Genomic DNA, 72,089 nt, shown 5'->3' with positions numbered 1-72,089 from the left:
ATAGCCACTTGGGGGTGGGTGCCGACCTGACACACGGTGTGCCCGCCCAACCATGAACAGTTTGGAGAGGCCTCTAACCTTCAACTTCTCCAAGATCAACTTCTCCGAGTACAATTCTGCACTCAGGCCATCGTCACCTTACAGCACCCCAAGCAGATGGATGTTACGTCTCCGGGAGCGTCCTTCCGCATTGTCTGCCCTCGCTTCTAGGGTCCTTGTCGCTCCTATCAACTCCCCTCACCTGGTTCTGCAGAGTTGGCAGCTCATCTTCCACTGTACTCACTCTTTGCTCAACTTGCATCACCCTATCACAGGCTTTCTTCAGATCTGCCCTTACCAGGGAGACATCCACTCCACCTCCTTAATATTTCCTTCAAGTGACGACCTAGAGTCCTTTATGGCTGCCAAAAGGCTCTCCATAATCACACCTCCTGTGCATTTTGGGGGCGGCCCTCCTGTCTCCGCTGACATCCCCACTGCATGTTGATTCACTTTAGGCTTTGCCCCCACATAGTGCTCTATTTTCTGTTGCCCCTTAACCATAGTGGCTCGCTGTGTGGATGTGAAACCAGATGGTAAAGCAGAGCTAGGTAGCTGAATCCTAGCTAATTGCTGCAACGTCCCTAATTAGTGTAATCCAAGTACAATATCAGGAGAGTGGGCACCCCCATGGTGCCATGTAGAGTTCCCATTCCTCTAGCGTTGACCCCCCAGAGAGGGGCTAGGAGTATACAACCACTTCTCCCCAAGAGGGCAGCAATTCCCTGGGGGTCCTCACTCCTCCGTATGTTTCATGTATCACTGTTAAGGTCCCCCAGTGGGGTCTGCTGCCCCTTCGAAGTGTCTATCTTCAAAAGGCCACTCTGCGGCATCACACTTGCTCTATATAACCCTGCTCCATTAACCTACAATTCCTGTGAAACCAGGCATGAAGGGGCTCTTCCTGCCACCATCCACCTCCGTCTGCTTGCTCCAACCTGCTCACCCCAAAGATACGTCGGGGAGCCGGCACATCACCATCGCAGCCCGGGCCGGCACCCCTGCCAGCAGCGTTCCGCTCTTCCTCGCCACCGCCGCGTGAGACCCACAAGCCGGCTGCCTCCGATGTATGGGTGTCAGTGTGGTACAGCCCCCACCTCTGCTCAGTGGATGGTTTGCCCATGCCGGGCGCATCGCGGCACGAAATCGAGGCTGCATCTCGATTTCACCTGTAGGAACCGCCGGCAGGCGGATCGCCGGCCAATCGAAGGCCATACTAAGGCCTGTTGTGTGCCTGTTTGGAGCCTGGGGCCAGGAACTTCTGCCTGTTCTGCTCCAGGTAAGCTAGCGCTGCCACACACATAACACCTTCTGTTGACTTGAAGCATCTAATTCACAGTGCACTACTTACGCACCTCTCTAATTAACGCTGCCACCCTACACGGCTGCACATGCCTATGCTGTCCCTGCCTATAACGTGCCACTCGGATACCTTGCATTTCATTCCCTGACTCAAACTGTAATATCTGACTAATGCCATTTTGTATCTAGATGACCTTATACTGTGCCTAGTAAACTGTGTTGCACTGTTGCTAGCTCCCTAACTGTGCCAGTTCGCATCTAGATGTCCTTGCACTACGCCTACCCTCTTGCTAAATTCGAATCTGGGTACCCCTGAACCTATGCATTTAATTTGCGTCCCATTGCATTGTTAATGTATCGATTCATGCTTGCCTGATCTACACCCACGATAACTACTATATCTGTGCCCACTTACTTAGAGCCTAGTTTTTTGGGTGCTACTCATACCCAGGTGTTCATGGCTCACCTCAGTGTGCTGTGCCTTGTAGTCGCTAACGGACCACTCTAACTGTGTTGTGCCTTATGGTCGCTAACGGGCCACTTTAACTGTGTTGTGCCTTATGGTCGCTAACGGACCACTTTAACTGTGTTGTGCCTTATGGTCGCTAACGGGCCACTCTAACTGTGTTGTGCCCTATGGTCGCTAACGGACCACTCTAACTGTGTTGTGCCTTATGGTCGCTAACGGGCCACTTTAACTGTGTTGTGCCCTATGGTCGCTAACGGACTACTTTAACTGTGTTGTGCCTTATGGTCGCTAACGGACCACTCTAACTGTGTCATGCCTTATGGTCGCTAACGGACCACTTTAACTGTGTTGTGCCTTATGGTCGCTAACGGGCCACTTTAACTGTGTTGTGCCCTATGGTCGCTAACGGACTACTTTAACTGTGTTGTGCCTTATGGTCGTCAACGGGCTACCTTGATTTGTAGTGCCCTTTCTTCATCAACAGACCATGCACTCTAGCCCATACTGTGTCTCGTGAATATCATGCCCTTTATCGTTAGGCGCAGCCCTAGCTTCAACTAGCCACCTGCATTACACTTTGCGTCACCCTAGCCAGACATCTTAGCGTAACAAGGGAAGCAAATCGCATTAGCGGACCACTCCTACTACCATGTGCAGAAACCTGACCTCCCTGACCCTCCTAGCTACAATCATGACCTTGCTTGCTTCCCTCAGCTCTCGCCCACCCATAGATAGAAACCAGAGACTCAGGGCAAGGCTACCCTGCATATACGAACCTAAAAGAAACAGCACCAACAATACTGCTAGATTCCCATCCATACAGACACACATGAAAAAGCAAACCCTAGCTACGACACCTTTAACTCCAACCCCAACTCCTACTTACTTCCACCAAAAGAAACGCCGGAGTCAAAATAAGCATACAGATACACCTGCAAGTCATCCGATTCCCAATAACACCCTAACTCTCACTGGATCCCTTATCAATGCCAGATCCATGGTAGCTCATGCAATTGAAATTGCTGACATACTAAACAACAGTAGCATTGACTTCCTTGCCGTAACTGAAACCTGGCTCCATGAGGCAGCAGGACCCTCATTGATGTTAGCCATACCTGACAACTACCAGATCCACAGAGTAGACAGACCCAATGCCAAAGGCAGTGGCCTAGCGATCATCGCAAAAACCACCTTGCCTATCCGACTTACCACCTCACACCCCTGTGCTTCCTGCGAAGTACTCTCAGCAAAAATGCAACTCTCCAACAACCGCACGCTAGCCATTCACCTGATCTACAGGCCCCCAGGTCCCCTGGGAAGCTTTGAAGATGACCTTACTACCCTCATAGCGAACAATACCCAAAAACACTCACAAACGCTGCTGATGGGCGACTTCAACATCGGTTTCAATGAGCCAGGCAATAAAAATGCCCTTTCTATAACATCTATCTTAAATGACCAAGGCCTTACCCAAAAAGTTCTCTCCCCAACACATGCTAAAGCCAGAACCCTTGATTGGGTCTCAGAACTCAACTGCAACATAGTCATCACTGCCATCACACCTCAACTATGGACCGACCACTTTCTAATAAACTTCACTGCCACACTTGACCTCCCCAGCCCCAAAACTATCAAAATGGCACCACCACTCCCTACCAGAAGTAAAAAAGATATTACTACAGAAAAACTTATCCCCCTCCTCCTGCCCACTATTAACGGTCTGAAGGACAACACCGACCCAGACACACTAGTAGACACCTTTAACAAAGCTATGTCTCACGCACTAGACACCATTGCACCTGCAAAACCACGCAAAGCTAAGCAAGAAGCCCACCTTAACGCCTGGTTCACCCCCCAGCTTAAGGACCTTAGAAAGCAGAAACGAAAACTCCAAACTATCTGGCGCAATTCGCCCACCAACGACAACAAAGCCAAGCTAACCCAAGCTACAAAACATTACAAGTCTGAAATTATCAACACCAAAAAAAACGTATTCAATGACAGAATTACCAATGCCAAATCGAATACCAAGGAACTATTTGCCATCCTCCGGGAAATGGAATCCCCTATCCAACCATCTGACACGGTCCCTAAGGACAAGATATGGTGCACTAATATACAGAATGCCCTATCTAACAAAATCTCCACCCTCCAACTTAAAATAATGAATAAAAAAGACACCCTCTCTCCTACTGATCAACAAGTGCCTCCAGTAACTGAACCTATCACTATCCCCCCTTTCAGCTTTAAACCCATCTCCATCATTGACACTGAAAAGGTTATCCTCTCACTGAAGCCTTCTAACTGTAAGGGCGACAGCTGCCCAGCTCAAATAATAAAGGACGCTGCCAGAGACTTAGCCCCTTTCATCTCGAAGCTTATCAACTCATCCTTCAAATCCAACACAGTGCCAGCTAACTTAAAAGAATCATGGGTCCTCCCCCTTCTCAAAAAACAAACCCTCGATCCATCTATCCCGACTAACTATAGGCCTATCACCACGGTACCCTTCCTACTAAAAATTATCGACAGAGTAGCCTATCTCCAAATTCAAGAGTACCTAGAAGCTAATCATCTACTAGGCTCGCGCCAATCGGGCTTCCGCCCCCTCCATGGCACGGAAACAGCCCTGCTAGATCTTAAAACTAAAATGGAGGAATTCAAGGACAATGGGAAAACAGCGTTGCTACTCTTATTGGACTTGTCAGCAGCTTTTGATCTGGTGGACCATGCAGTCTTATGCAACCACCTCAAGCTGGCTGCCAACTTCACAGGAGACGCCATAGCATGGGTCCAATCCTTTCTAGCCAACCGGACTATGAGAGTGTTCTCCCCCTCCACTTGCGCTGACCCTATCCAAATCACATGTGGAGTCCCACAGGGCTCCTGTGTCTCACCCACTATGTACAATATCTTCACCAAGCCATTGTTCGACAAGTTGGACAGACTGGGCGTCACCTACACTAATTACGCAGATGACACCCAGATCCTCATACCCCTTTCGGGCAACTATGAAGTGGACTTGGCTCTGGTGAACAAAATTTACATCCTCATTCAAGCATGGATGGCCACACATGGCCTCTGCCTGAACGACGATAAAACTGAAATCCTGCTCCTCGGTTCAGACCACAAACTATCCAAACTCACCCCGGACTATACCTCATTTAACATTGATAACAACACTATCAAGGTTATGCGCGAGGTTAAAACGCTGGGTTTTTACCTTGACTCAGCTCTTACCCTCAAAAAGCAAGTAAACTCCCTTGCCTCCTCAACTACCTACACGTGCAAACTCATCCGGGCCGCCAGACCCTTCCTGTCCAGTGCCAGTTGCCTCACCTTGGCCAATGCCCTTGTCATGTCCAGACTGGACTACTGTAACGCCTTATACTCAGGTGCCAACAAGTCGGTCACTGACAAACTCCAGAGATTACAAAATAACGCTCTTAGAGCAGCTCTGAACATCCCACGCAGAGAACATATCTCCAAACACCGGACAGAAGCCCATTGGCTAAAGATAAAGGACAGAATCCTACTTAAAACTATTTCCCTCACTTCTAAATGCCTCAACAATCAAGCACCCCCCTACCTAGCGGAAAGAATCAACTGGAGACCCTCTAATCGACCGACGAGATCTGCCAACACCTTCCTACTGGAAGTCCCCAGATTCAAATTTACCACAGCGGGCGGTGCTAGCTTCCCAGTTAGAGCCGCACAATCATGGAACACACTCCCATCTGACCTTAGATGCCCTTTACCCTACACAAGATTCAGATCCTACGCTCTCAAATGGCTGCACAACAATGATATGCAACGACCCTCACCCTAGCGGAAACGATACAACCTGCTAATATGTTACTCTTATGCGCCTAACCCTTGTTATTTTATATGCATTGTATCACCCACTGTAAGTGACCACTGTTTTGCTGTGTTAGCCTGTGTCAGGCTTTGTAACTAAGTTTCGAGTCCTCTTGTACTGCTGCGCCTAGATGCCCACGGGCTCGGAGCGCATTACCAAATAAACAAACAAACAAACAAACCTACTCTGCCGGTGTGGCCCCAATCGGGCCACTGCATGATGTTCCTGTGGCAAGATGGCACTGCCAACCCCCTCAGGCCTTGCTTATGTGGTTCCTTGCGCTCCTCCTGAATGCTGCCTCAGGGATCAAGTACTCCCGCCGTAAATAGCATTCCCTGTTTGGTTAGCATTAAAAGGATATTTTATAGGATTGACAATGGACGGCCCGTGAGCCTTGGCAAAGCACGTCTACATCCGACGGCTGCTGGCCACGCCCCCCAGAAAAACAAATTGATTGATGTACAACATCCAATCACTCCTGTGTTGAAGGAATATAGAGATGCAATCAGCTACTGCACTGGATAACCACAGGAGGGATTCTGGTTGGAGGTTTATGTTCCTGTCCAGGCAGAAGTGCCAGAAATCTTTCCTTTGGCCCGTGGTCCCTTGGACTTAGTTTCTACCACATTTTTGTATCAAGAGTTAGACTCACTGGCCCTCATTACGACCCTGGCGGAATTCGGAAAACGATGGCGGAAATGCAATACCGCCATCGAATAGCGCTCGGTGCGACTATGACCCGTCACCGCAAAGTACGAAGCCATTAGCGACACCGTAGTGAACGCCAACGCTAACTGCACCAAGCACGCGCGCGCGCGCCATGCCAAACCGCAAACACCACCATGGCGCAAGGGTACGCCAATTCCGACCCTAGCGGACATGTACCTAACGCCATCAAGCATGGCGGAATGTACCATTCCGCCATGGTGAGAAGTACGGCATCGCGAATCAACCGTAAACGGCCCCACTGAGTGCCTGTACACCGCTCCCTGCCCACAAAGTACAACTCCCCGTAGGTGCAATGAAGTCACAATGCAACCATTGAAATGTACAAGTCACCCATGCATGCCAACGAACAAAAGAAACACAACAGGGGCCAATGGGAGCTGCAGGGCACAGATGGCACGAATACAGAAGCCATCCCAATGGACATGACCACAGTCCCCCACCAAGAAACGCACGCAAACACAGGCACCTGTGACCAGCAATATTCCGAGAATCACATCATTCCACCAGTCCACCTGGCTGACCGGCATCTGTTACACAAAACCCAATCCCCCGCCCCTGAGCATGACAACATTCAAACTGTCATATTGGCAGCCCCCATCCCTGACCTCACTGGGCTTCGTAGGCAAACGCGCCCAGTACAGTACCACGCAACTAAACTCCGAAGCTGGAACCCAATGCAGATCTCCTCACAATACATCGCCCCCCAAATAGGCATATGCCACATCACTTGCAAAGAAGAACGCTACACGGGCCAAATCAGAATAGAAATTTAATGCACATCAAAATCACCAAGCCCATACAGCCATCAGGCCATGAACTCCAAAACACTTTTCACCATTGTGGGCTGCATCCGCAAGAAATGACCAGCCACTACTTGTGTGACGCCCTGTTCCCTCATGGTACACAGAGCCACATTCACGTACGAAAAGGCAACATGGAAGCGCACAGAACCGCAGGGCCGTCCCAATGGGGAGGCACTAGTCCAGCTGAAAGGCCGAAATGTTGCTCCGAGCCACCAGTACTGCGTAAGGGCATGTGGCCCATTGGCGATCGTCCCATAAGATCGTAATGCTGCTCCACTGATTAACACGAAGCAGCAGGTGTCGGGAGTAAAACCCATCTGCAGGAGTGGCATACAGATGGCAGTGGCAAAAGGGGAGGAGATACCTGTCAACCAAAAGAAAAGAAAAAGAACAGAATGGCCATCAGAACTACATTCGAACAACTCACTTCAATGATCACACCAAATCCACAGCCATATGCATGCTAGCCCACTCCAAAGGATCATCACCACCCCAAAACCACTTGCGACTCATAACCATCTATATCGAGGTGCAAACACCATCACAAACGAGTGTACCTGTGCATGCGTCTGTCAAAACAGAATCCATCAGATGGGAATGTTAACGTGCATGGACACAAGTGTCTGAGGGCGCGTCGAGACAGGGAGGGCTCAACAAGGCCAGATAGACGATGGTCCCACTATGGCAGCCCTGCATCACATAGCGTAGGGGAGGCGGATAGATCCCAAGAAGCCCTTTACATGGCAAACTCTGTATCAAATCACCTGCCCATGCATCCATTCATCATTCCCTCATCCCGGGATTAAAACGCCTGAATATTTACTCACATAACATTAGAAATATCCATTGAGTCTGTGCGTTATGCAGCCTGCAAAATCCACAGTGCCCCAGCCCGGAATTCCAGTGTAGTGAAGTAACATGTATTTGGGAACGTCCGGCCTCATCGCCCACGTCGCCATTGCGCATCCCAAACCATTCATATCAATCATTGCATCCTCGCCATGGCCCCTGTCTCAAGGACATTGAACAATAGTACGTTATATTTGCAGTCAGACCTGTGGGCATTTCCTCGCCGCTAGCTGAAAACCGAAAGCGGCGCCCTTCGAATTCCTCATTTGCAACATCACGTCGAAGAGGCATCTGTGGCCGTTTGAAATCACTAATTATTCCATCGAGTGCGGCTGTGTGTGAAAATGGCAACTGCCTTCACCCACAAATGGGACGCCCCGCCCGTCGTTGCAACTCGGTACAGTGATGCATGAGGGCCCACCGTTACTCGAGTACTACGTTCCACTGACCCTTCACAAGTCTGTTCGCGACTGCACAGATAGTATGTGAAACAATGGGACCACAGCAGAATGAACATATCAACCAATGTTACACGGCCATCGGGTACAAATACATGATTGCAATAGCAAGATGCCATTCCCCGAATTGCAGCGTTGTGCGCGGGACGTGCTCGGCCAAAGGGGAGAGCAGTTTGCACAGGTGGAATGAATCACCACAGGTGGAGGCCATACAGCCTGAAAACACATAAATTGCACAGCCAGTCTCCTCCCACAACCACACCGAAATGCTACCGGCAGGACTCGCGATGTTGGCCCTGGGGGACATGATAGCACTGCAAGTACTCCAACTCCAAGAAGAAGACGAACACCAACTACAACCGGCCGCACGGAGGAGACGCAGGAGGAGGAGGAGGCCAAGGCAGGGCCAGCAAGGGCCGCCAGCACAGCCACTACCACCACGCAGGCAGCCCGCAATCCCACGCCTCCGAGCACATCCGTTCAACCTCACTGATGAGCAGATCCACACCCTCTACCGTCTGGACCGGGACACCATAGCCGCCATTGTGGACATGACACAGGCTGACCTTGTCAGCATGATAGATAGCCCAACCGCCATCCCACCCCTACTGAAGGTGGTGTCTGTACTCCACTTCCTGGCCACAGGCACCTACCAGCACACAGTCGGACAGTTGCATGGCATTTCTCAGCCACTGTTCTCACGGACACTATTGCAAGTGCTCGATGCCCTCCTGCAGCACGCAGACGACTACATCTCCCTACCACGCTCGGAGCAGGATATTACCAACACAAAAGTGGGATTCCATGCACTTGCCGGCATACCGGGTTGCATTGGTGCCATCGACTGCACCCATGTGGAATTGGTCGTCCCACATGCCATGGAGGCCCAGTACCGCAACCGAAAACAATTTCATTCTCTGAATGTACAAATGGTGTGTGACTCCAACAGGATCATTACACATTGTTGTGCCCGATTCCCTGGATCAACCCATGATTCTATGGTCTTGAGGAACTCTACAATACCACGCTACATGGAGCGACACGCAGGGAACAGATCCTGGCTACTCGGTGAGTCTCATTACATGCATGATAATGTGGGGTATGTGATTCGGCAATGACCTGGCAGGAAGGGGGGGGGGGGTGTGCGTACGTAGCAATGGCATTCCACATCATACGTTTCTCGTCCACATACAGGTGATGCTGGATATCCACTGAAGAGATGGCTCCTCACACCAGTCCGGAACCCACGGGACCAGCATGAGGAGGACTACAACCATGCCCACTCACGTACCCGTGTAGTCATAGAACAGGCATTCGGCCTACTGAAGGGTCGTTTCCGCTGCCTCAGCAGGTCTGGCGGGGCACTCCTGTACCGCCATGAGAAGGTTGCAAAGATGGTGATGGCATGTGTCATGCTCCACAACATGTGCGTACGTAGAAATGTGCCCATGCCCCCTGACGCAGAACTGCAAGCACCTGATGATGGTCATGATGAGGGTGGGGATGTGGCAGCACCTCATGGAGTCTGCGAGGCACCGGAGGGCCGTGACATTCGTCAGCATCTCATTGATGTATGCTTCTAGCACTCACGCCTGGTGGCTGATACATGGACACGGGACTCGTGGCACTGTGTGTGTCTGGGACATGCACAATATGGACTGTACGCCTATGATGGCCTAGTACACAAAGATCAATGTCCACACATCTCATTGGTTGATCGTGCACTGTTTATGGCATATGTGATATCATGTTGTACACCCTATCGACCCGCCACCCAAGTGAGCCCAACACACCCCCTCCACCCTCCTACCTCCCCCCCGAACACCAGTGTCCAAAGATGCTCATTGTCAGTGGGCAGTCGCTATTGCAAGCCCCCTCTGCGGGTATCAGGGGCACCCCTGCCTGTGGAGCGCAGGTTCCTCCCAGATCTACGTTGGGGGCTGCCCTGGACGGAACTTGCAACGGATGATGTCTCTGCCTGCTCACGTCCATGCATGTCCCTAAGGGTTTGCGAGAGCTCAGTGAGCACACGGCGCACTGCGGCAAGTTCGGCACATACGTCCTTGGACGTCGCATGCAGTTCCCCCCTCAGGCTCTCGGTGCATCTCTCCATTTGGACTCCCAGGCTCTCGGTGCTACTCTCCATTTGTGCCCTTAGTGTCTCTGTACCTCTCTCCATTTCTGCCCTAAGTGTCTCAGTTGATGTTTCTATGTCTGCCTTAGTGCCCCCACATTCATCGGCATGGTCCTTGAGGAGCGTGGCCAGTTGCTGCTGTTGCACGATTAACTGGTCGAGGGACTGTTGCCTCTGCTGGGCCATGGCCATTTGCGGGGGTGTCACAGAGGGGCTGTTGTCCTCATGTTGCCTTGCCACAGGGCTTGTGGGGGATGGCCAGTCGTCGTCTTGTGGGTGCCCCTGCGTGGTATCCTCATGTTGTACGGGATGGGACAGACAGGGGGATTGGGACAGGTCATGGATGGATCTGACTTCGACATCCCCGTCTTCTGTGTCGGAGCATGCTGCCATCAATGGGGTGTCACCTATGGTGCTGCTGCCACCAGAGGCAGTGCCTTCTGTGGCATCCGTTGGGGGGACCTGTGGTGGTGGTGTTGTGGGCATGCTGGCTGCTGGGGTGCCTGTTGATGTTCCCTCCTCTGTGCTGCCACCTGATTTGTGCTGCTGCCGTGTCTTGATGCGTGCAGCTGAGGTGGAGGGTCTTTGGCCGTTGGTCTTGGCCCTCTTTGCAGGTGTGCTGGTAGGGGTGTCCTGAAGCTCGTCGTTTGGATCGGACCCTGTGGTGGAGTAAAGGAGGGCGAGGGTTATTGATGGGTCTGTGGGAATTGGAATGGCATTGTATCACATGCATTGGGGTGGTACCTGAGGGTGATTTGGGTCGGGGCCTTGGAGGTGCTTTCATTTGTGTGTGGAGTGAGGGTGCAGTTGTTTGGCAGCCTGCAGTTAGGGTGTGCCTGCTGCACGTGTAGTGCGTGTTTTAGGGGTTTTTAATTATTTATGTATTTATTGTGGGTTTTAACGTGCGCTATCAGGCCGATGTGTGTGGACGTTCTCCTGGACATGTGTTTCTGTTGCACTATGTGGACGCATGGTACTTCACATGGATGGACTTTGTGGATTTGGCATTGTTTTATTTGGCCCACCTACCTGAATCTTCGGATGTCTGCACTCCTTTCTCCATCCCTCCGACTCCCTCTATGCTCTCCATTCCGATGGTGGAGGCACAGATTTCTTCCCAGGGGGTCAACTTGATGGGTGATTCAGGACCTCCCCCGGTGGCTGTGGCAATGTTGCGGTTGGCAGAGAGTATGCTGCGGACGCGTATCCGCAGGTCGTCCCATCGCTTACGGCATTGCTGTGGGGTGCGGGGTGCGGTCCCCACCGCACTTACCCTCTGTGCCACCAGAGCCCATATGGCCTTCTTGTTTGCAAGTGCCGTCCTGGTCATTTGCGTGCAGAAGACGACGGCAGCATTCTCCTGGAGGGTCTCTGTTAGCACGGTGAGTTCCTCACGGGAGAAGTGGACCTGCCGCTTGCGGTCGCACGCTTTCGTCGCTACTTTTCCCATTTTTCTTGGTTTCGCTAGGGTGGATGACGGGTTGGGGTGTGTTTCAGGGTAGTGATTTTAGTGGTTGTGTGGTTTTAGTGGTTTTATAGGTGTACGGCGGGATGTTTCCCGTTCCGGGCCCATGTTTTAACTTCCGTTTCCGTATATTTCCGGTCACCGTACTTTCCGGTAGGCGCACACTGCGGTGTCCGCTGTGATGGGTGGCGGTATTGCACCTAGGGCGCCGTACGGCGGCGGTGTGGGCCGTTTTGGGGTCATTTCCGCCATCGCGGACTTTGCACTTCCGCCATGCCGTGGTGCTCGTGCCCGATGGGTCGGAATGGGCCGCACTTTGCTCCTTCGTGCAATGGCGGAAACGCTATTTACGCTGTGGCGGTCCGGTCAGTCACTTTCCGCCAGGGTCGTAATGAGGGCCACTGTCCTTGTGGAGAAGGACACAACGGTCACCCGCCCCTCCAAAAAAAAAAAAAAAAAAAAAGAAATTTCGATCCTTTTGTTTTCGATCCTTTTGAATCGATCCTTTGACCTATAACCACATCTCTCTTCACCTGATGTAACCTCCTCCACTGTACCACTTTTGCCACTCAATGTTACCTCCTCCTCCACTGCACAACGTACTCCACGTTATATTACTGTGTCATACTGTCCCTTCTCCCCCTCTTTCCTCCAGCACCTCAACTCCTTCTCACCAGCCTTCTTATCTCTCTCCAGTGCTCTTCAATCGCCTGCCGCAATCGCCTTCTCCAACGACTCGCAAACAACTGGCTTGGATCTCTGGGTTTTATAGTGCTCTTCCTCCCCCTTGGTTCTGCTCTGCAAGACTGTCAGTTCCTGTGTCCTGTAATTAGGGTAGGGCTGGGATTAGTAGTTGTTGCTTCTGGGTGCACCTACCCTTACTTTGGGCTTAGGGGGCTGGACCAAGCCTCCATTCAGCCGAGCTGCCATCTTGGACTTGTCAGATTAATCACTCTCATATAATTTGTGTTGATGGTAAAACAATTGAGATTTATTAGTTTGCTTGCAAGACAAAAAGACAGCACTTCACCTGTTAACCTGTTCAGTCCTAACTTAACCGCCAAACCCTTCAGACCTATACCTTTTTGTAAGTGACTGGCCACCTGACCAGTGAATGTTCCAGAAGTTGTAGATTAGGCCTTCCTGCATGGTATTCCCTTACAGAAAGGACTCGTTCAGAAGAGGGCTAGTCTCTTCTCACTATAAATGGCAGAATATGACATTTGGCATGAACACTTACAGTTTCACATGGCCGCCGCCATAGAATTTCCGGTCTTGCTTCCTCTGGTGAGGGGCCGAGGGCCACCGCCCCATTACCACTGCAGATACCTCTGAATAGCCTATTGTCTAATCTGGTCTACAGCAATGGGATACATTAACTTTAGTCCAACAGCCTTGTCCCAGTCATCCGGGGCTGTAGGAAAGGCTCCTAATCAGCAGTTCTGGCACACATGCACAGTCCACTTTCTGTAGGAGAGAGCTCGTCCATGACAAATAGGGAAAAGGGTGTTAACCTAACTAAAGTCGGCTACAAGAAAAGAAAAATAGAAAATGCTAATGATTGGGGTAGGGACTGATATAGAAGAACAAGAGTAGTACAGCCCATAAGAAATACTCCTGAGACAGAGAACATCCCATCCCCCCTCCGACTTCCCTGTTGTTCACTTCTTTATTATTTTTGATGTATTTATTAGTGTAGTCTGGGGACCGCACACTACCACAGCCCCCCTTATGCGCTTCTAGCATAAGAGTACATTTTATTCAGACATTTGAGAACATAAGCAAAACATTTTGCCATCATCTGTAATTTTTACAAGAGTAACGATTTATCAGACTCTGGCCAAATGGCCTTTACTGTAGTCCCCTATAAATACAATCTAATTTGCATATTCAACTTTTATTGCCATCAGTTGCCGTGGCTCTTCCTGAAGCTCTTAAGACTCTTAGAACAGATCACAGAGTACACAGGATAGGAACAAATTGTCCTTGACACTGTAATTGAAGGGTCTGGATGGCGCAGTATTCGGTTACCAGACATTTGGTTAGAAAAAAAAGGTCGACAGGACAAATGGTGGACACCATTTGGTCGAAAGCCAAATGGTCGAATTTTTATTTTTTTTATTTTTCACCTTTTAATTTTTTTTTTGGGGGGGGTCTTGGGTGGTCCCCCCAACCCTCTTTTTTTTCTAAAAAACCCTTTTTTTTACCTAAACGAAAACCTAAAAAATATATATATAAATAAAAAAAATTCGACCATTTGGCTTTTGACCAAATGGTGTCGACCATTTGTCCTGTCGACCTTTTTCTTTCGACCAAATTACTGGACACTGCAGTATTCACTATCATCTTCCCTCGTTTACTCCAACAACTAGGACAAAACAAAATTTTACCTGCCAGGGGAACAAAGAACAGTATTACACATGGAGCTGTGGTAAGAAAATGCTGCACATGGCCTTCATTGTTAACAAAACATAACACATCAGTAGGAGTGCATACTGTGGCTGTACGATGGGGAACCGGAAACACCTTCCTCTGCTCATTAAACACAATCTTTAACACCTGGAGACACTTTTTCACCTCTGGAATTAATTCCAATAGGCTCTCAAAGTGCCATGTCACAAGCATAGGCCAAGTTATCAACATTGCTACCAGCACTTTGCTGCCCTTTTCGCTAATGCGAGCCAAAATACATCAAACTGTTGGGTTCCTATCTGTAATATGAAAAGTATATTGTAATTGGGGTAGACATTAACTCTAAACACCTATTGGGCCTCATTATGACCCTGATGGTCCGGAATTAATGTGCCAGTAATTCCATTTACCGGCACATTTCTGGATCAGCAGGGTACATGTTTGCCGGTGGGGTGGCCTGATTTACCTCCAGCCAAGAGCTGGAGCTAAGCCAGGCACCCCACTGGCAAAATACAGCCGGTATTACCGGAACTGGTGCCGCTAATACTGTTAATCCCCCTCATGGAGTCCTAAGTACTCCATAGAATAGGGATTCACCTATCATTGCTGACACCTGCAATCTGCCAGTAATTCCGACAGATCAGGCGCCGGAACCGGTAGATCCATTTAGTGGTATCCCGCCGGATTTCCCAGCAGAATAACACCAGACTAATAATGAGGCCCGTTGTCTCCTTGAAGCAATAACGTCCTGCTTAGTGCAATTCCTGCAGCTCTACTATCCCAATATATCCTGTTTGCCACTAACACCACCTATCCTCTTATTAAAGGAGAGTTCCGGGACTTTTTTTTTATTGTCCCTACGGTTCGGCCATGTGTTTTTAAGCATAACTCGGTAGATCGTAGAAAACTTTCCTATGGACCTTACCCGACTTTTCGTCCATTAACGCACTCGAAATCAGCCGCCATTTTCTGATAATCCTATCATTTCCCCCCATCGCCCTGGCTCACCTGCTTTTGCGGCACTAAATCAAATCCCCCGCCCCTGAGCCTGACATCAGCAGACGCGTACCGCCCATTTCCCAACGCCAAAGCACGTTTCGTGTCAACAATCGCTGCGCCTCAGCTAATGAACTGTCGCCATGGAAATGGCAGGACGCCTCTTTCCTCAATAAGTATAAACACACCGTTTCACAACACACAGCAGCAGATTTTCGATTCCATTACTCTCTGTGTGTTACTTTGAGTATTCTGTGACTCGTTTCTGTGCTCTGGTCAGCTACCTTCGTTGATTGTAGCCCGTGTGAACAGATACCAGTACCACCGCTATAAATTATTTTACTTTCTTTACCACACAATGGCTACAATAATGCCGTATATGTACGAGCCCGAGTACACCGAGGAAGAACTACTGGAAAGGCAAGCACGCGAAAACGATGGGGATTCGGACGGCAGTTGGGAGGACCAGTCAACGGATGAAGAGCCTGGACCATGTCGCATGGACGGCGTCTCCACCTGGTGCACGTGCAACCGGTGCGAGCTAATGCCAACTGAGGAGGAGAACTGCTGCTGCCGTGAAAATTCCGGGTGCTTGGCCTACATTTCGGAAGGCGAGCCAAGTCCGCAATGCATCACCGAGCTGCCAGAGTTCAGGGAAGCCTGCCTCTCACGGACCGTGTTGAGGATGATGATGGTGCTTATGCACGAACTTTGCGGCACTGTTCGTCCGCGTAATCCGAGTAACGAGTAAGTATACTCTGGTTGTGATGTCAGTGATGCCACTACTATTTCATGGTCGTCTCATCATTCGAATGCATGTAAATTGGTTCCATGTTGTGCATTTTCTAGATAGAATTTTTTTCAAAGCAGAATGACATTTTTTACCTGAATCGACAGTGATAATAAAGTTGTCATTTTAATACAGTTTGCATCTTTCATTTTCACAGGTGGTACAGGCTGGTGGCCTATCGTTGCTTCACTTGGTGGCTTCACGGGAGGCTCGGACACCGCGTTCGGAGAGTAATACCTGCCTGTGCGGTACTTGCCATTAGACAACATTTCCCCAGCGACAGTGGACAATACCGCGGATTTTCCCTGGATGTGCTGCAACCGCAACTTTACAATGTGTAATGTTTATTATTTATGTTCAATTGAAATTAAGATCTAAAATAAAACCCAACATATATTTTAACAATGGTTGTTTTGATTTTTTAAATGAATCTAGTGTGTCTCCATTGAATAGTCTTCCTGTGCCTTGTCTTGTCACACCACATGTCTCCGGCCAGCATCCTCCCTCACGCTGGCCGCCCACCTTCAATCCACATAACCGTTGAACCCATATGCAGCAGACATACATATGTTATTTTGCGGGTTGGCATCAAGCCTCCCGGCCTTGCCTCCTCCCCAAAAATACTTACCACACCACTTTGTTCAAGCGTTGGCAATAAAAGGAAGGCCGTTGGATTTTATTGATACAAAACATGGTTATAGGTAAATAATCAATATGGTTGATCATAATAAATCATCCTTTTGGGCACCGGGTACAGAGATGACCCCCTCTGGCCCGTGCCGCCTTGCCACCACAGGCCAGCCTGCTGCTGACTAACTGCCTAGGCATCCAGGATCTCCAGGGTGAACTGCACCCATATATTCTCCTGGGAGGGTGAGGTATTTATAAACTCACCCCCCTGCCTTCCATGTACTAGATCCTGCAGCCTGCCTCTTACATGCAGTTAGATGTCCTCTCCTTGGTGAGGCCCTGCTGCAAACGAGTCTTGTCTGCACGACCACCGCCCCAATCCACCCCCCGCCCTATCAAAGGCAGTTCGCACCGGGGTACTTGTGCTGGCAAGTGGAGCTGTCAGGGAGCGATAAAGGCCAAGAGGTGCCAAAGACCATGTACACTTCAAAGTGGTCTATAGAGCATGGGTTGTTGTTCCCATGTCTACCGCCAGACCCCGTGTCTCCTGCCAATCATCCCCCCTCACGCTGGACGGCCCCCTGCAAACCGCATAATGCCACGACATATACACGTCATTCATTCACAAACACACCCCTGTTTCGAATTCTTTATAACCCACTTCATATTTCTAATGAGAACTTCTTTGCACTTTGCTAGTCAACCCGTGAAGGTGCTGGTTATCTGCTCTTCGTCTCTGTGAACTTCCGTGACCACTTCGAGGAAACTCGTCAGTTTGCAACCTGTGAACGACAAGAAACTACTCTGATCCCTGCATCTAACTGTTTGCTCGTCAAGGTAAGGCCATGTACCATACTCATTTTGCGTCCAATTTCTTTTCGTTCAAGACAGTACATGCAAGGAACTAGTCACATGTTCTGAGTTTAGTCAAATTATTTTTCTATTTTTTTAAAGTTATTCAAATACTTATCCGCATGTGAATAACGTGTATAGTTCCAAGAACCAAAACATACCTTGCATTGAACCTTTTATGTGTCATTTAATTTTTTAACACATTGGTATTCATAGAGAATTGTTGATCTTTACTTTTCAGAACTTTCCACAATGCCTGCCTGTTCCATTGGCGGTTGCCCTTCGAAGACCCATAATAAATCTGAAGGTACTATAATGCATGTTTTCCCTAAGACAATAGATCAGATAAGAGAATGGGTCCGATATTGCGGATATCCACCCTCTGAGCTTGAAAGTAGAGTCCTAGAAGTCTTTGCGGACAAGAGGGGTGATCGATACCGCATCTGCAGCAGGCACTTTACCTCTGACATGTACTCCACATCATTGCTAATAAAGAAGAACACACCGCGAGCGAGGCGAAAATTGCTCTCAACCGCTATTCCCACTCTATTCGTCCACATCCCTCCACTGGTGAGTCAAGTTTACGTATTTATCTCTCGGCCTTGCGGTAGTGTGTAGCATTAGCTAACAATAATTTCCCCATTTATGTATCCACTCAATATGAAGGCGGAAGATTCTCCATCCGTGTCGTTATTGCAGTCATCAGCCACTTCAAGCGCCTATCGGGTAATCTTACTTGGCTATTCTGCCACTGACTTGTTTTAGGCATGTAAATCAATAGTTTTAATTTATCGTGTAATTATTTTACCTAATGGTACACCCTTGTACTCGTCCTCTAGTCTTTGTTTTCAGTTATAATTATTGTTATCCAAAATAATTCAAGTACTGTCTTTCAGGGAGATGCTGAGGAGTCCAACGTATTGACGACTACCGTTGATGTCACTCAGATGCTCGAGGTACGTTTCAGGACAGTTCCATCGATGGAGATCATCAGATCTTGCATTCTTGTAGCGTGATTGTTACACACAATGTTTCTTTCGTTTTTAGCCATTGATATGTCCTTCTGTCGTCGCCCTCCTATGTGTCTTCTTTTTTCAATATTGTGTTCATTACTAATGAAAGTCCTATGTTTCAGGGAGTCGATGGAGCATTAGTCCAAGAAGAAGGGGGAGCGTGCAGTTACGGGTCGGCGCAACAGCTTGCAGAAGTGTGCACCGCAGTTACATCGTCCCTTGATGTTCTTATGCATTTCGAGGTATGGATACTGACAGTTCGATGAAGCGAAATCATATGACGTGATTACATCCGCTATACTTCCTTCTTTATTAACGCAAGTACTATGTTTCAGGGAGATGACGGAGCTTCTTCTACAAGAACATCACCCCTAGTAGTTGATGCAGATTTCTGGGTGGTGACACTTCCAACGATCGAGCAAATCGAATCATATTTAGATATCCATTATTTATTTTAGACAACTGATCATTTGTGCAGGTCTATTTAGATGAGCCGTTCACGCCTGCACAAACTTTCTGTTCTTTTTATCAAAATAGAAAACCATACTAATGCAATTACTGTGTTTCAGGGAGTCACTGAAGCATCATCTTCAATAATATCATCAATGGAAGTCTATGAGGAGCACGAGGTATGGATCTTGACAGTTCCATCTAACTAGATCAACAATGCGTGAATAATTGTCGTTTGAATGTTCTACACAAAGCGTTCATTCGTGTTTTGCTATTGAGATGTACGTGGGTATTGGTCCCCAAGTACATTTTGTGTTTTCGATATTATTATACATACTAATGAAAGTTCTATGTTTCAGGGAGTCCATGGAGCGTCAGTGCGTGATGGATGTGCTTATCAGGAAAACATAGTCGTTGCAGCGCAAGAGGAAGTGGAGACATGCACACACGAGTCGGAGCAACAGCGTCCTGATGTTGAAGTTCGAGGCAAGAAAGTTTCAAAGAAAAGAAAGCAAAAGAAGGTTAGTGTCCTGGTCACTATATTATGTTGTTTTTCACTGTTAATAGTTCAATACTGTAAGTTGTGTTTAAACTGAACACCCCTTTTCCAATCTGTCCTCTAGTTGCGAGTGGGTGTACGAACTAGATCTACACAGACAGTGAAGCGAACGAGAGATGTTGCTTGTCAAACCTTTTGGCAGGGACTTGAGACTGGAGAAGCATCGTGCCAATGGGAAGAATATGAAGTGATTGACAACGGAGCTATACCACCACCAGCCATTGATAGTGAATGTCCTCCTGGTAGTTCGGATGCAATCGGAGATCAATTCACAGAATCCACACCCGCAAAAACTAAGACCGCGAGAAAGTTGAAGAAATTGTTTTATTCACCCATCGCCGGAGAAGGAACAGATGTTGCAATGGAAGAGAATGAAGTAGACGACAATGAAACACCATCAATATCACTGAACATAGCGGAAGACGATATCAGAGATTCTACCTTTCATGTGAGTGACATGTCCTCAACGTTACAGGCCGAACCAGCTGGGATGCAGAGTGACAGTATAAGGAAAGAGGCCAAATTCATTGTATTCGATAGTTGTTTGATTGATATTATTATTCGGATTAAATGTGGGCATTTGGTAGGTGGGGAAGTATGTGGGGAGCCATTGATTAATGTGACTCGTGCAATTCGAGGCACTAACCTTAAAATACATGCCACCTGTACAAAATATCATCCTTTCACATGGTCTGCACAACCTATGCTGGGACAACTGCCAGCAGGCAATCTACTTTGTGCAGCGGCTGCACTTTTTAGTGGTTCAAGTTTTAAAAAATTAGAGTCTTTCTTTCAGTTTGTGGGAATCCATTTCATTGCGAAAACTCAGTTCTCCAAATACCAAACCGATTATCTATTTCCAGCCATTAGCGAAGCTTGGAGAATGGAAAAAATGTCTATTGATAGTACATTCGCGGGCAAACGGTTCAGGCTAGCCGGTGATGGACAGTGCGACAGCCCAGGATTTTCAGCCAAGTACTGCACCTACCACTTTCAGGACATGGAAAGTAAGAAAATTGTGAGTTCGGTGGTCGTGCAGGTGTCACAAAGTACATCCTCAGTGGCCATGGAGAATGTTGGCTTTGTAGCATCATTGCAAGAACTACAATCGCGGGGAATGGTGATCGACCTGATAGCCACGGACAGACACGTTTCAATTGCCAAGACAATGAGAGAACAGTACAAAAATATAAATCACCAATTTAACGTTTGGCATCTTGCAAAATCAATCAATAAAAAATTGTCGGCTGCAGGTAAAAAAAAAGAATTGCAAGGTATTTCACAGTGGTCCAAGTCAATCAGCAACCATCTTTGGTGGAGCTCAAAAACATGTGGAGGGTCGTTGGAAATTCTACTGGAAAAATGGCGGTCAGTAATGCCACACTGTACAAACGTTCACCGATGGAACACGAACCAACATTTCCACAATTGTGAACATGGCCATTTGTCCACAGAGGAGGCACGGAAGAAGAAGTGGTTGATTCCTTCATCACCCACTCACAAAGCCATTGAAAAGATTGTATTTGATAAAACTATAACAAAAGCTTTGAGGGGACTCACGGAATTCTGCCACACAGGAGATTTGGAGGTGTTCCACAATATGTGCCTCAAGTACAGGCCAAAACGATTGCATTTTGGCATGGAGGGCATGAAAAATCGGACTCTTTTAGCGGTCTTGGCACATAACCATAATGTTGGCCGTCAACAAAGTAGGACGACCGGAACTTTAGGGACGCTTCGCTACAATAAGGCCTTCACTAAAAGAAGTAAACAATGGGTGATCAAACCAGTGTTTGAGGATATGCAATATGAGTTTATTGAGAAACTTATTGTTGACGTCCTAGATAGGCACATAAATGGAGTTGTGAACGAACCTGTGCAGGGGACAACTGCATTGCCACCCAACATTGCCTCTGTTCCATGTCCACCTAAAGAAGAACTCATTGAGAAATACACATCACGGTTTAAATGATTGTAATTTGATTGTCTGTTCTCTCGAGTCTCCTCATGTCGCAGGCCCATTGAATATATGTATCTATCCAACCTTGTTCATTTGCGCATTAAATTAAACCAAACAGTAATATAAATCATTTTTCAAAAAATATAGAATGTCTCCGTATTTATGGTTCTGTGGGGCTGCAAAGCACGCAGACAAAATGCAAAGATGGAGTGTAAATTTCAAGTCCTGTGAGAATGCCTTACACTGAATGTAGCTAACTAGGAATGTGTGCTCGTTCAAAGTGAAGGTCAGCTGCTTTGATTTTTTCTCGGGTGCCAGAATGGCCCACGACTCAGTATAAGGTTCTATTGTATTTTGACCTTGACAGGCCGGGACCACGTAAGAAACGATAATGAATATAATTTCAGAAACGAAAGCCATTTCATGTTCGTTCATTAGAAGAAATAACGTCGGCATAGAAGGAGTGGTATTTCGGGGCTGCCCTACGCACAGACACAATGGAAAATGCAAATATAATGTAAGTAACTCTTTAGATGAGTTTATACCGCAATTTAATTACTATACAGTAGCTTTAAAGACGGGTTAAGTTGTACTTGTTCGTTCTATGTGGCATATTGTTTTGTACCGCGCACTATCTTGGGGAGAACCGTCTACTTTTACGGAAGCACCTCAAAACCTTTGCTTCTGCTTTCTCTCTCCCTCTCCCCTGCTACAACTGGTCCACTGTCTGCGATCTCGGTCCTGGGCCCTTCCACTCTCCACCTGCACTCCCTGTCAACCCCTGCACTGAGGGACTGTCTCAGTATCCTACAGCCCCCCCTTGACGTTTAAAACCCAGTTGCACTGTCCTAGCTATGAAATAATTTCCCGACCGAATATATAAAATGAATAATTTTAATAAAGATCTGATGGTGAGACTAATTTCATTGTTTATGTTTTTCAAACAGGTACATCATGCATTACTGCATGTGTCACGAGTACCAGACACCGGCGGACGGCTTTTTTAACCGCCAGTTGCTTCTCCGCGTGAACAACGTTACCACCCTGACCATTTTATGGGACGATCGCCAAGTACAAGTATGCCCTTACGCGGTACTAACGGCTAGATGCAACATACAGACCGTTGTGGTGGCCTAGTGCCTTGTTGTTGGAACAGCCATGCGATTATCAGTGCGACCGAAGAGCTTATTTTATCGTAAACCAACACCCTGTTTACTGCACACGAACATCGCTTGCCTCAAGACGAACTATTTTGGATCGAGAGCAAATAAAAATGAAAATCGCTGAATATTCTCTAAACATTTGATGTCCAATAAATGTACTTTGCCAAATGTACAATCTTGCAGTTTGCTTTTAAACCACAGTTTCATATTCCGAATTGTGGCGCTGTATTGTGAAATGATCTAAGACCCTGTGTACAGCAAAGGAACATCGCGTGCCTCAAAACGAACTTTTTGGAACGTGAGCAAATAAAAAAGAAAATCGCTGAATATTCTCTAAACATTTGATGTCAAATAAATGTACTTTACCAAATTTACAATCTTGCGGTTTGATTTAAAAGTACAGTTTCATATTGCGAATTGTGGCGCGCTGTGTTGTGTGAGCTGATCTGTGTTGATTTCCGGGTTCTGTGTGGAGTCGCGTAGAAGACGCCTGGGCGCGTTTGCCTACGCAGCACAGTCACGTCACGGATAGAGGCGGGGAATATGAATGTTTTGATAAAGTCTGTTTCAGGGGCGGGGGATTTGATTTAGTGCCGCAAAAGCAGGTGAGCCAGGGCGATGCGGCAAGTGATAGGATTATCAGAAAATGGCGGCTGATTTCGAGTGCGTTAATGGACGAAAAGTCGGGTAAGGTCCATAGGAAAGTTTTCTACGATCTACCGAGTTATGCTTAAAAACACATGGCCGAACCGTAGGGACAATAAAAAAAAAGTCCCGGAACTCTCCTTTAAATTGCTGATACATTGCAACTGAGGTGGTTGTACAGGCCATCATTTACAAGTGGAACCAATACCCATGCATAGGTCAGAGGTCAGAGGTTATCCTTGGGCACTGGTTAAGTATCTGGCTGGACTTCCGGGAGGTCGCTCCTCCCACACATCTCGATGCATCACCCAGTCCTAGTTGCATCCAGCCCACAGGCTTTGTATGATCTTGCTGGTAGGGGCCCTATATTCCTGTCCCAGGCCCCTTCGCCTTGAACGTGTATTTCGTATATCCACATTGGCACACACTATACTGTCAGAGGTCCCTACATGGCCCCAGCTCTTCCGTTACGCCAAATCATTTCCCAGGAATCTCGGCCAGCTGTTGTGCAGGATATCTCATTGGATGCTGAGGAGCTCAGAGTTTAGGAAATCTTGTACCTCTTCGCTTATGATGTCCCATGGAAGCTTCCACACAGAGGAGATCACTAATTTTATCAACTGTATTATGACAACTTGGGTGATTGTGCTTAGAGTGCAATGTTTGCATATCCTGGAAAACGCTCTTCTGGTCATTTAACCATTTTAGCAAAACCCTTGACTCCCCTGTGTAGCTTGTGTGGGCACACCACCTATGGGCTTTCTTCTACCAATTACCCTGTGGAGATTTTAACTAGGACTCCTTACCTCTTTCAGTTGTGCACATGGGACATTCGAGGGGAGGTTGTACCCAGTTATGGCAATGCACTTAGTTGCACAAAAGGTCCGAGTCGCAACTCTAACTGTCAGATTAATCAGACTCTCATCTCATTGTTGGTGATGGTAAAATAAAGGAGATGTATTACCTTGCTTGCAGGACAAACCGAAAGCATCCCACTCATTAAGCCATTCCATCTTGACTAACCTGACTTCTGTCCATTCCCTGACTGGCCACCTGACTATTGAATGTTCCAGAAGGTATGTAGTAGGCCTTCCGGATTGTTATTCCTGCCTCATGCCTTATAATGGGATGGCCCTTAACCATGGGAAGACAGAGCTCATGTTGGTTGGTTCTAAACACAGACTCAACAAACTATCACCAGAATACCAATCACTTCGCATTGCTGATCACGATATTCCGGTTAAAGAAAAAGTCAAAATTCTAGGAATAACGTTTGACCAATCCTTGACTATGGCCGCTCATGTTAATAATCTGGTATCGGCATCAGTCTACTATATCAGACTTTGTGCACATACGCAACCTTTCTTATCCCAAAATGTCTCTGAAACCATGGCTAGAGCCATTTTATCCGCTAAAATTGATTACTGCGGATCACTCCTGATTGGAGTGAATAAGACTGAACTGCAAGTGGTGCATAATAGCGCCATAAGATCTATCATGGGCCTACACAAATTTGCACATGTGTCTGAGGTAAGACGGAAGCTACATTGGCTGCCTATTGAGGAAAGAGTTGAGATTAGGCTGATAACTATCACAGTCAAAGCACTTGCAGGAGATGCTCCCCCTTATATCATTAATAGATTAAAAACTAAACAGGCAGCATGCACACTTCGTTCTAATGGAGATAGGAGCTTACAAATTCTTAAAATGACCTTGGAATTAGTGAGAAGGGGTGCATTCTGGTCAAGTGCCCCTATGAAATGGAACACCTTACCTTCTGTTGTTAAAATCTGTAGGATGATGAAGAAGTTTAAAAATAAACTCAAAACCCACCTCTTTATATGAGGTCGAGGGCCATTGATTCTCTTGAGAGTAGTGCTAGGTTCTGGACTTGCGCCCGTATGCCTCCGGGCCATTTTGGTTGCGCATAACAAATAAGAAAATAAATAAATAAATGCAATGGGCTCATTAAAAAGAGGGCTAGTGCCAATTCAATATCAATGGCAGAATATGATGTATGACACTAACAGTTCCTGTCTGAAATGTGCACCGCCATAGGATTTCCAGTCTCGCCTCCTCAGGCCCCATTACCACCTCTGGTTTTGCTGAAGAGCCCATTGGCCACTGTGGTGTAGAGTTGTGTGATTCATTGGTATTAGTCCAACATCTTTGTGATAGTCACCCAGGACGATAAGAAAGGCTCACAGTCAGCAGTTCTGAAGCACATGTGCAGTCCATTTCGTATAGCCTAGGAAACTGGGAAACATGATTTTGTTAACCAAAGTCCACTAATTGAAAAGAAAAAGAATAAATGCTAGAGACAGGGGTGGGGACTAATATCATAAGGGAAACTGATCTGTCGAAAGCGGCTGATTCTGTGTACGTCCTCAGTGTGGCTTGACAGTGATGTGACGTGGCGCAAGGTCCTTTCCTCTAACAGGAAATCTGGAGAGAGTCGGCAAGACAGACTCTGCTACAGGCTACAGGCGAACGCTTGGCGGTTGGCGGCTTACGGTCTGCAGTTCGTAGTCTGGGCAAAGGACCAAGGAAGGGGCTAAGCCTGGAGAGCCTGGTGACTGGACCGAGTTAGATTGGACGTGGACCAACAATCGGAGAATTCCGCCCCATAAATCTTATAAACTCGACCATCGAGTGAGCCCGAGTGAGTCTAGAGAACTCGGGAAAATAAGAGCCGGTAAGGGAGCAGGTCAGAAAGGGGTTAGCGCGCGGATCTGCAGACCCGCTGATCCAGCAGCATAAGAAATTATTAGCACCCAATCCGAGGGGGTTGGGAGCTGTTTGCTGCGTGCTGGTCGTCCAGTGCCCAGTAGGGAGACTGTGGAGACTGGGTGTCTTTGACTCGGCAACACAGGTGGTAATATAGGTGGCAATATATGTGCAGAGTTCAGCAAAGCTACTGTTCTCTGCGGGCTTTTTGCAACACGATAGGTTCATAAGAGATCTGTGTTTACATTTCAACTGTAATTACAACAGAGGATGAGAGTACACAGATTGAACCTACTGTAACAATAAACCTAATCTACCTTAGTTGCCGGTAAAAAGGTGAGAAACAGGGAGACTGTTCGAGATTTTACTCCTTTGATCCCTTTTTTATATCACCTTATTCTTAAAAACAAAGTGTGGAACTTTATCTGAACAATAAACCAGATCATTGAAACTTAAACAAAACAAACAACAATAATCTGATATCCATAACGATAGTCAATAAAGAGCTTCACAAACTTGAGAAATGTCCTCTCGTTACAATCTGAGGAGTGGCCCTTTTGTTGACGACCTAAGAGCTCCTCAATGGGATGGCTCCTACATTGAAAAATCCTTGCAGGTGGAAGTAAACAATTCAGGCCAACAGATTCCCACTACCTTGACAAATGATACTAACTTAGTGGAGGCTCAAATTCATCAAGAACCTCAAGTTGACAAGTCATCAGCAGAAGCAATTCTGAGAGATACAGTAAAACATATTCCATCTACAATATCAAAGGACTTTACTTTGACATCAACAAATATAAAAGGGACCATTGATCATTATTTCCAGAAACGCAGACACAACAGCTCAAGTGCCATCATTTCAAACTCCTTGAGGCTCTCAAACCAGAATTCCAATTCACAGGCAGAGAATAGACAATTAGAACTAACAATCTCAGTAATGGATCTTTCAAGGGCCCCTGACCACCTACTGAGCCCAACTCAAAATCCATTATACCAAGGAGAGAGATTGAACCCAACAGAGGCATTTAGAAGAGATTCAGCTGCGTTTGATGAATTAAAAATAGATCATTTAGCCCATAGACCAAGGGTAGCCCTTGGTGGCGAGAACCAAGATCCTAAGGAAGGGGATACAACTCTACCAGCATTGAACTATGTTCTGAATTCATTGGTGAAAGTTTTCAAACTCCTTAAAAGGGATGTGCAGACGCACACGGGGATCCTGATGGAAATTACTAAGGACATCGAACAATTTGAATTTACAGTGGTAGTCCAAAGCAATGTAATAAATTGCTCAGTATTGCCTACACTGACAAAGATGGAAGACGGATTTTCTAAACAAAGTGAAGACCTAACTGAAATTAAACAACCACTAACTTCTTTGTTGATGGAAGACATGGAGATCAAGGATTTGTTATGAAAAATCAACACTAGACAAATAACAAATTCCCCAAAATACCAGGAAACCGAAATTAAAAAAGATGACATTCTGCCAGGACCGAGTATACTTGTTGATGATACTCCTCTATCCGAGTCTGTGATGGAAGAATTCTGCCGCCTGGCACAGGTTGCAGACCTATCATTGGAACAGCACACAGAAAACCAAGATGAAATAATTGAGATTTCAACACATTAAGTGACTGAAAATGTAAATTCATGGAAGAAGAGTACACAGCAATCATACAAGAGAGGGAGAAGGGAAAGGCAGAAAAATAAAAAATCAAATCAAATCTCATCTAGTCTAGGTGTAGAAAAGACAAGAAAACAAAAAACATGAAAGGCTCTAAAACAAGGAAATCAAATGTAAATAGTTTTGTAAAGGGGATTTCGGACCTGGGGAAAAAACTTGAAAATCATATCGAACTGGAAATGAATGGCAGGAACCCGGAAACTGAATCCACCCTCCAGGAAGTTCAGGGAGGAACAGGATCAAAAAAGCTAAAAAAACAACAAAGGAAAAAAACTCAAGTTGATAGTGCCCCAGAAACAGTGGAAGAGACACAAACGGACAAAATATCTATGAGCACTCAGACAGAAGAAAAATCAGTAAACTTAGACAAAAGTCCACAGCAACAGGATGTTGTCAGATCAAAGACCACAGGGAAGTTGCTAAAATTAGCACCTATATTCTTGCCCAAACAGAAAAATTGTTCCTAAAGCCCCAAAACAGAGTGAGACTGGCTTAAGGATTGCTCCAATATTTAACATGACAAGAGTAAAAACTGGATGTCCAGCAGAAACATTGAAACCTGAGACAGATTACTCAGAGGGTAAGAATGAAGATGTCTTACCCAAATTGGAGACCAAGAAACCAGACCAATCCGCAGGAGTTGGAAACAAAGGGATTATGATTCCATCAGTTGCAATTCAATCTTCTGAAGTTATGGCTGAGAGAACTGCAAACTTCCAAGAAGAACCAACCCCTTACGCTATCCCAAGACTTTGGTTTACTAATGAAGAAAACAGACAGTCCGGCAAACCTCTGAATAGGGGAGCGATCCTGTTACTAGTAAAAAAACGTCCTGAATTATATTTACTCTCAACAAAAGACATTGAATATGTTTGTTTTCCAGAACCGGACCGCACAAGTTTAGTCGAAGTGGGATTTGTATCCAAATTGGGGGTGAAGGCTTTTTTTAATTTGGCAGAAAAGTTGTGTTGCTTGGCTATGTAAGTGCATGATAAATTGCCATTTTATGGTACAGGAGTCGAAGGAGCCGAGGAAAATGGAGCCGCCCAGGGAAAAGTCTCATTAATACAAGTTAAGCAGCACAAAACGAAAGTTGATCAAACTAAAGAGGGGTTACAACCATTATCCTGGCCGATGCTACCAGAAATAATCATGCAAGTCTGCCAGAAGCTGGGGGTAGTGCAGGCTTTTCTTTAGTAGCAAACATTTAAGAATTACTAGTTGGAATACACAAGGGTCCAGCTCATTCATAAACAATAAAATTAGAGCTTTGTTATTTGGGGAGAGTGACCTGATCCTACTACAAGAAACCTGGCTAGTTAATACACCAGAACTTGAGGGTTTCAACTTGATAATTCAATCAGCATATAGTAAAACTAAGGGTAGACGGATGGGGGGTTTATTGATTGCTTGTAGAAAGGTTTTATTTAAAGAAATAACAGCTATACCCTGTAAAAAAGAAGGAATTCTTGTGGTGAGAGCAGTCACTCCCCCAGAAAATTTACCATCTATGGAGATAATAATTATCAATTTGTATTGGAACCCGGCCAGGGAAAAATTATTGGAATTTCTAGAGTCGATCTCTGTAGTCCTTAGTGATATTAGGATTACTTATCCAGGGGCCTTCATAGTAGTTGCAGGGGACCTAAACTCGCAATGCATCAAAATTAAATGTAAATGCGGTAAGGGAAGAACGAAAGAAATAACAACCAATGGTAGAAAGTGGTTGGACTTCTTTAACAAATGGGATTTAAAACTCCTAAATGGATCTGTGGAAGGGGATGTTCCGCCCGCCACCACGTGGGGGATGGGGGACATAGAGTCAACACTGGACTATGTTTTCTTATCGACAAATTGGTTTGGGAAATGTACACATTTCTCAGTAAAAGACAGTGGAACAAGTGACCATACGCGATTGGTAACACAAATAAGTTGGAGCTGTAGAGATACAATAGAGGTTTGGGACCATCGAGTAGTTGTAAATGCCCAGACAAATCGCCTGGTTAAATATCAGAGAGAAGGTGCTCGTCTAAATGATGGTCTGGGCAGACTCTACAATTGGGAGTGCCCTGAAGTCCTATACCAAAACTGTAAGCCGCTATATTTCCATGACTTTATATGGTCAATTGATTGCCCAAAGAATATTCAGAAGGGCCTTCAACAAACCCATAAACATCCTTTTGATGAAGCAATATGGGCAAAAAAATGTGAGACATTTAAGACTTGCAAAAAAGTCGGCAAGAAGCAAATTAGATCTTGCTATCAAGACAAAAAAAATTAAAAACAACTTAAAGAGCTGGCCCAGACATCACAGAGAAGAGTTGTGGCAAAACGATGGAGAAGAAATGCTGCGTGCCTTGCAAAATAATTTCTCACGTAATTTCTGGTCACTTATTAACTCACTTAAAACAGACCAAGATATTGCCCAAACGAATAATGTGCCAGAATTGTGCTGGTTGACCCATTTTGGTGAGAAATATCAAAAACCGCTGGGAGTCCCAATTTTCAAGGGGGGTGATGGAAATTGGGGGTTGAGTTTTGATAGAGAGGATGTATTGAATCTGATAAAAAAAATCCTCTTCGTCCAGATCTGCGGGCCCTAATGGTCTAACCTACCAAGTCCTCAAAGGAAATGGGATCCTGTGGGCAGCAATCCTGTATACATTATTCAGGGGAGTGATAGACAACAGATTAATTCCCCCACTTGGAGGTCAGCGATTATAATCCCTATCTTCAAGAAGGGAGATCGAAGAAATCCAACAAGCTACAGGCCAATTACGTTGCTGGACGTGGAGAGCAAGTTGTTCACCAGTCTAGTATTAAGAGAACTGGAAACCTGGGCAAGAGAAAAAAACATAATTCCCAAACAACAACCAGGGTTTAGAAGAGGTCACTCAACTTCATTAAATGGTATTATACTTGCCTCCCTAACAAACCATAAAGACAAAAAAAATGTAGGTAGACTCGATGGTGCGTTTGTCGACCTGTCGAGCGCCTTTGATAAGGTGAATCGGGACAAGCTCTGGCTCAAGATGGAGCAGAAAGGGGCCCCGAAAATTCTGACAAATATTTTAGTAAACCTTCATGAGGCAAATTCAGCTAGAGTAAGACTCAATTCAGTTGGACATCTGTCAGAGTATATAAGTATAAACAGGGGAGTCAGACAAGGGTGTATGGTGGCACCATTTCTCTTTAAGTTTTACTTGGGAGATTTTGGACAGTTCATAGAGTCCTCAGCATTGGCAAACTCTAGGGTGGGTTCATTAGCCATTAAATGGCTTATGTACGCAGACGACATAGTCCTGCTAGACAGGACTCCTGTTGGTCTGCAAAGACTGCTGAAAGGCACTTGATTTGTACATGAAAGCAAATGATCTGGTGGTAAACCCGAAAAAATCAAGGGTTGTAGTCTTTGGATATAAGGGCATTAAAGGAGTCAAATATTCTTGGTCAATAGGTGGTCGTCTGATCCCTGTGGTAAAAGAAGTTATATATCTTGGCTTCACTTTGCATGCGGTCCCTACAGTTGGGACACAGTACGGGGAATTATTGGCCAAATGCACACAACTGATAGCACAAATGAAGAAGATCTTGAGTTTGTATGGTAAATCCTCTATCATGCCAATAATAAAGTTTTACGTGACAAAAATCATTCCCGTAATATTATATGGAATTGAGGCAAAACCGCTCTTATGGTCAATAGATTGGCAAAAACTGGAGAGTTATATCTGGAAGCAGGTACTAGGTCTGCCAGAGGCCTCCACACGGCCACAATCAGATATGAACTAGGTTTAAAATCCCTTAAGATCGCAGTAGAGTGGAAACAACTTTTCTTATATAGATCTATTTTGGTGCCAATGACTAATACATTGTACGAAGACCTTTTGTACAACTTGAACTCAGACACCTCATTAACTTTGAGAGAACTTAGGCAGGTGGCAGAAGATCTGCTGATCTACTGTGAACAAGATAAACACACACTGATTATAAATCCATTGAAGGTCAAGAAAGCCCTGACAACGAGAGATTGGATCACCACAGTAGACATGGTGATGTCATTTTCCATCCCTACATCCTTTTTTAAGTACGGGAAAAAGCAGGGTTTTGTTCCTAGGTACCTGACGAACTTCCCAGATGTAAAAGGAAGGCAGAATTTCATGAGAGTACGCCGGAATTTTATCAAGACGGGTGCAGTATTGACCAAATGGGGTCTCACAGAAGGACTCAGAGTCTATGCACCAAATACTCAGATCCAAGTAAACAAACGCTTGAGCACTTACGGAGATTCTGCAAAGGCACCTGAGATAAAAGGGTTGAACATCTGGGTAACTCAGTTGGATCACTCGATCGGTTGTCATCAAGCGCCTTCTGGGAAAGAATGATTGCTGGCCACGAAACCAAATTGACTCTAAATGTAATAAGAGTACTGCAATATACAGGTGTCATTCCACAAAAATACCGGTAAATTAATTGTTGCAATGGATACGCGATGTGCTTGTATGATTACTTTACTCCTGATTGTTATTGTTCAATTTTTTTCTCTCGTTTTATCTTTCTATTTTTAACCATGTGAGAATTGTATTTATTTATTTATTCAAATTTGTAGAGCGCAAGTCAGCCCGGGGGCATCGTGGCGCTTGTTACAGGCATATCCTAGTTGCAATAATACAATAATAACAAGGAATACATTATTTACAAAGGCAATATGATATTTGTACAAATTGCAAAGAAGAGTATTTACATGGCATGGTGGGGGTCACAGATTATTGGGCAAGGAAGGAGGTCTGCAGGAAGAGCGTTCCAGTTCTTGGCTGCAATGTAGGGGAAGCTTAGGCCACCGGCTTTGGCTTTTTTGATGCGTGGGATGCAGAGTAAATTGGTGTATTGCGTCCTGGTGGGTCGGGCGGAAGAGGGTTTGGAGATGGTCTCTGATAGATAGGACGGGCGGAGAAGGAGAGGCATTTGTGCGTGAGGGTGAGGATTTTGAGTGTAATCCGTTCTTTGACCGGGAGCCATTGGGCTGAGAGTCTGGCATGAGAGATATGCTCTCTTCTTGGGATGCTAAGGGCGGCCCGTAGAGCATTATTTTGTCTGACTTGGAGTCTGTTTAGGTTTTTTGCTGAAGTGCCCGCTAGGAGGGCATTGCAATAGTCCAGTTTGGCTCCAATGGTTGCTCTGGCTATGGAGAGGCAGTTGGGTTTGGAGAGGTATGGCTTGATGGCGTTTATGAGTTTAGTGGTATGCGCAGAAGAGGAGGTGATTGCGCTGACTTGTCTGTTCATGGATAGAGAGGAGTCTATGTATACTAACAGTGTCTTAACCGCTGTGGAGACGGGGATGATAGAGTTGTCAATGGAGAAGTTAGCGTACAGTATGTCCAGTTTGTCTAGGGTGCTCTGTTGACCTAATATCATGATTTCAGTCTTGTCTCCGTTAAGGCAGAGGCCTTTTGTAGCCATCCAGGCCTGGATGATGGCATAGATTGAGTAGAGTGCCTTTGCGCCGTCGTAGTATGAGCCTGAGAGGGGTAGAAGCACTTGTGTGTTGTCCGCGTAGTTAGTGTATGTAATGCCGTATGAGTCGAGTTTGTCAAAAAGGGGTTTAGTGAACAGGTTGTAGAGTGTGGGTGCAGTGAAGGATCCTTGAGGTACCCCGCAGTGGATTGTTGTGGGAGTGGCGTTGGCTATGACCGAGAAGACTTTCATGGCTCTACCTTCTAGGAAGGAGGTGACCCATCGCGCTGATTCTTTGGAAAAGTTAGCAGAGAGAGTGAGGTGTGAGGTGAGGGTTTTATGGTCAACTAGATTGAACGCGGCTGAGAGATCTAGGAGGAGTAGGAGGGCTGGCTTGCCCTTGTCCATGATTTGGGTGATCTGATTGTTCAGATCCACCAGCGCTGTTTCTGTGCCGTGTCCTTTCCGGAAGCCTGATTGCCTCGACCCAAGGATGGAGTGGGTTCCCAGAAAGTGCTGGATTTGGCAATGTGCGGCTTTGTCCAGTAGTTTCAGGAGGAATGGCACTGTGGTTATTGGTCTGTAGTTGTTAGGTTGTAGGGGGTCGAGGGTGTTTTTATTTAGGAGGGGCCGGACCCAGGCCTCTTTAAGGCTAGCAGGGATAATGCCTGTTTTAAAAGACGCGTTAATGAAAGCCGTAAAGAGCGGCGCAAAGCAGTCTGCGCAGTCCTTGATGAGTTTTGATGGGCAGATATCGCCTTTACAAGGGGAGGGTTTGAGATTTTTTAGAAGATTGACGACTTCTGTCTCAGTGACGTCCCTGAAAGAGAAGTCAGGTATGGTGGGCTTAGAGGTGGAGGATGGGGCGTTAGAAGGCTTGGAGCCTGTCTGTTGAGGTAGTGCTTTGCAATGGTCTTTGATTTTCTTTTGGAGGAGGTCAATTTTGTGCAGCATGGCAGTTTGAATGCTGGCACACCACGCTTCATCTTTAGTTATTTCATCCGGTGTATTGGGGGAGATATGAGCTCGTTGAAAATGGCGAAGATCTCTTTAGAGTGCGATTTGGAATTGGAGATTCGTGTGTTGAAAGCGTTGGCTTTGGCAGCAGTGATAGCTGTTTTGTATTGCTTGGAGATTAAATTAAAATCGATTTTGGTGCTGCTGGATGGGTTAGATTGGCAGTTTTTTAAAGCTGCTCTTTTGAGGGATCGCATTGAGTGCAGTTCTTCAGTGAACCAGGAGTTGGCTTGTAGTGATTTCTTTTCTTTTTTCCATTCAAGTGGTGCTATTTCATTGATAGCTTTAGTGACAACATCTTTGTAGATGTCTGCCAGAATGTTGGGGTCATTAGCGAAAGGTGGTGCAAGTTTGGGGGTGTTGACGAAGGGGCGCAGGTTGTCTTCTTTGAGTTTTTTGTAGCTTCTGACTTGTGCAGCGACCGCCGGGGTCAGAGTTTTTTGATTTTTGGTGATAGGAATAGAGAATTCTATGCAGTTGTGGTCTGTCCATGGCAGTGCTGAGATCGAGGTGATTGTGGAGAGACAATTATGGTCTGCAATCCAGTCTAGGATACGGCCTTTAGTGTGAGTGGGACTTTCTACTTTTTGGGTGAAGCCTAGGTCACTAAGATCTTTGGAGAAGGCTGCTGCAGATTTGTCTTTAGCATCATTAAATCCCAGGTTGAGGTCTCCTAGAAGAAGGGTTTTGGTGGAGCTTTTGATATTGTTGCTCAGGATGTGGGTGATGTTTTCCTGAGAGTCAGGGGTGGATCCTGGGGGGCAATATAGTAGGTGAATGTTGATAGTGCTGTTGGGTGACAGTGAGAGTTTGGTCGATAAGAGGTCAGAGTTGTTGGACGAGGAGTGGCTAACAGGTCGGAGCTGGAGGTTTTCCTTGTAGATGAGGGCTGCTCCGCCTCCTGTTCGTTCAGGTCTGTCTTGTCTGAGTATAGTGAAGCCAGGTGGTAGTGCAAGTGTGACAGCTGGGCCTGATGCTTCATGTAACCATGTTTCTGTGATGGCTAGTAGGTCAATATTGTTATTGGTTATGAGGTCATGAATGTCAGATGCATGGGCTGGGAGGGAGCGTACATTGAGGAGGGCACATTTGATGTGAGGTGCGTGGTATTCCTTTGTGGAGATGCGGGTGGTGGACGTGACTGAGGTATTATGTGCGGTGATATTGTGAGATGTGGTTTGGTTAGTGGGTGGTTGTTTGTGGGTGAAAGGGTGTCCAGTGTGGGGGATGTGTTTGGAGAGGGTGCGGGAGCTCAGTCTGTAGTTTCTAAATTCAATGGGGGGGGTTTGTGTGCTGAGTTTAGTGGTCTGTGTGCGAGCTCTGAGTCTATCCAGTCTGTACATTCTAGCGATACAGGGTGCAGGATGTGCGTCTGTGCGGTGTGAGTGGGTTTGAGAGGTATCCGGGGCAGCAGGTTGTGTGGGATAGGGGGGTGGGCTGTGAAGTGTGAGTGCGAGGGGGCGGATAGTAGTATAGGGTTGGATAGTAGTGAGTGTTGCAAGGAGGGTGAGCAGTGTGGTGGTGGTGGCGGAGAGCTTGCAAATGACTATAGGCATGATTGTGTGCTGAGGATGGCACAGTCAGGTTGGGTGGCCTAGGCCTGAGGTAGGTGGGCGTGGAAAGGTTCAGGATGGGCTAGAAGAGCCTCCTAGGGTACTGAGAGGAGTCACTGCAGCTAACGATTGTTAGGTGGTAGGTCCTACATGATCGACCATAAGGTACAACACAATTGCACAGGGGTCAGTGAGCGACCATTTGCACAGTGGTCTCTAAGCGACCATAAGGCACAGCACAATTGTACAGTGGTCTCTAAACGGCCATAAGGTACAATACAATTGCTCAGAGGTCTCTAAGCGACCATGAGCTATAGCACAGTTGCACAGTGGTCTCTGAGCGACCATGAAGCACAACACAATTGTACAGTGGTCTCCAAGCGACCATAAGGCACAACACAGTCGCACAGTGGTCTCTAGGCGACCATAAGGCACAACACAATTGCACAGTGGTCCCTAGATGACCATAAGGCACAACACAATCGCACAGTGGTCTCTAGGCGACCATAAGGCACAACACAATTGCACAGTGGTCTCTAAGCGACCATGAAGCACAACACAATTCCACAGAGGTCTCTAAGCGACCATGAGGCACAACACAATTGCACAGTGGTCCCTAGATGACCATAAGGCACAACACAATTGCACAGTGGTCTCTAGGCGACCATAAGGCACAACACAATTGCACAGTGGTCTCTAAGCGAACATGAGGCACAACACAATTGCACAGTGGTCTCTAGATGACCGTGATGCACTGGCCAGTGCATTTGCAGTATGGGGGTCATCTAGAATCGAATGTTCACAGTGATGGCAAGTATTGCATTTTTTAAAGTAATGCCTCAGAGCCATAGGCCATCTAAATTCGAGAATTCACAGAGAGGGTTTGAATGGCGTTTTTCAGAGTGCATCAAAATCAGATAGGTAGAGGGCGCGTGGCATGGTGGGCAAGTCTAGTTTAGCTAGTGCCGGGTAGGCAGAATCGAATTTTGCTCAAATAGTACAATATGGCTGGGGTGCACAGCATAGCAGTAGGCACAAACACATTAACTAGTGCCAGGTGGGCAGATATGGATTTGCACAAATAAGATAAAATGGGCTGGTGCCGTATGGGTGTGGTATCCTGAGTGAGCGAGCGCCGCACATGGGAGGTTGTTGCAGATGTAATATTTTTGCAGAAGGACCAGAATTTTACAATGCTTTAATATTGGCGGATCAAGTCTAGTCAAAATAAAGAGGTCTTGGGAACACAGTCAGGCTGGAGGTTGAAGTCTTACCAGCTTTAGTTGGTGTGATGGAGTTCCTGGAGGGGTTATGCATGGGGGGCAGTGTTCCTGGCCCAGGCTCCAGCGGCTCACAAACAGGCAAAGAAACAGGCCTTTACCTGGCAGGCCTTATCCCGGGTAGGCCGGCTTCCGCCTTGCTGGCGGATGCTGGTTGCTAATAAACAAAAGGCGTCTCCTGGCAACAGAGTAACTCTTATGGTGTGGCGGCCATTTTAGGAAGGCCTTCGTACGCGCGGAGCTTCGTAGGCGGATCCAGTGATCGTCGGTGAGGATCACGCTTCGTTGCTGGCGCAGGCAGGGAGGTTGTGCTAAGGGATGCACACGCACAAAGCAAGGGTTAAGTGGCCACCAGGTGGGATGGCTGACTGGTGGGCATCTGGTGGGCTCCGCATCGAGGGGGGGGCTCTGTGTGTCCGTGCCGATGCACGTGGAGAGCCGCAGTCAGGGGCTGCAGGGGCTCCTGCCCGCTCTGCAGTTGAAGTGGAGTGAGGTTGGGGGCAAAGAAACAGGCCTTTACCCGGCAGGCCTTTCCTGGGTAGGCCGGCTTCCGCCTCGCCGGCGGATGCTGGTTGCTAATAAACAAAAGGCGACTCCTGGCAACGGAGTAACGCTTATGGTGCGGCGGCCATTTTAGGAAGGCCGTCGTACGCGCGGAGCTTCGTAGGCGGATCCAGTGATCGTCGGTGAGGATCACGCTTCGTTGCTGGCGCAGGCAGGGAGGTTGTGCTAAGGGATGCACACGCACAAAGTAAGGGTTAAGTGGCCATCAGGTGGGATGGCTGACTGGTGGGCATCTGGTGGGCTCCGCATCGAGGGGGGGGATTCTCTGTGTGTCCGTGCCGATGCACATGGAGAGCCGCAGTCAGGGGCTGCAGGGGCTCCTGCCTCAGTCAGGGGCTGCAGGGGCTCCTGCCCGCTCTGCAGTTGAAGTGGAGTGTATGAATGTGGAGTGTATGAATGTGATGAATATGCTGTAATGGAAATTGAGCTATTTTTTTTTATTTATTAAGAAGTATGTGTAAAAAACCCCAATGCGGTTTTATCACAATAAAAAAGAAATATATATATATCATAGGGGAATGAAGACAGTATAGGCTATAGGAAATATTACTGAGATGGAGAAACATCCATCCCTCCTCCAGAAGCCTGGTGTTCACTTCTTTATTATTTATTTATTTATTAGTGTAGTCTGCAGACTGCGTAATACTACAGACTCCAATCCCTCTCCTGCCCCTCTCAGGTGCTGGTTGTACAACGACGAGGTCTCCTGTTTCTCAAGCTTGTGAATGTTCAGCTGGAAAAACTCTAGGTAAGCTTTTGAACTCCATTGAAAATATAGTGACTGTGGGCTTATGGTGAATTTGTGACATGGGCCTCATTACGAGCATGATGGTAGCTATGCCTGTATGGCAGGCACGGCTACCGCCATGCTCGCTACCGGCTCCCGCGATTGGGCAATAACCAGCCCATTACAAGATGAGTGGGCCCGTAATTGCCCATTCGCGGGTGGCGGTAATGCCAGGATCCCGATCCCCATTCTGCCCAATAGGGCAGAATGAGGGTGGGGAGCATAATAACGGTGCTGGCGGCATTACGAGTTCTGCTCACGGGTAAGACCTGGCGGGCTGTCAGGAACCCGCAAGTAGTACTTGTATTGCAGCGGTCCGGTATGAACGGTGCCAGTGCCTTACGGAACCGTTCATACTGTGACCTCCACTGTTATAATGAGGCCCATTGTATCCTTGGTGAGAGAATGCTGTGCTGGGAGACAATTAATTGTTAACTTTGTATTACCATTAGGTAAATCTGCTGTCAGGAGGCCACCATCTTGCAATATTGTATAACGATTGTATCACGTTACGGTCTCTGGAATTTACAGAGTGTTGCACTGGGTCTTTGAAATGACTTCTTTGATATTGCAGGTTGGATTGTAACAGTACCAGGACAAATTCTGCATGGTCGGTTGTATGAACTTGATTCTGGTTAAAGTGAGGTGTTTGTTTTTCCTCTCCAGGCCTTTGGGTCTGTGAGAGAGAGATTCCTGTGGCGGGGGCCCAATCGATGGGGACCACATGACTGTCCCCTTCATGCAACAGGAACCAGTGAGGGTTACCGGTGGGTCCTCCCCACACCACCCTCGGGTCCACCATTCATTGGTAACTGGAGGTACCTGCCGTCTGAGGTACCCCCTGATGCTCAAAGCTGTTCCAGGTCTGGGGAATTGTGGGACCTTCTTAAATATCTCCCCCTCTTCATCTTGGCTCTCTGGTGGGTTGACTATTGGATTCCTGCTAAGGTAGTCCACATTACTGTGCTGGTGTACTGATCAGTGGACTATGGAAAAGTGACCATGGAAAAAGTGTAGGGTTGGAGGGCAAGGAACCATGCCATCACCCTTTAATTACTTTGGCCTGGTCATGCAGGTTTTATTTATTTTTTATGTATTGAGCATTTATAGGTTAAGACAGGCAGGATCAAGTACCATGGTAAATTGCTGCCCTGTAAGGTAATTCTTGACTGCCTCTATTGCTCACAGAATAGCTAATCACCCCAACCCAATGGTGGCATAGTTTTTCTTTCTTCATCAAGTTTTCTACTGATACATAATATGGGTTGTTGGTCTCCATTCAATGTTTGTGAAAGTACTGCCCCCACACAGATTCATGGGGATTCCATTTGAAGTATAATTAGCTCTGTGAAGTCTGGCATATTCAGAAGGCATGGATGACACAGTGAGTACTTCAACAGATTAAAGGCCTTTTCAGTTCTTTTGAACCGTTGGATCCTACTGAACCTAAACCTTTTGAGCTAATATGTTAACAAACTGGCCGTGGTGAGAAGTTTGGTATAAACAATCGATAATGTATAATGTATAATTGGTTATTTATAACGTGCTTCATACCAAGAGGTTTCTAAGCGCAGACCCGGGGATAGAACCTGTGTTGCTCTGCATTCGTCTTGCTTCCAAGGCGAGCTTGTTGCCCCTGAGATATCCTCCCGAGACAATAGTATTTGACTAGACCCAACAAAATGTTTGCAGTTCCTTCTTAGTCTTGGGAATGTCTTTAATGCTCTTCACCTTAGACGCTTAAGGCTGTATGGTACCCTTCCAGACTTGAAAGCCCAGTTGCTTGACCAAGGACATGGCGGGATGGCATTTAGTTACAATGCCTGTGACTCCAGCCTTTCAAAGTCTTTTTACCACTAGGTATGTGTCATTTATGTTCTACCCCATTTTTGTTACAGATCCTGATGTCATCTAAATAGGCACCTAAAAAGGCCAGATGGGGCTGCAGCAACACATATGTCACTCTCTGGAAGGCAGCCGACACACCACAAAAGGCTGTTTTTTTTAAGACATTGGTGCCAACTGTATCTGCCAATACCCTTTTTTGAGACTGAGGGTGGAAATGCACTTTATTGATCCAGGCAATCATTTTGACACTTCTTGTTGGGTAACCATGGAATTTTGAGATATCCCTCACCTTCTGGAAATCAATGTAAAAGTGACAACTGCTGTTGGGTTCATACACTAGAACAGTAGGTGACAACCACTGACTTTGTTAGGGCTCTATGTCACTGAGTTTCACCACCATCTTGGCTATATTTTCCCTCTGTCTTCTGGCGTGCATCTGGAAGGTGATATGGTTGGAGCCTGAACTGGATAGTCCAGCCCCTTTGATGAGTCACAATTACCCTGGAGATGGACGGGGATGCAGATTTTACTCATAGATCAATAATAGAGACCACTCAGGAAGTTGGCAAAAGGAAGACTGTTTTAATATCACGTATCTAAAACAGGGAGCATAACGAACATCAACGCAATCACTCAATCCTCTTACTCAATGCATTTAAGAAAAAACTGAACATTTATAAGCAATATTCGTCATCAATGACGTTAACCTACATGCATACTATCGTCATCCTACGTGGCAAACTACAAAAACCTATCAGCATGAGTGATTGCCTCTGAGTGAACATCTATGTATATGATCCATACTAGTCTAAAAAAGTGTAACTATGTGGTTGGTTACTTAAAATCAGGTGGAGCAACTAAGCCCTCCCCTAAAAATGACCACTATGAACGTCACTAAATATATGACGTCCCATTGGTTTACACACCAGGCTGGCCATCCAGGTGCTTGTAAGGTTGCCTTAGCTTTAGCTTCCCACCAATTAGCACATCATTATATCATCACCTCAGTGATCTACTGTCAATTAGGCTTTTGAAGCTCGTCCTTGAAAGTTTTCTTAAAATTAGGGAGTGATTAGCAAAGTCTGCTTCCGTGCGTAGGTGTCACCATCTCGTTCATCCAACTTCATGCTTTCATGTGACTGGAGACCAGGGAATCGAGGCTTTTCGTGCATTTAATATTATTTTTTAATAAACCTCTGATGTCTTCCTTGTTGTGTTTGTGCCTTCTGAAAAGGAGTATTGTTCTTTCACACAACTTTATAGTCAATGTCAGTTCACTCCAGTTTGATAAGACCTTGGTTTCTTGCCTCGTCCAGCCTTGCCTTCTGAACTTCACTTGTAATTCAACTTGCTTTTTAACATCGACACACTAAAATGAGGCCTTCAATACTACTGTCCAACCTGCTATAATACGTTTAGTGGAAACATACGTAGTTCTCTTATTCCTATATATGTATACGTTGGTGCTTGCCGCAATCTATTCACTATAAGCTTAAAGCTAGCTTCACGATTACTTTGCTGCTTGCGTTTCTTTTGCATCTGTACACGTGTAAAATAACTTGATATCTTCATCTGTTTCTGTGGCATAAGCTTCCTCACCTTGAGCCCAAGTTGTCACATATCCTTATTACTTTCTTGATGCCTTATGGAATATCGCATTCTCTATTTACTGCACCTCTTCTATGTCATCATCTTCAGCTCCATGTAACCTATACTGGCAATGGTTAGTGACATTAACATTCATTCTTGCCGCTTATTGGCTCTGCTTCTTCAGGGATTTCATTCAAATAGCTATCATATTTCTTTGTATACAGATATGGTTTTCTCAATGGGTAGCTTGGCTCCCAGATTCTCTTAGGTACTGGCCCTTTCACTGGTACTGGACTGAGTCCATACTCTGCTCTTTGTTGATTCAACTGTTCTGTGTACGTCACATGCCCTGGTTTCCAGCATACAGGTAAAAGGGGCAGGTTGGTTGAGGTGGCGGTACTTGGCTCCTCTTCTACAAGCCGCACCATCTTCACAAGCGCTGTTTCAGTCATGTGAGTGAAGCCATGGTTGCACCATGACCACTCACAGAAAACATCAGAGAAATTATAGAGATAAGCCCGAAGTGTTTGTTCCCCATCACCCTAGAGATCCTGGGTACCAATTGCTTTATTTTAGGGGTGCAAGAGTGTACATTCATGAGGATTTTCAAGGAGGGTTCTTCGGTTTGTTGCCATACTTTCAGCCAGTTAATGCAATACACTTGGCTGGTCTTGTGGTGGTCGTCTTGTTGATCCCTGTAGTTGTGGTTACTCAGAACTTACCTAATTTCATTTGGTCTGTGACACCTGCCAGTCAGTTTATTTTCCAAGCGCAACAATAAGGTGAGCACCAGGTTTCCCACCTTGAACTTCCTTTTCTGGGGTTGCTGGTCATAGAACTCTTCTGTTCTTTGTTGTCCTGTACTTGTTGTTGGGCAAGATGTCTGACAATCACTAGACTCCCTTGAGTGAATTGTACAAACTATATGGTCCCTATTTCTGAGTCCTTCTCTCCTTCCCATCCTTCCTTCATACTGTCAAGCACATCTTCTGTGGACCAGCTGGAAGTGATAAAAACCTGTGGCGGGTTGTGGTGTTTTTCCGATAGCCAACCAGATCAAGGGAAACACCTCAACACAGTTTCTGATGTCCTCTGATACCAATTTTCTGCAAAGTGTCTCTAAAGACTGTTTAGAGCACTCCAGTATGCTATTGGTCTGGCGAGGATATGTAAAAGTGCAGAAGGGCAACATTTTAAAAATTATTTTAACTCTGTCATGAATTGCGACCCAAAGAAGGTCCTGTGGGGCGTTTTCAGCCCCAGGATACAAATGAACTGCATCTGGCCCAAATGTTCAGCAATATGGAAAGGGAATTGTTTGCTGTCAGACAAAAGGCCAGCCTTTAACTCTCAACTGCCAAACATCTAAATATTGTCTTCAGAAAATGAAAAGCACTAATTGGGCCCTGTGTTCGAGTGACAAGGCCGAAAGCCTTAGGCCTACTTCCCACTACACCTGACAGGTGTATTAAAGTGCAGCTTTGCTAAAACAGAGAGCTGCCATGGAGAAATCTGTACATTCTGCAACCTGGATTAAACAGGTACCACATCTAAAAGGAAACTCCTGGGTAATTCCAAAGGCACCCTGGAATGAAGGAGCGACTCTGTTACCCTGCTGAAAAATATTGGCATAGGGAAAATGAAGAGACATATATAGTATTTAATGTGAGCTGTAAAGCAGATCCAATGTGAAAAGTGCAGCATTCAAAAGCACCATATTTTATTCTGTTCATAAGAACTGACTTAAGGCTGTGCTTGGACACGCAGGAAGACCTTACCCCATCAGCTCACAAGGATCAAACACTCCTTCACTTCTCCATTTGGTCAAACCCCAATGCAGCTCAACAGAGTCAGGAAGGGGACAGAGCTTGGCCCTGAGATGGGTTTATTGGAGTAGAACGATCACCACTGAGTAAAAAGAGGCCCATGGATTCTGAACTTTCGAAAATACTCAAAACTGAATTCAGTTTATGGTGGAGTCCTGGCTGGCTGACAATTTAACATGCAACAGGAGATAACATGATCCCAAGGGGCTGAGTTATACCCCTCTGTGCAAGGAGATAAGGAAACAAATGTGCAGGCCATTAATATGGGAAGAAGGAATGAAGATGGTTTTATTGAAGACTATATCAACAAAAAACTGATAACCAGGCCCCCATCCAGGTTCTGGGCACAGATATGGTTTATTAATTCAGTGAAACATATGCATGTAATAAATGGGTACCATAGGCTTCTATGGAGAATCATATTTTGCTCATAAATCGGACAACCATGACAGATATTGAGATGGTTCATACCATTCCGAAAAGCACAGTAAGAGTCCTATGTGCTGATGGGATTCCCCTCAAAATTCGATCCTTGGAACCAAAGTTATAAGCTAAAATGTGATTTCAGCTTCCCAGAAAAAGTTACGGATCAGAGAGTCAGAAATGTGGTAGATTATTGAATCAAATACCTGTCTGTGAAATATCATGATCAGAACATGAATTCTTTCTGTTGAAATCACGATAATGTGTCATCCGTGCAGGCAACCATACGCCAACACCATACAAAGTTAATTGTGATCGGCACAATTAGACCAATTTAGAAATATATGGGTTGTGACCCTTGTTAGAAAATTGGAGCAAAGTGTCATGCTGAATATTTTAACTTCATATTTAAGTAGTTCATAAATGCATTTTCAGATGGGTGGAGCAAGAACTCCCAGAAATGGGGCCTAGAGACCGGATGACAAGTCATTGGGAAGGAGCAATGCCTTGTGTAGGGGGAAGAGTAATCGATGTCCAATCCGAATCATTATCCAATGAGCTGGCACCTCCTAATTTAGAAATTTTTGGGGTGTGGCTAGGAGGTATTCAAACTGGACACACAGTGGAAAAGGGGATCAGAAAAGAACAAAGAAGAACAACAGTGTCCAGGAAGAAGGGTGGCACTACAATCTGGAGAGGCAGACAGAAGGGTTGTTCCTGGAGTTCCATCTGCGACAGAGACCAGGAGAGGCAGACAGAAGGGCTGATGTTGGAGGGCCATCCATAACAAGGTCCCACTGCTTCTAATAAGATGACCCACGATGCCAGATGACTTCTCCTGTGTACAAATCCAGAGAGCTTGAAAGTAAGTGCATGATTCCAAATGAACCACCCATTGGTGGGGATCTATTTGAATGAATATCTTCCCCTCTATATAAATTAATAGGGTGGGCATTCAGAAGTAGATCCCTAGCATTTCCTTATTAATTAATAATTTAATTAATTCCCACATAATGAACAGATACTTGAGTGATTTTGGGGAAGTATGGAAATCTCCAACTTCTCTCCAAGTGCTAATAATGGTATAGTCATTTAAAGTAATTTTGCATCACCTAAATCCCTTTTGCCAAACCCAACCAAAAATTCCCTGAAGAGGGGGTGCATTCAAAAACAAAATTCTGAACTGTTCAACAATCCCCGAACCCTGCATTAAAGCAGAAGGGGTCCCAATGGTAAACTGAATCTATGGATCTGTGCTGGTGCAGAAAATTGCAATAATTGTGAAACAATCGGAAGATAGCTGATTTAATAACACACTCTGTAGCGAGTGAGAAAGGAACTCCAAATTGAAACGGGACATTCTCACAGTATAGTCGTAAAGGAAAGGTTTTCATAATCTGCGGAGAAGAGTATGTCATTAAATCTTTGCTGTGCTAGAATATTGCCACAAATGTAAAGTGCATTGGCATGTCAGAGAAAGGCGCTGCACATGGCTATTTGTTTTGCCCAACAGAAAAGCGTTACATGTATTTAAGTTAAGCCATATACAAAGTACATTGTATAACAACATTGTCCGGAGGGTGCTGCATCAATTCTCTTTACATTAGGGGTGTTCTCTTTATATGTGACCAAGTAGGAATCAAGCCTAGATATGGAAAACTGTACATGTGGCTGTGTCTTATACGTTTTGTGATCTATGGTTAGATAGAATAAACTTGTGGTTTCAACCTGTTTCTAAAAAGAAATAGTGTCAGAAAGGGAAGGTTTTGTGCCACAAAGCGAAGTGGCTTGCCTCTTGATAATAATTTCTGGTGAATAAGGAATGTATCTATTGATTAAATAAAAGTATGTTTTTTTTGTACCCCAACCTGGTTCTTGGCTTCTATATTGAAAAGGTGTTAGGGGGTACAGTGGTGGTATATATATATCTCAAAGCAGAGTTAATTAAGAATGCAATTCAGTGATCAATTGGTGTGTCGATCTTGATTGGGGGGGTGAACTCCACGTTTTAATTGCTGCCCCATAAATATATTCTACAAAAATGGGGGCTTGTTCTGGGATCTAGCTTTCTGATTTGATTTATGTGAATTTGCATTGTTATCCATTTCAGGGCAATGTCAGAGAGGTGCATGGCAGGTTTTGAAGGCAGTTGTTAAAGCACCATTGTTTTCCTGACCACTGAGATAACAGCGTGGTGTCCAGAAGAATATTGTGCAGAGATAATGCAAAGATAATTTGATTTGGTATTTATTGGTTGGAAAAATAGCAGGAATAAAGTGAAAGGGTTTTATTCCTGTGTAGCAAGAATTTGAGGAAGGGTGTGTGAAAGCCATTCTCAAGATGTGTGTTGTAGAAATGCAAGATGCCAGAAAACACCTCCTAGCGAACCTCCTCATTTGTGGAGAGTGGCCTGAACTGCAGTCAGAGTGTTGGCAAACTCGAATTGCTAAAAGAAGTTGCATTAGTCGGCCCTGACATTTGGCATGATGGTAGAATTTTACAAAAAGCCCTAGAACAATTTAATATGACCCAAAATGCCAGTGAGGAACAAATTAAAATGGGCCATTTTCCATTTACAATTAATAGAGGAGCGAATTAAAAATTAAGGTACCAGTATGCTGAAACAGACTGGAGACCTGACACAGGCCAATCAGTTGGCTGAACAGCCCCAGCAATCACTCAGGCAGTCAGAGGATAAATTACAGCAAAGCCAAATTCTTAAGTTCAAATGTGGAAACCTCATTGAGCAACTTAAAAATGAGGTAAAAACATGCCAACAAGCCAGTACAAACCTAGAAATGAAGTTCTCTGCGCTCCAGGACACATATAAAGAGAGTATTGAAACCTTAAGCCAACTTCAACATAAATTGAATTAACTAGCTGTATACAATAGTGCATTGCAGGATGAAATTGTGGCATTCAAACAGTGCATTAATGAACTAAAATGTGAAAACAGTCAATCATAAAAGAGGTTAACTCACAAAATTATTTTGATCAGATGCACCAGGATTTAAATATTCTGAAGAAACAGAAAATGCAGCTGATCGAGGAAAAAGACAACAGTGTCCTGTTGCAAAAGGTGAATCAGTTGATAATGGATGTAAATAAGGGTCAGCCTATTTCTCAGGATCTTGGAAGAGTCAGAGAGGAAATTATGGATGCCATGGAACACTGCAGACAAGCGGAGGCTGACCTGTTGGAAGCAGCACATGGTAGTGACACCGTGGAGAGAGAACTTGTCACTTTAAATGAAAAATGCAGTGAAAAAGCATGCATTATGTAAGGCTCTCAGAGGGAATACGTAATCCTTGAAGAAGAGATACAGAAAGTGAGGGAATGAATGGCTGCTTAGAGCAGCGTGCTTGAAACCAGCCAAGACTCAGTGTCAGATTTAAACATTCAACTCTCTGAATGTAAGCAAGAAATCATGGCAGAGAGAAACAAGTGTTTGAAATAAATTATAGAAATTGGCACTGAGACAGTCTGACCAACCAGTGTATGGGATAGGGTCCTATGATGGAGGAGAGTATCCCCTCCCATCAAGGCCCTCATAGCAATTACCTACAACTTCCCAGGTACAGGCTGGAATAGACCTCATACATGCCCACTATAGAGTCTGGGAGGACATGAGGCAGGTGGGTTTGCCTATCCCTAGCAAGTCTGATCAGGAAGGTAAGTCCTTATCTGATATTGATGGATATTCATCATTACCAAAAAGAAGGGAAGGTGGATGGTCCAGTGTGTCGTGAGGGATCAGGAATAGTCCTGTGAGTACTTCTGACCTTGAAAACACATATGACGAGAAGATTAGGGGATCAGACTTACATATGATGATGCTGTAGAGAGATCACAGCTAGCTTAAAGGGATCACGGCTTAGCTAAAAGGGAAATGCAAAAGCTTCAGCCTAGGAAGGGCATTTTAAAAACCTCCACACATTCTGGTGAATTGGTGGGTTTCCCCATGCCACCTGGAAGGACGGATAGTGCATATTTTCAACACTTTAAAGACAAGAGTGTATTTTATCCTGTGCCAAAAAGTGACTACAGAGCAAGTGACCCTGAGAGCTCACAGCGATGCAGGTGAAAGGCCGAGTCCATATACCATGCTTTTGGAAGGCCTTCCCAATCTCACAGAGACAGGGAGTGCCTAGAAGACCGGGACTAGAGTTCCATCAGCAGCACTGATTCTGAAGGAGAATGGACTCGGGTTCAGAGGCGCAGAAGGAATACAAAAATGAAAAAAGGTTTTGTTCAGGACTCCATCAGGCAAATTAAAGCCATAAAAAGCTCTCTGATACCATACCACAAGAATGCTAAGTAATCAGTATGGGAACATTTGGAATTATACAAACAAATGATGTCTTCATTTGAAATCAGAAATTATGGGAATTGTATTCAATTTGTAAAATGGACGTTTTCCCCTGAGTACTCTAGTTTCTTTGCAGGACTGGAAGACCAAGATCATCATAAATGGTCCACCTATAAGGTGGCCATTTTGAAAAAGAATTTGACACACAGAAACCCACAAGAGGCACTCAAAGCTGCCTATAATTTGGAGAAGATCAGACTCCTAGAGAGTTTGCACAAGAATTGAAACGTGCTTTTGCGCAGACTTCAAGGCGGGTGAATACAAATAGCAGAGAATGTGTTACCATATACTTCCATGCATTACCAAAATACATTATTACTTAATTAGTTAGGGATTTCCATCAGTGTAGGACAGTGGATTGGGTAATAGAGCAAGTTACTAGGATTTATGAGGTGCAGAAACCCACAAACACTAAAGGTAACCCCACAACCTCAAAACCAACTAAAACGCCTACCTCTGCGAAAGTGACAGAAGTGAAAACGACCCCTCCTTTGGACCTGGAGATGTGGGTGCCTAAAAGTACTCCTCCAGCTGACATGCAGAGTGAGAGGCAGAGAAGACCCTTCGCCCAGGCCCAATTGAACAGTAGTCAATCAGGGCATCAAAGCAATGACTCTTCTGACCCTACCACCTATATAAGTCCTAGGTATAAAGGCATGAGGCTCATTCCAGCTTTTATTTGGACTCCCCTGGCATAAAGGGGGGCAGGGGGTTCAAACCCGGTAAGTACTTCCCCGGGGAATTTCCCTCCGAATTTCCTGCAGAAGTACCACACCACATCCAAACATTAATTTTTCCAATAGTCCTCCTCCTTGTCCCCGGTTCCAGGACAATAGATCCCCGAACAAAAGAAAAGGGAGAACTAGGACCGAGAATTATGGAGGACATTTCAACGGTACCCAGTTACTTCGCTAGAAGGGATAGTTACCCTTTTAGGGGGGAACCGAGGTATGAGCAAAGACCTCTCTACAACCCCAGAGGAAAAGAAAAAGTAACCCTATTAGTGTGACAGGTTCAACAATTGACCAAAGGCATGGGATGCATACTGAGGGCTCAGTCAAACCCTCAGACTGACCATGCTCCTAAGAATGCCCCAACATCCGGGTCTGATGCCCTGGGGGGAGGGGGGAATGACTGGAGGTAACTCAAGACAATCAACAGGTTCCTCAGGATGGGGCCCTGGTTGAAATGAGATACCAAGCCCTTGTGTAAGTTTCCTTTCTTACCCAAAAAGAACCCTATAAAACATTCCAACCTGATAGTAACTCTTCCACACTCTGGAAGCTGGAACCGAAAAAACAGAGAGTAGGTAGAAAAGGCCGAACAAAAACTCATTTTGAAGACAAACAAAACCAAATAATCCCCTTTGAGAGGGATGAATCCCCAGAGGATTCCAGTAGGGAAATCTTTTTTCAGAACTTGGTGAATCCCTCCCAAAGAAAAATGGGTCATAAGAGACTACGAGCCCGACAGTTCGATACTGAGACTGACTCAGGTTGAGAAACCCCTAGACCTCAACTACGTGAGCCAGATAATCCCAAGACCCTGGAGGTATCCTCCGCGCAAACATGTTCTGAGGACTGTCTTCAGATCTAAAAGTACAGCAAAGAATCTGGGAAGAAAGAGGATCCCCCTACTACAATATAACGTCCAAATGCAGGTTTATTCCCACAGATTTCTGATCTCAGCCTCTGGAACTCGATCTTAAACAGGGTGAGGTTTCCAGGGAAACCGCCTAAAATCACACAGCGACGAAGTTTAACATTGAGAAGATGACCCGCAGAGCTGGCAACAAGCTCACACTTTCTCTATAGACATATGGCAAAAGAGGGAAGATGTTATGCCCCTGTCAAGGTACACGGTCAGTGTGAATTATCAGCTCTGGTGGATACTGTATCCCAAGCTACTCTCATGTCAAAAGAAGATTTTGACCAACTGAATTTAGGAAGGGGGAGAGTTACCAGATTCCCCTCATACCTCTTCCCAGACAACTCCAAAACAGTGATGGGAATGATAAGGGACTGCGGATCTAGAAATTAAAATTGGGTGACATTGTTTAAAACACCTGGTGATGGTTGTGACTCCTGATTGCACTCCCTGTTTACTGGGGATCAATTTCCTTCTGAGGTTATAATCTCTGATTGATTGCCTGAACCAGGTCCACTGGACCAGACTAACCTGCCTATCAAACTCAAGAAGAGTGCAAATTATGTTAGCCTTAATGGCACCTGTCATTTCATTGAGCGACGTACCAATCAATTAGAATTTCATTTCCAAAACAACATAGTCCCAGAAATTGCCATCATCTCTGTAGGAGAACAAACTGGCGATGGAAACTCTTCACAACTATTGAAGATCAACCTTCCTCCCAGTTACAAGTGGTACTCCACACTGGAAGGGAACACTTTGAGATTTTATACAAATGAACAAATTAGAAGAATCACCAAATCCTTTGAAAGAGAATGAGGAAAAACCAGCTTGAAGTCTGACCGATATTCAGAAAAAGGGCAAACACTTGTTTTTCCTCATTCAAATAAATGAGGTGGAAGGAGCCAGTGCTTGCCAGAGTTTGTTTGAATAGTGGAGAAAGCTTCATTTGTGAAAGATTATTCAGGCAACTCCAAAAAGATTAGACCATTCCCACATTTATATTGATTAATAAATGGCAAACAGGTTTGGAAACACCAGATTCTAAGCATTTCCTACCTAGCAGGTGCATGCTAAAAATGTCCTTTGGCAACAAAATTATAGAACAGAATTGTTGAGTCATTAGAAATGCCCCTTCTGTCCTTTATTTGGGCAGTGACGTTCTCCATCAATTCACAATTAGTCTAGATTTCATTAACAACAAAGTATGGCCATGGCTGGGGGTAACTCCATGGGCTTTGACAACTCTGAGACGGCATTTCGGTCAGCTCAATTGTTGCTGTGTGCAGTTGAAGTCCAAGTGGGAGAAGAGGTTACCATCTCAGGAAAAGTGCGACAATTCACCATTCTTTTCAAGATTAAGCAAGGATAAAACCTCAAATTTAAGGTTTGCATTCATATCCAACCCCTCTAGTGGATCTAGAAGACAACACCATTTGAATATTGGTGGATAACACCGACTCTGAAAGTATTACCTTCAGCGCGGACATCTCTATTTTAATGAAGGTTGATGCCCAACACTATTCTATTGATTTAGCGAATTAAATCATAGGACCAATACCTAACAACTGTTATGACACGATTGACAGTATTCCTCCGGAAAAGATTTTTAGTCATCATGAGGGGAATTTCCTTGTGTACTCTTCATGTCCTTATGGAGTCAAAGGGGTAACCTGTGACATCATGAAGAATGAGGTGGTATTTAGAGTCAAGAACAACTACCTCGAATCAATGGAACCTCATGTCCAGGTAAACACCATTAAAAGAGATCTCTACACACTACTGGAGAATATTGCTGAGATTTCCATGCCCAATGTTTTTCCAGGTTTCAGGCAGATAGTCGAGGAACGGATCAATCTAGCTGATGAACAAAGACAGCAGCTGAAACCGGTATTCCTGGACTTCCAGGATATCTTTTCAGTAGATTTGTATGAGTGTGGATATATGGCTATTCATTCAACCACGATACCCACTGACCCCAAGATGGTTCCAGCATTCGTCAAACAATTCCAGTTACCTCTCGCGTCGATGGAGCGGCTCATAGAGATTATCAAGAACTTGGAATCCTATAGGATAATTCGTCTGATACACAGGTCCTTTAACAGTCCGGTTGAGGGGACACTAAAACCCAATGGACAATGGAGACTATGTGCAGACCAGAGGGAGTTGAACAAACAGGTCCACATGTCAAGATGGCAACTTGCCGCCTTCATCGATCAAGGGATGGCACAGATCCAGGGGTTAAAATTGTTCTCAGCCAATGGCTTGACCAATGGTTACTGGACTGTACCCATGAGTAGGGAAGACCAGTAAAAACTTGTGTTTACCTTTGGGGGCCAGCAATATATGTGCACCTGAACCAAGGCATAAAATAAGCATTATCACATGGCAATTTGTGATACAATTCCACTGAGCTGGATTTTATTTACTTAAAAATGTCGCTCTAGTTGCAACATGATTTCTAGAGCCAGTGAGAATCTGCAGAAATAATTGCAAAGATGTTGTTCTACGCGCATCGTGTGCAGAGTGTGCCGGCGAGGCAGAGGCCACTGGGTTGAGATGAAAGATTGCAGTGAGTCATGGGCCCAGCCCAAGAAGCGCATTTGCCACAGAGGGAATTATAAGCAGTCAGTGTGCCTGCTGCAGCTGCCCTATTGTTGCGAATGTAGTAAGAAAGTCGTGGAGAGGTGAAGAGTTCTTTGTATGGGGCACCGGAGCTGACTCATTTGCTCATTATGTAGCTACAGAAGCAAGGATCACATCCCATGCTGGGAAGCAGTAATGGGGGAGGGACGCCTGAAACAACACCTTTGCTGATATTGATATTGATATTTTATTTCTATCGCGCTCGTACACAAGTGTTTCTGGTTGCTGATAGAACCTGTGTTTATATAATCTAACGATCAATTTCAATGCTTTAAGGCTGCAGGCTGAAAAAGTGCAGGGCTCTGTGATAATTCCATCTGAATCTGCCTAAGTGTTTTACAATTCACAATATGCTAAGAGATGCTGTGGGTGCTTTTGTTTGATTCAGGGAGAGTTTTGTTCCAGTACAAAATACAGTCTTGCCAGGTTATCGTGCAGACCATGCTGCTGGTAGTGTTGAGGTGGTATATTTTTCTGCCCTCTGTGTAAACAGCATCATTTAAAGATCATCCCCCCTGCACTTCTCCTCCTTCCCCTTCCCATGCACTTGTGTGATCTGAATGGCCTAGTAGGATCGTTGTCTGTCTTCCCTCTGTTCCCCCTCCCTTGACTCATCGCGCCTTGAAATACCTGTGTATAGGCACGTTATAAATGCCATATCATATCATAAAGGTCATAAAGGTAGGTTTTGGCATCAGAAGATTGGGTCTGTTACTCCAACGCACACCTTACGACAATGTTTTCTTCTCAGTCCTGTGGCAATTGGTAGCTTTCAAGACCCAAAAAGGGAACTCGCATCATGAGATAAGTCAGCCCAAAAAAGCTGACGCATTCACACACACACCTTTCACTCCTTACAAACTATCACAACTCGCTCCCTTTGCACAAGTACTGTCACTTGTAATTCTTCATATGCGGTTACTGACCTCACATTCCTAATTATCCTATCCCTTTTCTTCAGCATGAAGTACATTTGTTTGCCTGTAGGAATATAGAGAACAGTATTGCACCATGGATACCTTTGGGTAGCAGGGCATTTAGTTACCCCAGTGTGCTGGTAAAGGACAGCATGGAGTGGTTACTAAAGCTGAAGTAAATTCTTGCAGTTAATGGTTGCAATTAACTTCTCGCCTCATTGTAAATAATGATTAAAACTGCTAATCATTTAGGTTGGATTGCTAATCAAATTCATTTTATTTAGCAATTTCCACGAATCAATTTTGCAAAACGAATTCATGCCTTGCGAGGACCCTTTGGATAGATAAACTTGATTCTATGTCCGTTTGCTGATGTTTTTTTCCCGATGTAATTTATTATGAAAAAATTACATTGAAAAAATGCATTGAATTTTAGTTTGTTCCTGTTTGCGGGGGCCCAAGCCCCTCCTTCCCTATATTTTAAACCCTAATCCAACCCCCTTCCTACCTTGTTTATCCTCATACCCCCTCTATATTTCAATGAATTATTTTGATGGAATTATTTCGATTAAAATTCCATTGAAAAAACTCATGTCAGCCAAACGATGATATGCGATAGACTCAGGAAATAAGTTCAATATATTTCTTCATAAGGCCATGCCCGATTTGGGCAAAAGGGGAAACCTGCCCTATGTAGATAATGTATTGATCAAGAGCCCAACTGTGAAAGAACACATTGAAGCAATTCTCTATGTTCTGGCGCAGTTGCAGAAAGCTGGATCAAAACTGTCCTTTCCGTAGGTACAATGGTGTAAGGCCAGGGTAAACTTCCTAGGGCATGAAATCACCAATGCCATTCTCAACCCTCAGGCGAAGAAAGTAGAAGCATTATTGAAATTGAAAGACCCAACCACTCTGCGAGAATTGAGAAGCCTTCTTGGATTCACAAATTATAGTCAAAAGTTAATTGAGGACTACACAGAAGTCACTCAACCTTTGGTCCATTTATTAATGGCCGGAAGTCAAGTGGGAGTGGGGTACGGAACAATCTGAAGCAGTTAAATAACTGAAAAGAAGCTTTTCTCAAGCTCCTTGCTTGGCTCACCACATTAAGAATAAGGAGTTTTTCTTAGAGACACGGTTTTCAGATAACTGCCTGACAGCAGTAGTGTATCAATAACACAATAAGGTTAACAAAGTATCTCTTATGCGAGCAAAATGTTGTCTGTGGAGGAAAAAAATAATGATTGTGAAAAAGCACTCCTGCCAATGGAAAAACCACCACCCGTTCATCCAGGTGAGCACATCATTGTAGAGACACCTCACAAAACCTTGCAGTATTCGCAAAGTAACAGAATACAGGCTGGGAATGTATCTAATTCTAGAATTACTCCCTGGATTCTGTCCATGCAAGACTTTCCTGTGGAGGTCAGATATGGCCAAAACAAGAAGAGTCCTTTAGCGCAAGTGTTGGCAGACTTCCATAATTGTGCTCAAGAAAACAGTCTCAAGAATGAAAGTTTAATAACAAAAGACAATATGGAGGCATACCTAGTTGCCCCACACAAGGTCTATAAAGAAGACAATTGCCAGAGGATACCCACAGTTTATGTGGACTGGTGCTCCTACCATGGTGACAACAATAGGATAAAAGAATTAGTGGCTGGCATTGGGAATGCCCAGGTTAATGATACCCCTGAACCCTGTGCTGGTTACAAAATAGGACCCAGAAGTAGTCAGTTGGCAGATTTGATGGCCGTACATCAAGCCATCCTTACTGCGATACACCACCAACTCACAGAAACGGTGATAATGACTGACTCCGACAACGTCAGTAATGGGTTTGCGTAACACCAGATCAATTGGAAGAATAGAGGCATGCTTTGTTCTAATAGCAAACCATTAAAACAATGAAAACGGATCCAGTTCTTTGATTATCTGGTGGCATATGATCGGATGACCATCTATTGGAAAAAGATCCAAGGTCATTCTAAGATAGAGAGGCCGGATAATACTCGGAATGACCTAAATGACCAGCTGACTAAAACTGGAGCTCTACAGGGGGACTTTATAGATACAGAATCCCTGCGCAGAGAAATCCAAGTTACAGATGTGAGCAGATCTCACACTCATGGAAACAGTGAACTCTCAGCTGCTCAGTGGAGTAAAGATACCCCAGGTGCAGTTTTGATCACTGCACAAAAATTGGACCCTAATATTGAGAAATTCTATCAACATATTGGAGACCCAATGAGCTTTCCTGTAACCGTACAGGATTATACCAGAAAAGAGGATCTCCGGGTGTTGATGACATTTTCTAAGATGTTTTGAATCCATTACGGTTTGTGGGTAAGGAGATCACTATCTGGATGTGACCAATGGGTGGTATCTACCTCATTCCGGAGCAGGATGTTGAATCACGCCCATGACACAGCTACTGCCGGTCATAGGTGTTTTCACAAGATATTAGAAAAATTGTGAGAAGTTGCATATTGGCCACATATGGGCTAGGACCTCAACACATATCTAAAGGGGTGCCTTGTGTGTGCTCAATTTCAACCAATTTCTCGCACACATCGAGCTCCCCTACAGAAAAGGGAAATGACACTACCTTAGTCAGATTTGCAAGTTGACTTCATTGGGTTCATTGGGCCAGTTATTCACTCCTCTAGAGGAAATAAGTGCATGTTGATGGCAACATGCTTATTTAGAAAATGGGTAGAGTATCTTCCGGCTCCAAATTGTAATGGGGTGACAGCGGCTACTCTAATGATCAACCATATCTTCTCTTGTTTTGGCCTTCTGCAAAGGATTAAGTTAGATAAAGGGAGGAATTTCACCAATGAGGTGATGGCCAGGATTTGTGAGATTCTAGGGATAAAAAGAAAATTCCACATAGCTTACCGCCAAGCATTGAGCAGATGTGTTGAGAGAATCAATAAGACTATTGTAAGTATACTAAAGAAGTTTGTAGCTGACTCTGGACCCATTTGAGAAATTCGATTACCACTGGTCCTGATGGCTGTTAGGTCTACACCATCATCTGCAACTGAAATGTCTCCATTTGAACTAATGTCTGGATGAACAATGGCGTTATCTCAGAATCCACTCTATAGAACTCAGGCCCAGACTGTGATTCATGCGCCCACCACTCATGAGTATATTCAGAACCTAAGGAACTACACATAGCACACTTTTGCTTATGCCAAGTGCAACTTAGAGAAGTCGGCTGAAATGATGAAGTCATGCTATGACTTGAAGACCACAAAAAAGGAGTATGAGATAGGGGAAAAGGTTTATCTCTACAATTTTCAGAAGAAACAAACCAAAGAACGGAAGTTCCTACTGCCTCGGAGTGGCAGTTTCAGGTTTTATATACAATTTTGCCTGTTGCCCATAAGATCTAGCTCCCAAAAGGAGAACAGTTGGAGGTGATATGAGTCCATATCAATCAGCTCAAAAGCTATCACCCCAGACTAGCTTTAAGAGTGATTGATGAGCCTGCTGAAGTTAGAGCCGAGGAACCATCTGAGGAAGGAAAGGTAAGGTTAAAACCCCAAGATGGAAACTAAAATATACAACTGGTGAGTCAATAAATTACAATTTTAGACTATGGGGATGATGAAAAATGAATAGTGACTTTTAGTTGAAAAATGTAGTAATGTGTGTCTCCGATTTAGTGAAATATTTGTCCGGGAATTTTTATTTTGATTTTAATTTTATTTTATTGGACATTTGTATGATGCCTGTACACAAGTATTTGCACTCTTGTAAAGGCGACATACAGTGATGTTTAAACAAAAAATTGTAACAATTCTTTTTACTCCTCTCTTTAGAAAAACAAATTCAAATTCCTTCCAGCCTGCGGACCCGATGAAGCAGAGTCCAGAGATGACCCCGGAAACCTGGAAAGGAAAGAAAAAGAAATAATGGGAATCCAGGATGGAGTTCCATTCCGTATCCTGGGAACCCAGAAGATGAATGGAAACCAGAACACCCACTATTAGATATGAAACAGAGAAAGGGCCATTCAGACCCCACTCTCTCCCTGCCCTTTCACAGTAGTCCAACCATGAGAAAAGAGCAGGGGGGGACTTGTGGGGTATTTTCACCCTCAGGATACAAGTGAACTGCATCTGGCTAGGTTAGGCCCATAGGTGCAGGAATATGGAAAGCGAACTGTTGGCTGTTAGACAACATTTTCCAATAAGGGCCACAACCCATATATTTCTAGATTGGTCTAATCATGCCATTTCCCCTTTCCCTTCCTCCACCCACCTCCGAGCCCGATCCCTCCCCTGATAGGTTAGTAGGACCAAGCCTTGCCTGGCCTACTCACCGGCACTGCACCCTGCTCGCCTCTTCCCACCCAGACGTTGCAGGTGAGTGTGACTGCTTGAAGACCCTCCTGGTCCTTGTTTTAGTTACTTTTGAATGTTTGCTGAGCCCCCAGTCCCGGCCCGTGCACTCGATCCCCAGACCCTCTCTGTGCCTCCATTCCCCCTTTCCCTCGCTCCTCCCACCTCCCAGCCTCCCCCACCCCTGATATGTCAGCCCCTGCAGCTAAGGGCCCGAATGCAAAGGGCAGCTTCCACAGGGGTGGCTCCAGATTGTGTCTGCAGGAGTCAGCAGGGGAAGCCAGTTGCCAGCCATCAACCAGCAGCGACTACCAAGGTAGGTGTGGCGTGGGTGTGAAGTAGAACAATCGCTGTACTCTGGAAGCCCTGCCACTCTACCTACCCTCTGAACATATCAGGCCAGGCTACTAATACTAGTTTGTCTCACAACTGGTGGGATTCACGACTATTGCAGAGCCACTTTAAAACAGTACTGTGAATTGTTAGCCTGCCTCGCACACTTAGGAATTGTTAATATTCCATTGATTCACACCTACAAAGTGCCAAACTGAGATAGTACTGTGAATTATTAGTCTGCTTTGCACACTTAGAAAATTGCTAATGTTACATTGATTCACTCCTAGAAAGTGCCACTAGGAAACAGTACTGCGAATATTAGCCCACATCTCCCTCTTAGTGAAATGTGAATATTGACCTATGTCGCATTCCTTGAAAATGTGTTAATACTGCATTGTGTCACAACGATAGAGCGCTACTATAGAGCTACTGCCTGTGTTGGGCTCTTTTCCCCCTCTATCCAGGTGTCCCATATCTAGACGCTGCTATTACAGCTATGGTTTTGCATTTACTGTTACTTTTACTGCTGCCCCCTGTGTTATGCCTTTCTCCTTCTATCCAGGTATCCCAATTCTACGTGCAGCTAATCACACCTACCTGACACAATGACATCTGTAGCCAGATTCTGCATTAAATAAGCTAGTACCCCCATGGTTTTTACGGCATTTACTATTGTTCCTGTCTTAGACCTTTCCCCCCATTAAGGTATCCCAAGTCTAGGCCCTATCGTTGCATCAAGAGTTATTGCATATTAACTGCTACTGCATTTACTAGTGTCCCTGTGTCAGGCCTTTCTCCCCCTATCGAGGTGTCCAATTCTAGGCGCTGCTGTTGCATCTAGGGTTATTACGTCTTCTGTCACTGCAATTACTGTTGTCCCAGTGTTAGGCCTTCTTCCACTATCCTGGTATCCTAAGTCTAAGTGCTGCTGTTGCATCTAGGGTGATTGTATATTATTTGCTACTGCACTTTCTGCTGTCGCCGTGCTGGGCCTTCTCCCTCTATCCAGGCATCTCGAGCCTAGGCGCTGCTGTTGCATCTAGGGTGATTGTATATTATTTGCTACTGCATTTGCTGTTGTCGCCATGTTGGGCCTTTCTCCCTCTATCCTGGTGTCCCAAGTCTAGGCGCTGCTGTTACATCTAGGGTCATTGCGTTTTCTGTTGCTGTATTTGCTCGTGTCCCCGTGTTGGGCTGTCTCCCTCTGTCTAGGTGTCCCAAATCTATGTGCTGCTATTGCATCAAGAGTTGCTGAATTTTACTGTTGCCCCCTGCTTGACCCTCTCCCACTGTCCTGGTGTCCAGAATCTAGACACTGGTATTACATCTAGAGTCACTGCATCTACTGCTACAAGTACATCAATTTCTAGGTTCTGCCCTTGACCTTCCCTTGGGATGAAGATCCCTCATCAACATAAACCACCTCTCTGACCCCTGCCCCCATAACTCACCCCTCCCGGCGCATAACCCACGCTCCTGCACCCAACTTTATGAACCCCCTTTATCCTGCACGTGGTCACAACCCATGACTCCTGCCACCGAACAACGATACAGCCGGACCCCGCCTGCCATCCCCCTACCATCATTCCACCTCCAACTCTAAGATCAGAGGAGCACTCTGGTGCGACAAACACCCATCTCCTCAAGCATTCATGCCCCACTCCTCAACCCACCCGAACACATCAACACCCATCTTCCCTATAGCATCTATTGAGAACAACCCCGCACTCCCCGCCCATACACCCCGCGCAATATTTAAATCACAAGCCAGAGGAGCTCTCATGCGCTCCAAACTTCATGAGCCCCCCTCAACCCACCCAAACACACCACCATCCATCCTCCCTCTAGCATCTACTGAGATCAACCCCTCACTTCCCGTCCATACACCCCACGCAATATCAAACTCACAAGCCAGAGGAGGTCTCTGGCACTCCAAATATCATGAGTCCCCCTCCACTACCACGCCATCCTTGCACCCACAGAGGAAATCCACACCCTCTCAACCTACCTCCCATGCCACCCTCTCCCCCAGCCCCTTCTTGACCCCTTTCCATAGACCCCCCTCATATCCTTCCCTTCTCTGAAAGTAGCTTGTCTCACCGTTTATAGAACAGTAGCTTCATCCTCCTCCCCTCTGCCCCTCCTACCCTCTCTCACACTCATATGGCACCACCAAAACCCACAAAACATGGAAAGCGCCTCTCCCTCAATGCTCCATACCTCACCACTCCTCAATCGGTCAAACCTCCCAGCTTTTTCCACCCCAACCTTCAGACCCTCCCCACACCCCTCTCCCAGTGTCCACTCCCTGGCTCTTGACTTATCACCCAGTACACCTAAACCCCCAGTGCCCTCCAGACTCGAACCAGAAACAACCCCCCTAGCTCGCCACATATCAAGGGGTGCACCACTCACCACCCTCCCAACCCCCTGATACTCCCCACCTCGTCTCTCACATACCTACCACCGCTTGCCTGCTCTTCCCACCCCTATCAACATAACTCTCTAACCCGAGACTCAATGTGCACAGGCATCCAGTCCCCACTGTACCCAACCCCTCAGAATGATCCTACCACATCCCCCACCGCATCGGACACTCATGTTCACCGAGCACTCCCTACGATGACCGTCACGAAAACCACCTCCCCTCATGAAGTCACATGCATCCTTTTTAATACCCGTTCCATAGCGAGAAACAGACAATAGCATCTTTGACCTCCTATCCTCTGACAATCCCAATCTCATTTTTATCACTGAAACCTGGTTCTCGGATGATTTTGCGCCAGTCACACGCAGGGCCTTCCCCCATGGCTACTCGCTTATCTCCCACAATAGACCCTCCAGAGGTGGCAGAGTGGCAATCCTCTACAAACCCCATTTCTCAATCTCACTTGTCGAATCCCAGACACGCAACGCTTCCTGTGAATCCCTTCTACTAACACTCTACCATCGACTTTCATCCACAGCTTCCTACTTATCTACAGACACCCTGGATACGACAGACATTTCACCAACAATTTCTGTGACTCAATAGCTACCATTCATGCAAATCACACATCTCTTACACTCCTGGGAGATTTCAATATCTAGTTTGATATGCCCAATAACCCCATGACTCATCCTCTGGTTGACAGTCTTGATGCACTCCACCTCTTCCAACATACCACTGGTCCACCCCACTCAGATGGGCACATCCTACATGCAATTATCAGCTCCTATGACCGGGTCTCTATATCCAGTCCCAAAACACTTATCTGGACAGACCACTTTGCCATCCCTTTCTGTATCCACACACCAGACCCATCTTTCATCACAAATGCTGGAACAAAGGCAAGGTACTCCCTGACCTAGGTGAAGCCCTGCTACTCCGTCCCCCTGCAACACTGTCCTGTGGTAGACCCTTGACAATTGAATCCTTCGACTCCTGGTTTAAAGAATCACTAATTCCTCTCACCCCCTTGCGCCCTGCAACCTCACACAAAGGACCGTCCCCCAAATGGTTCACGCCCCACCTGAGGACATTAAAAAAACAAAATAACGGCGCCACCAGGGGGCGCCGAGATGTGCTAAAGCATGGGCACCTGAAAAAGGGATCTCAGGTCCCCTTACCCTTCAGGAGAAGTGCCCCGACCCCTCCAGAGGGTGTGCGAACCCCCCAGGCAGCTGACAAGTGTACTCCGGTACCCAGAGCTGCCGGGAAGCCCGAGATCCAACCCTGTTTGTCTTGCCGCCGGAGCAGTGTTTGGCCTGTTTCCGCCGGCAGACTCGCGGCAGTTGAGCTTTCTTGGGGTGGGGGAGGGGAGTGCCCCCTGACCACTGTTAGCGTGGCTGAGATTTGTGGCGGCTGCTTTCACTCGTGCAGACAGAGAAGATCATCCCTCTTGCCAGCCCCTCTGCCTTCTCGAGGCAGCCTTTCACTTGGTCCGGGCATCAGTGACCGGTGCCTGATTGAGGCTGTGGCTCTTCTTGAGGTGAGCAGACCCCGGGCTCTGCATCTCGCTGTGCCTGCTGCTGGATATTCTTGGCCCTGCCTATGCTGGTCTGCGTTTGCCTTCATCGTCTGAAGTACTTGACAGGGCTTAAACCTTATGAGGTGGCTGTTGCGGTCCTGAAATCCTTGAAGCAAATCCCCTCCACCGACGTGGGATCCCAGTGGTGGCCGCAAGCCCCGGAGGGTGCCCGGCGGCTGTACACCTGGTGGAGCTGGGCTGCGCGGGCAGCGGCGGCACCCCCATCCCAGATAGCGCCTCGTGGCTGGGGCCTGGTGCGATGTGGAGCGGAGTGGTAGTCTGCACCCCAGTGCAGTGAAGGTTGGAGTTTCGGGCTCCCTTCTTTGACCCCCACCCCCTCGCATTGAGTCTTCACCCGGGCCCTTGACGTTTCTGTTGTCTGCAGGGGGAGAGGAGGCCAGACCTAGGGCGCCTGTTCCCCTCACCGGGGTCCCAGCTTAGTTGCAGTTGTGGTGAGCACATGCCCATGGCGTGACATTCTCTCTGCCCATTCCTTGGTGGGCCCCTCATGTTGTGTACCTGGAGACGACCTGGTTTGTGTCCCTTCCTTGAGCTTCCTTCTGGATTCGTCAGAAACTCTGGGCTCAGGTTGCTGCAGAGTTTGAGCCTTGGTCCTCTCTCCCCCTGCACAAGCGTGTTCTCCCGACTCCAATTGGTGAACACGGAGGGAGGCACTTTACCTGGATCATTGGTTTTTAGCATTGGTGGCGCCTCATCAGTATCTCTCTCTGCGCTTCTCCAGCTTAGTGCTTGCCTCTGGACTGGCTTTGCTGTTTGTCTTACCAATCTGGCCAGGGCCCCTTGCCCATTCCTTCCCACTCACATGCCCTTGGAGCTGGCCTGCTTGCGAATGTGAACTGTAGGGAACTGTGTTCCGCTTGCTCGAGTGGGTCAGAGCACCCCCTCCCTCTGTCAAACTGTCTTTAGCAGTCCTGAACCTTCTTTTCATACTTCGGAGCGGCTAGACTGGGGACCTCCTGCTGGACTTTGACCCAGGTTTTTCCAGTGTAATCCAGAATAGCGAGGAACAGGAGTGAGTATCTTGCATTGTGTCTTCCAGAGCAGAGGTCTGTCTGAACATCTCTGAGAACTCTAGACCATCTAGGACCTTTGCATCCCAATTGTGCTTTGGAGATCGAATTTTTGGAGGGTCTCTCTTGCGAGCTCCCTCTGGGCTCCTTTGAGGCTTCTGGGGTGCCTGTAGTGGCCTTCCACCTAGGTGAATTTCTGCCCCACTCGGAGGGGGCAGTCCTGAAGGCCCCCCCCCCTCTTGGATGGACTGGGAGAAATCCCTGCAATGGGTCCGGCACACCTCTTAGTCGTCAAGGGAAAGGTGTACTATGCAGGCTGCAGATCACCCAGAAGCCATGGATTCCCAAGCAATGAGCAGAGGCATGTCAGCCCTGTTGGAGGAGATCTGTGGATTTAGGGCAGACATCAGCAAAATTCTTGACTCATTGGACAAAAAAGTAGACTCTGTAGATGACTGGTTCCAAGTTCTGGAGGCCAACCAAAACTCAGTCGACCTCCTCGATACTCAATTCGATATGCGGCTATCAGAGCTGGAGAGGAGAGGAGAGAGGAGAAAGTTACCCTCAAACTTGATGACTTGGAAAACAGAGAGCGGCGCTGTAACTTGAGGTTCCTTGGTGTCCCTCAGCAAGAGGGGGAAACAGAGGGGGACATTGCAAGAATAGTTAAAGCTCTTGTAAGTACGTTTTTTGATGAGGGAAACATCAGCATGCTGACAATCGACAGAGCTCACAGAGCAGGTGCACCTGCTAGAGGGCCCCGATCCATTTTTGCCAAATTTCATTACTACTCCGAAAAGGCCAAGATTTTAGAGCTAGCACGAAGGAGAGACCCTATCGACTGGGAAGGCTTGAAGATCACGATCTACCAAGATCTCTCCACACTCACATTGTCACAACGGTGGCTATGTAGTCATTTGACGAAGTGGCTTCAATCCAAAGGAGTGAGATGTAGGTGGGGTCATCCATTCTCACTCTCGTTTGAAGTGGAGGGTTACCAGTACTTCCTTGATATGGAGGACGATATACAAAGAGTGACTCGTGAGGTTCTGGGAGACCCCTCCTCGGGAGATGGCAAAGAGAGCATGGGAAAGGAGGTGGGGGTACCCCGTGCATCCAACAGATTTGCAGAAAGATGCCGCGTCCGAGGCCACAGAAAGTTTAGAAGAGTGGCACTGACCTCCCCCCGCAGCTTGCTACTTGATATGATCTTGTGTGTGAATTGCCCTGAGGGGAGCTGGGGCGGGGGGCGGACCGGGGTGTACCTCTTAGGTTACTCTGGGGGGGGCGCTTGTCTCCGGGTCTCCGAGATGGAGGGATTGTTTGTATATTCTGTTGGTCTCATTGGAAGAAAGGGGGGAGGGGATGGAGGAAGTAGTTGATCTTGTTTCATATGTTGGGGGCTCAGAATGTTGTGGTTTTACTGGTTGTTTGGTTGTTAGCCGCCTTGATGGAGGCGGTTTCTGGTGGCCTGGTCGTGCGACAGGTTCTATGTCGCAGGTAATCCAGGTGCTTGGGAAATGGGGGTGAGGGGAGATGAGGGGGTTCATTCTTTTGGGTAAGGGGTGCATCTGTTTGTATCAGCCAATTGGAGTCTCTGTTCATTGGGGCGTTGTACAGGAGGGCGCAGAGTTCTCTGATGGGCCCATAGGTCAGAGAACACCCTCTAGTACCTATAAAACAAGATAGCTGCACCTTGAGGAGGTTGGGGTGCAGGATTCACATACCCCAACACAATTCAATAAGGACAACTCAAGGATTTGGCAAAGAGACTGTTAAGTTCATAAGGGTTTATTTCATGCTACTGCTGACACAGTGCACACCTATCCGCTGTGGTCAAGTTCCCTCACTCAACCACCACCCCAGCATTACACAGAACTCATTTTATAGCAAAATGTGAGGGAGCAATCCGCCCCCACCTTTTCCTGCACAGTCTTAGACAACTTCATCGTTAAACATTAGCTCATTGGGCAATTATTTTTAATTGGACTAACCCTTCAGAATGAAATACGCTCTAGCATGCATTCCTGACTCTTCTTCGGTGCTCTGTTCAATTTATAATTGGTGCAGCTGGATTTTTTAGATAAGGTTTCAGCCACGGCCTAATTAAAAGTCTAAGTTCTGCCCATTCGTCACCATTCAGACAGCTTACTATCCTTGAATATCTCGGCTTTAAATGATCTCATTCTACACTTTCTGCTCATTTTAGCCAGATTTTCAGTACATACGTTTTCATTAAAGGCATTTAGCCCAGGCCATTTTCTATCTATGTACAGAAAATGTTATTGTCCATTCTGTGCCTTGCCACCTTACTAAATCATGGTAATGACATGTTTCTACCTTATCAATACAATGCTTTTTTGAATACTTGTATATACTAACATTATGAATACCAATTTCACATAATTACAACATCATATTAGTCCGTACGACTTTCTCTGCTTAGGTTCAAGTGGGGGGGAGGGCCTCCACTTCATTCAGCTGCTGATTCAATACATATTTAATTCGGGTCCTCCATTACACTCCCCCGTCTTGAAAGTTCATTTGTTTGTTAAACAACAACTTTAAACCATATTCGTTGTCCATTCTTCTTAATATTTATCTAAACACATTTTAAGACGATCTTATAATTTAGCACATACTAACGTATTGTCATTCTTAAAACAAACATGTGTGTGTCATCTCCTTTCATGTAAGCCCTACTTCCTGTAATTGTATGCCTTTAATCTAACTGTATGCCTTGGACGATTCACAGCCTTTGTGAGACTCGAGAGGTTTGGTCAAGCTTTGAGGTAACCCATTAGCCCATTGTCTCTTCGTATGTCACACCTTGTCTGCAACTCCCACCCCAACAAAGTACAATCTCTCCTTGATCATCTTCTCCTGCCCATGAATATCATTTCACTTTGTCCTTCCCTCTTGTCCACACTCTTTCCTTTTCTGTATCTTCCGTTTTATACGTCTTTTGTTTGGCGTTAGTGGACCGTCTGTGTCCTGTCGCCTTTTCCTTTCCATTGTGCTGTTTTCACAGTCGGTCTCCCAGGTTCTATTGATGCTTAGACCAGAAGTCCATTGTTTTTTCTTTTCACAAGAAGTTCACTTTTTTCCAGAGTGTTTCTCTTTTAAAAGGGTTCATTGTTCAATAGCTCCACAAGAGGGGACGGTTCAGCATGGATCCTTTTTAATACCCGTTCCATAGCGAGAAACAGACAATAGCATCTTTGACCTCCTATCCTCTGACAATCCCAATCTCATTTTTATCACTGAAACCTGGTTCTCGGATGATTTTGCCCCAGTCACACGCAAGGCCTTTCCCCATGGCTACTCGCTTATCTCCCACAATAGACCCTCCAGAGGTGGCAGAGTGGCAATCCTCTACAAACCCCATTTCTCAATCTCACTTGTCGAATCCCAGACACGCAACGCTTCCTGTGAATCCCTTCTACTAACACTCTACCATCGACTTTCATCCACAGCTTCCTACTTATCTACAGACACCCTGGATACGACATACATTTCACCAACAATTTCTGTGACTCAATAGCTACCATTCATGCAAATCACATATCTCTTACACTCCTGGGAGATTTCAATATCTAGTTTGATATGCCCAATAACCCCATGACTCATCCTCTGGTTGACAGTCTTGATGCACTCCACCTCTTCCAACATACCACTGGTCCACCCCACTCAGATGGGCACATCCTACATGCAATTATCAGCTCCTATGACCGGGTCTCTATATCCAGTCCCAAAACACTTATCTGGACAGACCACTTTGCCATCCCTTTCTGTATCCACACACCAGACCCTCCACCTACAGCTCCCCCCTCCCTCATCTTTCATCACAAATGCTGGAACAAAGGCAAGGTACTCCCTGACCTAGGTGAAGCCCTGCTACTCCGTCCCCCTGCAACACTGTCCTGTGGTAGACCCTTGACAATTGAATCCTTCGACTCCTGGCTTAAAGAATCACTAATTCCTCTCACCCCCTTGCGCCCTGCAACCTCACACAAAGGACCGTCCCCCAAATGGTTCACGCCCCACCTGAGGACATTAAAAAAACAAAATAACGGCACCACCAGGGGGCGCCGAGATGTGCTAAAGCATGGGCACCTGAAAAAGGGATCTCAGGTCCCCTTAACCTTCAGGAGAAGTGCCCCGACCCCTCCAGAGGGTGTGCGAACCCCCCAGGCAGCTGACAAGTGTACTCCGGTACCCAGAGGTGCCGGGAAGCCCGAGATCCAACCCTGTTTGTCTTGCCGCCAGAGCAGTGTTTGGCCTGTTTCCGCCGGCAGACTCGTGGCAGTTGAGCTTTCTTGGGGTGGGGAAGGGGAGTGCCCCCTGACCACTGTTAGCGTGGCTGAGATTTGTGGCGGCTGCTTTCACTCGTGCAGACAGAGAAGATCATCCCTCTTGCCAGCCCCTCTGCCTTCTCGAGGCAGCCTTTCACTTGGTCCGGGCATCAGTGACCGGTGCCTGATTGAGGCTGTGGCTCTTCGTGAGGTGAGCAGACCCCGGGCTCTGCATCTCGCTGTGCCTGCTGCTGGATATTCTTGGCCCTGCCTATGCTGGTCTGCGTTTGCCTTCATCGTCTGATGAAGTACTTGACAGGGCTTAAACCTTATGAAGTGGCTGTTGCGGTCCTGAAATCCTTGAAGCAAATCCCCTCCACTGACGTGGGATCCCAGTGGTGGCCGCAAGCCCCGGAGGGTGCCCGGCGGCTGTACACCTGGTGGAGCTGGGCTGCGCGGGCAGCGGCGGCACCCCCATCCCAGATAGCGCCTCGTGGCTGGGGCCTTGGTGCGATGTGGAGCGGAGTGGTAGTCTGCACCCCAGTGCAGTGAAGGTTGGTGTTTCGGGCTCCCTTCTTTGACCCCCACCCCCTCTCATTGAGTCTTCACCCGGGCCCTTGACGTTTCTGTTGTCTGCAGGGGGAGAGGGGGCAAGACCTAGTGCGCCTGTTCCCCTCACCGGGGTCCCAGCTTAGTTGCAGTTGTGGTGAGCACATGCCCATGGCGTGACATTCTCTCTGCCCATTCCTTGGTGGGCCCCTCATGTTGTGTACCTGGAGACGACCTGGTTTGTGTCCCTTCCTTGAGATTCCTTCTGGATTCGTCAGAAACTCTGGGCTCAGGTTGCTGCAGAGTTTGAGCCTTGGTCCTCTCTCCCCCTGCACAAGCGTGTTCTCCCGACTCCAATTGGTGAACACGGAGGGAGGCACTTTACCTGGATCATTGGTTTTTAGCATTGGTGGCGCCTCATCAGTATCTCTCTCTGCGCTTCTCCAGCTTAGTGCTTGCCTCTGGACTGGCTTTGCTGTTTGTCTTACCACTCTGGCCAGGGCCCCTTGCCCATTCCTTCCCACTCACATGCCCTTGGAGCTGGCCTGCTTGCGAATGTGAACTGTAGGGAACTGTGTTCCGCTTGCTCGAGTGGGTCAGAGCACCCCCTCCCTCTGTCAAACTGTCTATAGCAGTCCTGAACCTTCTTTTCATACTTCGGAGCGGCTAGACTGGGGACCTCCTGCTGGACTTTGACCCAGGTTTTTCCAGTGTAATCCAGAATAGCGAGGAACGGGAGTGAGTATCTTGCATTGTGTCTTCCAGAGCAGAGGTCTGTCTGAACATCTCTGAGAACTCTAGACCATATAGGACCTTTGCATCCCAATTGTGCTTTGGAGATCGAATTTTTGGAGGGTCTCTCTTGCGAGCTCCCTCTGGGCTCCTTTGAGGCTTCTGGGGTGCCTGTAGTGGCCTTCCACCTAGGTGAATTTCTGCCCCACTCGGAGGGGGCAGTCCTGAAGGCCCCCCCCCTCCCCTTGGATGGACTGGGAGAAATCCCTGCAATGGGTCCGGCACACCTCTTAGTCGTCAAGGGAAAGGTGTACTATGCAGGCTGCAGATCACCCAGAAGCCATGGATTCCCAAGCAATGAGCAGAGGCATGTCAGCCCTGTTGGAGGAGATCTGTGGATTTAGGGCAGACATCAGCAAAATTCTTGACTCATTGGACAAAAAAGTAGACTCTGTAGATGACCGGTTCCAAGTTCTGGAGGCCAACCAAAACTCAGTCGACCTCCTCGATACTCAATTCGATATGCGGCTATCAGAGCTGGAGAGGAGAGGAGAGAGGAGAAAGTTACCCTCAAACTTGATGACTTGGAAAACAGAGAGCGGCGCTGTAACTTGAGGTTCCTTGGTGTCCCTCAGCAAGAGGGGTAAACAGAGGGGGACATTGCAAGAATAGTTAAAGCTCTTGTAAGTACGTTTTTTGATGAGGGAAACATCAGCATGCTGACAATCGACAGAGCTCACAGAGCAGGTGCACCTGCTAGAGGGCCCCGATCCATTTTTGCCAAATTTCATTACTACTCCGAAAAGGCCAAGATTTTAGAGCTAGCACGAAGGAGAGACCCTATCGACTGGGAAGGCTTGAAGATCACAATCTACCAAGATCTCTCCACACTCACATTGTCACAACGGTGGCTATGTAGTCATTTGACGAAGTGGCTTCAATCCAAAGGAGTGAGATATAGGTGGGGTCATCCATTCTCACTCTCGTTTGAAGTGGAGGGTTACCAGTACTTCCTTGATATGTAGGACGATATACAGAGAGTGACTCGTGAGGTTCTGGAGACCCCTCCTCGGGAGATGGCAAAGAGAGCATGGGAAAGGAGGTGGGGGTACCCCGTGCATCCAACAGATTTGCAGAAGGATGCCGCGTCCGAGGCCACAGAAAGTTTAGAAGAGTGGCACTGACCTCCCCCCGCAGCTTGCTACTTGATATGATCTTGTGTGTGAATTGCCCTGAGGGGAGCTGGGGCGGGGGGCGGACCGGGGTGTACCTCTTAGGTTACTCTGGGGGGGGCGCTTGTCTCCGGGTCTCCGAGATGGAGGGATTGTTTGTATATTCTGTTGGTCTCATTGGAAGAAAGGGGGGAGGGGATGGAGGAAGTAGTTGATCTTGTTTCATATGTTGGGGGGCTCAGAATGTTGTGGTTTTACTGGTTGTTTGGTTGTTAGCCGCCTTGATGGAGGCGGTTTCTGGTGGCCTGGTCGTGCGACAGGTTCTATGTCGCAGGTAATCCAGGTGCTTGGGAAATGGGGGTGAGGGGAGATGAGGGGGTTCATTCTTTTGGGTAAGGGGTGCATCTGTTTGTATCAGCCAATTGGAGTCTCTGTTTATTGGGGCGTTGTACAGGAGGGCGCAGAGTTCTCTGATGGGCCCATAGGTCAGAGAACACCCTCTAGTACCTATAAAACAAGATAGCTGCACCTTGAGGAGGTTGGGGTGCAGGATTCACATACCCCAACACAATTCAATAAGGACAACTCAAGGATTTGGCAAAGAGACTGGTAAGTTCATAAGGGTTTATTTCATGCCACTGCTGACACAGTGCACACCTATCCGCTGTGGTCAAGTTCCCTCACTCAACCACCACCCCAGCATTACACAGAACTCATTTTATAGCAAAATGTGAGGGAGCAATCCGCCCCCACCTTTTCCTGCACAGTCTTAGACAACTTCATCGTTAAACATTAGCTCATTGGGCAATTATTTTTAATTGGACTAACCCTTCAGAATGAAATACGCTCTAGCATGCATTCCTGACTCTTCTTCGGTGCTCTGATCAATTTATAATTGGTGCAGCTGGATTTTTTAGATAAGGTTTCAGCCACGGCCTAATTAAAAGTCTAAGTTCTGCCCATTCGTCACCATTCTGACAGCTTACTATCCTTGAATATCTCGGCTTTAAATGATCTCATTCTACACTTTCTGCTCATTTTAGCCAGATTTTCAGTACATACGTTTTCATTAAAGGCATTTAGCCCAGGCCATTTTCTATCTATGTACAGAAAATGTTATTGTCCATTCTGTGCCTTGCCACCTTACTACATCATGGTAATGACATGTTTCTACCTTATCAATACGATGCTTTTTTGAATACTTGTATATACTAACATTATGAATACCAATTTCACATAATTACAACATCATATTAGTCCGTACGACTTTCTCTGCTTAGGTTTAAGTGGGGGGGAGGGCCTCCACTTCATTCAGCTGCTGATTCAATACATATTTAATTCGGGTCCTCCATTACACTCCCCCGTCTTGAAAGTTCATTTGTGTGTTAAACAACAACTTTAAACCATATTCGTTGTCCATTCTCCTTAATATTTATCTAAACACATCTTAAGACGATCTTATAATTTAGCACATACTAACGTATTGTCATTCTTAAAACAAACATGTGTGTGTCATCTCCTTCCATGTAAGCCCTACTTCCTGTAATTGTATGCCTTTAATCTAACTGTATACCTTGGACGATTCACAGCCTTTGTGAGACTCAAGAGGTTTGGTCAAGCTTTGAGGTAACCCATTAGCCCATTGTCTCTTCGTATGTCACACCTTGTCTGCAACTCCCACCCCAACAAAGT

The sequence above is a fragment of the Ambystoma mexicanum genome, chromosome 8 (assembly GCF_040938575.1).
Source record: "Ambystoma mexicanum isolate Mex_15411 chromosome 8, UKY_AmexF1_1, whole genome shotgun sequence".
NCBI lineage: Eukaryota > Metazoa > Chordata > Amphibia > Caudata > Ambystomatidae > Ambystoma > Ambystoma mexicanum.
Note: the sequence above shows the minus strand (reverse complement) of the source record.